Raw genomic sequence first — 60,948 nt, forward strand, 5'->3', positions numbered from 1 at the left:
TATCGCGCTGACGGGCAGGAATGCCTAGTCGACAGAATTCATTTCCAATCCCCCCAAGATATTCAGGCTCTTAATAGGAGGTCCTAGCGGTGCGGGTAAAACTACTTTCGTGAAGCACATGCTAGAAAACGATATAGATGGCCCGTGGCCTTTACTACAGCGAGGGATAAACGTGTAAGACGACTGTAAGGGATGTACGGGAGTCACATACCGGTGTACGTGGGCAGGCATTATGGTCAAGGTGGTGCTGGACTCGGGAATGTTTTAGGCGCTATAGGTAGAATAATACTAAAATACTATTGAGGGAGGGAGCCAAGGCTGCTGCGGGTGTTGTGGGCGACGTAGTGACGGGTAGTTCAAACGCGTCAGAAAATATAAAACGACGTAGTAGCAGGGCGCTTAAAAGCATGATGAATGATGTTTTGGGATCATTTCCAGCGGGGACGTCGAGCCGTAAGCGTAGACTAATTAGTACGGGTACTCAGACACCTCGTAAAAAAATACGCCGTCTAAAAGCGAATTGCAGCTGTTGGATCCCTCCCGAACAGAAAGAAGCATAGGAGAAAGACTAAGAGGCCTTTGGTATTTTAGTAGGGATATCATAGCTTCCATCACGATTTCGAGGGATATGAACACGCGCAATGTGGTAAAAGCGAACTGGATTTATTTTCATTACCGGGCATGGTTTCCACGATGACAGATTCACACTGGACCAAATATAGTCCCGTTACAGGCCTCGGACAGATGGACAGTACCATAAGGTTTGATATCAATAACCCTATAAACAGCTACGTACACTTGGCCGAATGTTACCTGAGAATTGTATGCGAATTTAAGATGGTGGATGGCCGTGCTACAGTCGCTGACAATGTGATGAGCTCTGATGGGGAGACGGTGACTAGACGTAGAGACCTGTGCACCCCCGTGACAAATACTCTACATTCTCTATTTCGGGAGGTAAGAGTAATAGCGGGCTCTAATCAGACAGTTTGGGTACATTCCCGTACAGAGCGTATATAGAAACACTGCTGAGCTGCGATAAATCGCAAATAAACAATTTGGTAGCACAGAATTTCAGTAAAGATAAGGCAGGGTGTTTTAATAACTTTTCTCTAGGCAATGAAGATTCCAACCCCGCATTCGCGAAACGACGGCAAAAATGTGTAGGCCCCTAGAACTGGTTGGAAAATTACACTCTGATTTGTTCATGCAGCATAGATACCTCATAGACGGGGTACCTTTAAAAATAGAGTTGATACGTAGCCCAAATAACTTCTATATGTTACACTCCACTACGGATGAGGCCGGTACTCGCATACCCGGTTATGCTTGCCATATACTCTCAGGCAAATTTCATGTCAGACAAGTAAACGTAGCACCAGCTATTAGAGATAGCCATCTTAGAGGTTTGACGCGTGGTAGTACCGTGAAATAACCCATAGCCCAGGTGAAAACTACGTCACACGACATTCCCAAAGGCCTGAGAGAATATAATTCCGAACATTTAATAATGGGACACATTCCTGAAAGAATAGTACTTCGGTATCGCTTGACAACGAATCCTTTATGGGGTTCAACAAAATCCTTTTAATTTCCAACCTTTTGGATTAACAGAAATAGCCGTTAAAGTAAACGGTCAGGAGGTAGGCAAAAGATGTCATACCGTCGATTTCGAACCCGACTCTACACGGATGTATCAGACATACCTAGAGCTGTTTAGAAATACAGGGGTTTAGGGAGAAATTCCACGCACACAGTGACTCTCGAAGAGTTTTTAGACGGTACTGCTTTGTGTTCGATTTAACGCACGATTTGGGTGCTGACATGTCACACGTGTATCCGAAGAGCTCTGGTAAGGTCAGCATAGAATTGAAATTTTCGCAGCCAACGCGCCAAGCTCTGACGTTAGTGTGTTATAGAGAGCTGGACAGTGTAATAGAATTTGACCACTTTAGAAATGCCACTATACACTGACGTAGACAAGGGAAGGGTTACATATACTTCTAAAATGCTGTACGGACGAGATTTGGAATGGTTTGGACGTAATGAGCCTTTTCTTAAAAACAACTATGGCGGTATAAGTAGCAGAGATACTTTGGAAGAGGTGTGTGGTAATAAAATAGATGAAGAGACTGAAATATCCTATACTGTTTATTTGCAACACGGACAGAAAAAGCGAACCGGGAAGTCACTAGCTTGCTTTAAGCGTAGAGGCACCCGGTAGATTACACATGCATGACTCGTATGGTATAGATTACACACGAATATGGCCCGAATTTCACGATTTATTGACAAAATACGGTCGTTTGCATTATTCCTACAACAGAGTTCGTGTACAAAGCCTGTCGTCAGTAGCTTGCGGTGACCATTGTTTATATTTCGGCAGCTGGCGATCTCGAGGTATTTCCCCTATTGTGTGGAGTATACCAGCAGCGGTGGAGGAAGACGAAGAAGATGGAGCCCTCAGCCCCCAATGACCTCTACTGATGGGTACGTACACCCACTCATCTGATGACAGCACCTCCCCTTTGCCCGCCCGTCCTACATCAGTACACTCTCCACTCTCTATTGACGACGATGAAGAGGAAGAAGAATATGCCCAGCGGCTGTCCTGGGACGACGAGGGGGTTTTCGCTAATTTTGAGGCCTCACCTAACCACCACCCAGCAGGCAATACTGTGACAGTGGCTGCCGAAATACATAGGAACGGCGAGACACCTACTCGCCGTATCCGAGCGCGCAACAGGAGAGGCCGTCTAATCCTGTAAAATGTATGGCCAGATTGTATATATGTTGTATTATATATTGTATATACCTGTATTAAATTTTTTGATATATCGTACACATTTAGTTGGTGCTGATTCGCGAATTATGGGAGTGCGGAAAGGTAGAAGAGAGCATTATGACACACACACGCACCCACACGTACTTGACCATCCCAGCTATTTGTGACGTCACACGCTTTACACCCTCATTGCAATGGTTCAATGACCACGTCACGTGACGTCAATACCATCGTTGTAGGTCGTGACGTCATACTTGTATGATGTCAGCGTAGTAGCATATTTTCGAGGTTGCGTCACAACCAGTGACGTCAGTACCTTCGTTTGTAGGTCGTGACGTCACGAGACCTATCGTCGTGACGTCATACGTGTATGACGTCAGTGTGGCAGCATATTTTCGAGGTTGCGTCACGTTACGTCACCTCGGAAATGTGCTGTCACCTCGGAAATGTGCTGTCACCATACTACTACACGTCCGTTAGATTCACGCCTGTTCCGTCGACAAATGGCCCGAGGGGTGTTGTTCCGTATGAGTGGAGTGTTAAAGCTATGACTGTCAGGATGCAGCACGTGATAGTTACCATGCAGTAGCCCGAGTATGGTCAAACGTGTATGCTTTGATACAATGTCTTTCTAGCCGTGGTTTCCATTTTCAAATAAAGACAATCCTCTTCGGGGGTGGCTTCTTTCCAGGACTGGCCTGAACAACTGGTTCAAAAAGGAAGTCAGGTGCCCGGAGAGGGTTCTTTTATATGGGCATTGAAGACAAGGTCGTGTGTGCATGGTGTGGTTTAAGACTGGAAATGGTGTGCAGAAGACGATATAGACTTTGAACACAACAAGTTCAACCCTTTGTGCGCATTTCTCAAAATTATGTGCCCCGTCGCGTTTCATATTGACATGAGAACTAATTTGTGAACTGACATGAGAGCTGTTTTGTGAGTAGAAATGTAGTTATGTCTATGCATATTATAACCATACTGTCTACAGTAAGACGTGCTCCTCACTAGCTCGTTGCTGCTGGCCCTGCTCTTACTCCAAGAAGAGCCATGGCTTCAAGTAAATGAACGATGTTGCTCCAGCAATGCTATACTGGTGAAAGTGTCCCCAAAAGTCGGATCACGTGTTCGAGAACTGTCAGTTGGTGGTGTGCGGAAATTGGGGGTTTATTGACCCATGCCGTGCACGTTTGCCAGAGGAACGGCCATTACAGGAGGACCTGCCCGTCCTTCAACTTGTCCTCCTCCTCCACCATAATGGCCACTCCACCTTCTGTGACGTCCACGCCTCCCACGCCGACTACTCCTTCCTATGGCCATTGTTACAGGACTCCTATAACAGGTCCCCGAAATTGCCCGGGGGCCAAATGTTACAAGTGAAGGAGTGGTCACTACGCCCGGTCATGTACGGGTGACGTCACCCCCACCATGAAGAAGGTCAAGACCGAGGAAGCAGCTACGACAGTCTACTGGGCAAACGAAGTGATTACTGTGGAGAGGTGTGCGAAATGTCTGGTGAAGACAGCGGATGCGGGCACTCAGACTACCGGGACGATAATGTCCAGTATACATTATAGAAACATTGCCGGACTGTCCCGTAGTACGGGTGAGGGGGGAAAGGGGTTGGACCTTGGGGATGGCTACCTCCATGCTGAGGAGTGTACCGCCAGCAGAGGAAGAAGAAGAAAGCGCCCCCAGCCCCCAAGGACCTCTACTGATGGGTACGTACACCTACTCTGCCACATCTGATGACACCACCTCCCCTTTGCCCGCCCGTCCAACATCAGTACACTCTCCACTCTTTATTGACGACGATGAAGAGGAAGAAGAATATGCCCAGCGGCTGTCTTGGGACGACGAGGGTTTTTTCGCTAATTTCGAGGCCTCACCTAACCACCACCCAGCAGGCAATACTGTGACGGTGGCTGGCGAAGTGCATAGATACAGTGAGACACCTACTCGCCGTACCCGTACCGTAAATGCGTGACCAGACTGTGTGTGTGTATAATATATATATGTTGTATTATATATTGTATATACTTGTATTAATTTTTTGATACCGTATGCATTTAGTTGGTGTTGATTCGAGAATTATGTGAGTGCGGAAGAGGTAAAGGAATGTCATCAGGAGGACACGCACGCACCTGATGACCACTGACCATCCCCACTATTTGTGACGTCACAGGCTTATCCCTTATTTTGTGCGACGGTTCAACGATTACGTCTCAACCAGTGACGTCACTACCATCGTTGTAGGTCGTGACGTCATGCCTCCTGATGAGACCTGTCGTCGTGACGTCATATCTGAGAATATCGTACTCGTGCAGTCTAGTATTGAAGAGATGTTTACATATGCTGCACGGCGCGATGTGCCACACATTTGGTAGGCATTTTAACTGTTCTACTTGTATAGGCCTATTGTGTGGCGAAGAGGGTCATTATTTGAGGCAATGTACGAAGTTAAGAATATACCCCTCACTACTTTTAAATAGGTCTACTAAGATACAGTTATTCATTAGATACATGTAGATACTGCAATCCTAAACATTGACGTAGTTTGATAGTTGTTAAGCCACTGTATAAACGATACCTCTTGAATTGATAGCGAGACGTATGTCAAGTCTTATATCTTATATTGACAGTACCAAATTGAGACAAATGTTCTACAGCCACCCTCCTACAACTATAGCATGACAACGGGACATATGTCTATGGATTGTACAGAGAATCTTAGGTGTCTTGTACATGTGGGTTTAGTGTGCATGGCAACCAGTAAACAGAAAACACGGAGATATACACGTATACCAGCCTACAAAGTGATTCATATGGACTGTCACTATGATACAGGTTGTGTATAGGGGAAAGAAACCCTTGGCAGAGGACGGCCAAGCACTCTAAGGTAGTAGCAGCAGCTGTGACGATGACTATTCTGCAAAGTCTTCCGACGAATACACCATCGACTGTAGTATATGTGACGTCAGACAACGCAACAGCGTCTACCAGTACGAGTTCATCGTGGTCGTCATCTGGGGACAGCGATAGCTAAACGTTATCGTATTACCGGAATGATGCAGCAACTTCCAGCGACGATAGTAGTAGCACGAAGATACCGAGGATGACGTACCAGTCATGAGACGCCGAGGAGGACTCCTTTCTTATATCTTCGTCTCGGACGAAGGTGGACGGCATCGTAGCAGTAGAGGCCGGTATTCCCCGATACCAGTACCCAAGAATATTCTGAAAATGACATAATAAATATAACAGCCACGTCTTTTAGTGGTAATTTCATGCATATCCGCGGTGTAGAACATGACTGACAACGAATAAATTCCGAGAAACTGTCTCGTTCTAACAGTGTATTTTACCAGGGCAAGTCTGCCTCGCGCGGTGAAGAAACGCCGGTGAGGTGAAATTTAACCAAACCTGAAGAGGTTTTCAATTCTTTGAAGAGAGTCGTCCTTGGGGTACATATATGCATTTTCTGCGCTGAAAATGTCCTGTGACAGTTGTATCAATGTTTTTTAATAAAATATTGTACAATAAATAAAATCTTTTTATCTATTATACGTGGAGTTACCTCCCGCTACGCATGCGCAGCCAACCAGGTAAGCACCTAGGCCCGTATCATCATTCCTTCTGCTGAATAAATCAGTGAACAGAATTGCGGGGAGGCGGGTGGCCCTACCCCAAGGACGACTCTCTTCAAAGAATTGAAAACCTCTTCAGGTTTGGTTAATTCTTTTTCATAGAGATCGTCCTTGGGGTTCATATATGCATAAACACAGACTCCCAAAGACCGGAGGCCAGGGAGGAGGGAATTCTGTCAAAGTACACACAAATAGCGATCGTTAAGAATAATGTAACAGACGCCATAATCACTCACCTGTCACATGTCCCGTTTTGAGCTTCCGCGAGAGGCATTATGGGAGGGTAACCGACAGGGAGGAAAGGTACTGAGAGTCGACCTCGCAGGTTAGCATAATGAGAACGCACAGAACGTAAACAAACCCCACCCACCTTATGGTCTATTAGAGAGCACCGTAGGGGGGGGAAAAAAACACTCACTACCGACCATAATCTCCGTAGAGAATCGAAAGGAGGTTATACACCCAGCAGCGGACATATCAATAAAACACAGTATTGAAAAGCAGCGTCAACTACACCAGATAACCAAGACTCACTCGGTCAGGGTGGCAGGACACTGTCCATTGGAGAGAACAAAACGGCCAAAGCGTGCACGATCATGTGAATGTGTATCGAGCTGATAGTGCCTGATCAAAGTGCTAGGCCGGCTCCAAATAGCGGCAGAGCATGTCTCTTCAATGGGTAGTGCCGATGCAAAAGCTTTTGACGTAGCTACTGCCCTGACCGAGTGAGCCTTCAACCCCTCAATGACCGAGACAAGCCAGCGAGACAGGGTCTGTTTGCTCGCAGGCACCCCAGCCATCCCGCCACCATAACAGCAGAACAGATGGGTACCCGTACGGATCCCTTGTGTTCGTTTGATATAGACCTTGAGAGTCTTTCGGACATCCAATGGGTGAGTGCTCGTAGGAGAGGTCCCCAATGTGGAAGGCTGGGTAAGAGTACATGGAAAGCGTGATCGACCTTCGGGCGGTAAGTATCCGGGAGGCGGAATACTGACACGATCTGTGTGGAACACAGTCAGCGCCGGGTCGGATGACATAGCATGTAAGTCACCAACCCTACGCCCAGAGGTTACCGCCACCAGAAATACAGCCTTCCATGTTAACAACTGAATGGAAATAGCCGATAGACGTAAGAACGTAGGACCGGACAGCCAATCTAGCACGATTGACAAATCCCAAGGTGGGCTGGTTCGCCTGACAGCAGGTCGAACCCGATCCGCGCCACCTAAAAAGCACTGTACGAGAGGGTGCTGCCCCAGAAGAGCACCATCGACAGGGTTGTGAAAGGTGGAAATAGCGGTGGAGTAGCCACGAATGGTTGAAGCCGCCAGGCCTTCTTCCAAACGAGCTTGCAAAAACTCCAATACTTGGACTAAATCCGCAGAAAAGGGATCTGCAATCCCCCTATCTGAACACCAGCGTGCATAGCGGGACCACCTATCCTCATACTGAACGTTTGTCGAATCCCGCCTCGAAGCAAGAATTGTGTCTGCAACTGCTGCAGGAATTCCGCATGCTTTGAGGCTAGACCTGACAGAGGCCAAGCCACCCACTGAATCCTTGGATTGGGGTATGGCGCGCCGTTCTGAGTGAGAATGTCCGGTCGCAAAGGTAATAGAACAGGAGGCTGAGCCAGAAACCTGAGAACTACCGGAAACCAGCTCTGTGACGGCCAAAGCGGTGCCAGTAGCACAAGCAGCCGAGGTGTCTGGGTGGACAGCTGGGAGAGGACCCGGGGAATGAGTGGTAACAGCGGGAACGACAAGAGCACTTTGCCCGTCCAATCCAGCAGGAAGGCGTCGGCAGCCAACGCCCTCGGGTCCGGTATTCGAGAGCAGAACACGGGTATCTGATTCGTCCCGCCCTACGCAAACAGATCCACCTGGAACGACCCGTACAACTGGGAGATAACTCCGAATATCTGCCGGTTGAGCATCCACTCGTGCGGGGCCAGGATCCGGCAAGAGAGAGCGTCTGCTCGCACGTTCTCCAGCCCCGGGAGATAAACAGGGAGTACCTGGCAATCGCACTGGTCCCACCAGAGGAGAAAGTCCCACGTCTCCCGAAGGAGCGCTCGGGACACCGTGCCGCCTTGCTTCAGGATGTAGGACATGGCCGTTCGGTTGTCCAACTGAAGACGAACCACCTGGCCCTTGACATGCTCTCGGAAGCGCTCGAAAACCAACCGCACAGCTCTCAGTTCCAACACGTTGATGTGAAGGCGGGCTTCGGCTTCGGACCAGAGTCCGGACACCGACAGACTGCCCAGAACACACACCCCCAGCCCGTGAGGGACGCATCGGTCTGAACTGTAAGAGCTGGCGTCGGGATTTCCAAAGGGACCCCCTTGGAGAGATTCCTGACATTGGTCCACCACTGAAGGTGAGGAGACAACCACCCAGGGACTGAGACTCCGCTCCAGGTCCTCCGAGTGAGCCCACAGACTCGCTAAAGCTTGCTGTATAGGGCGCATCCTCAACCACGCCCGCCACACTACAGAGATAGTCGCCGCCATATGGCCCAGTAGACGGAGCCAATTCCGTGCTGGTGCCTGGGGCTGGGAGAGGAACGAAGACACCATCTCCCGTACTCTGGTGACCCGGTCGGGCGACAAGGAAACAAGATCCTTGTGAGTTTGGAACCTCGCCCCGAGAAAAACCAAGTCCTGGGTGGGTACCAGGTCGGATTTCTTGAGGTTGATGATCCACCACAGTCGAACTAGAATGTCTATCACTGTGAGTAGAATCTAGGCTCGCTGGCTGAGTTAGCGCGCTGAGTTAGCGCGCTGAGCAACCAGTCGTCGAGGTAAGGGTAACAACGCCTTCCTTGCGATCGAGCGAGGGTAGCTGGCACTAACATGAGCTTGATGAACACCCTGGGGGCAGTGGATATGCCGAAGGGGAGCACCGTGAATTGGTAATTCATCCCGTCGTAAGATTGACTGACTGACTGAATGAGTTTAGTTTTACGCCGCTTTTAGCAATATTCCAGCAATATCACGGCGGGGGACACCAGAAATGGGCTTAACATATTGTGCCCATGTGGGGAATCGAACCCGGGTCTTCGCCGTGACGAAATAACGCTTTAACCACCAGGCTACCCCACCGCCCCTCCCGTCGTAAGAGAACCGAAGGTACTGCTTGAACGATGGATGTATGGGCACATGTAGATACGCATCCTTTAGGTCGATTGACGTGAGCCAATGGCCGGGCTGAACAGAGGAGATCACCGAGCGAAGTGTCTCCATCTTGAAGGATGGAACCTCTAGCATGCGATTCAACCCCTTGAGGTTGAGAATGGGACGGAACCCGCCGTCTTTCTTCGGAACGAGGAAGTACGTGGAATAAAATCCCGCCTGTTCCTCGCCCGGTGGTATGCGCTCTATAGCGGACTTGTCCAGCAAAGCCTGAACTTCGTCGCGCAGTATATCCACCCGGACCTGACATGACGGCACCGGAGTGAGACGTATGCTGGTGGCACGCTAAACTTCCCGCCATGGCAAAGCAACACGTGCGTAAACCACGGGAAAGTGAGCGTAAAATATGTAATACAAAGTCACAATTATGAGACAACCGACCGCAAAGCTTTACTGTTCCGTTCAAGGACAAAATAAAGACCATACATACAGGTGGTGGTGTCCCAGAAATTATTTCTTTTAACTTCGTGTTATGGAAGGAGTTCAGCTCTACTCGACACATCCGTTCAGTGGAGTGACAGTAGAAGGAATGATGATACGGGCCTAGGTGCTTACCTGGTTGGCTGCGCATGCGTAGCGGGAGGTAACTCCACGAGGTGGGGACCGTATAAGAGATAAAAAGAATTTATTTATTGTACAATATTTTATTAAAAAACATTGATACAACTGTCACAGGACATTTTCAGCGCAGAAAATGCATATATGTACCCCAAGGACGATCTCTATGAAAAAGAATGGGTTTAATGTCGTGCTTGAGAATATTTCGCTCATATGACGACGTGCATGCGTGTGCATGTGTGTGTGAAACTGCTTGTACTAGCCCAGGCTTTAGCTGGTTTTATAGTACTAGCCCACTGAGATACCATGCCGCAGTGAAGCATGGATACCCTACTCAGACACATTATACTGACTCCCAGCCGACCAGTCCTTGTTGTACCCATTAATGCCGAACGCCAGGCAGGGACCAACAAATACCATATTTTAACGTCTTTTGGTATGACGCGGTCGGGGATCGAACCCGCGACCTTCCGCTCTCCGGGCGGACGCTCTAACCACTACACCAGGGATGCCGTCTAGGAAGGGTGAGGGAGTTTAGTTTTACGCCGCACTCAGCAATATTCCACCTATATGGCGGCGGTCTGTAAATAACCGAGTCTTGGCCAGACAATCCAGTGATCAACAGCATGAGCATCGAACTGCGCAATTGGGAACCGATGACATGTGTCAACCAAGTCAGAGCCTGACCACCCGATCCCGCCTCTTACAAGCATCATGGGTTACTGAAGATCAATATTCTAACCCGGACCTTCACGGGTGGCAAGGAAGAGAAAAGATCTCGCCAAAGGCGGGTCGGCCAACATGCTCAAAGCTGACGCGGACATACACAATATAGGGTTCCAGCTACTCTCAGATCCCGATTAGTCAAGTGTTTGCCCAAAGTCATTGACGCTTTTAGCGAGACTGTCGTTTATGTGTATATCAGACGTAGGGCTTCCCACGACCGCAAGAGGTAAATATTGGCCAAAAAACGTGGAAAATTATCCCTGTTATTACCCCTTCTAGCACCAGTCGTAACAAACCTTGTATCGAGCGTGGTAGGGTCTTGACCGGCTCTTGATACCCGACCATGTCTTCCTCCTTTACCAAAATGTTACATCAGGCAGCGAATTCCAGATTCGTAGATTTCTCTCGAGATGCATCGGTGAGTTCTTGGATGGGATACTTTCATCTTCGAGTAAACGTTCTTATACTGAAAGAAAGCAAGGACAATTTAGATGAAATGTGAAATGGTGTAGGACAACGTGGGTCCAAATGATAGTGCGAATAGGGGTCGGACATTATCGGTACCAGTTACGATACACGAGAACATGTTGCGCAACAACCTGTATAAGGGCAAGACCGGGGCCTAGATTTTCGCATCCTAGATAACCTCCAGGGTATACGTTTCGATAAATCTCCACTACAACGTATACCCTGGAGATTATCGAGGATGACATTTTCGAAGCTCTCAGCGCTAAGCGTCTCTCACGGCAAAGGGATGGGCAAGTGTGCCTAATGCACAAAGTACTCCAGTCAAAGATGACAACACAGGCTGTAATCATGATACATTGGGACAATTAAAGAATGTGCAAATTTTCAAGCATCAACCAACCAGAAGGCTTGCTTCGACCACACACCCGTTTTGTCCTGACATATCGTCATCCAGTTGTGTCTAGATGGTTTTGTTGAGTCAAAATCGGGTTTCAATCGACTTGCAGAAATAACAAACTGGTAGGGAACTTGGTCACAGTGAGAGTGGAGTATTTGTGATTTTTGCGACGGAAACTTTGTCAGTCTTTGTGATTTTAGCATCAGCGAGGGAAGGGCAAGGTACGGTAATGGCCTGTAATACCTACAAAATGAATATTACAAGAGAGTTGAATTCACATTTACTTACATTAGGTTTCCATCAGTAACAAGGTACCAAATATGAAAAGAATCTAGTCAACGGTTCTTAAGATATTCCAATTCGTACGTACGTACGTACGGACGGACGGAGCCTAATACTACACTGTATATCTCCCGCTTCGCGCTAAACGCGCGGCGAGGGATAATAATTATTATGATGTTCTTTAAGCGACTGATAATCATGTAAAACCATTTATTGTCACGAAATTATTTTTTTTTGTGATAATCGGTATATTGTGACAAATGACCCCATAAAGAAGTGTAAAAATAATACAATGTGTTCCGATTAGTGTTTATCCCCTTTCATCATGAAAGCATGTGCTGTTTTATCAGCGAAAAAAAGCGTACATATCAATTTCCATGCATTGGTCTTATGTAACAGAAACTTTGATTACGAAACTGATGAAACGGAAAATTTACTCATTGTCACAGGTAATTCCCAATCACAAAATGGAGTAGACGGGGTATGATTCGTCTAATCTGGATTGTCATCTCAATTTATATTTTTTTTTTAAATCTTTAATCCTCGCAAAAACACGAGGGCCTGTGGTCTGGAAGTCCGTTGAAACAATAAGCACCCGGGCGGTTATTAGAGGAAATAGGTAGTTTTGCAAATCCCGACTGCACAGATCTGCGCAATTGGGAACCGATGATATGTGTCAGCGAGCCTAACCACCCGATCCCGTTAGTCGCCTCTTACGACAAGCATGGGTTGATGAAGACCTATTCTACCCCGGATCTTCACGGGTCGACAGTGCAGGTAGTCAAAACCATTGTAAAGACACAAATTATGAAAATTATATAATCCCACTGATACACAGGGTGTGACAACACTTACTGGGGGAAACAATATTATTTAATCCCAAATATAACATTTGACCACTTTCTAAATGGCATTGTGTAATCACAGGCAGATATAGTACAGATTTCGTAAGAAATAACTAATACTTCATATAAATAGTACGGTAGCATGGGAGTCAATGGTAAGCTTGGTGTTAACGTTTGATTGCGTACCGCCAGACGCTTAGAGAACAGAAAGTAGTGAGTTGAGTTTTACGCCGCTTTTAGCAATATTCCAGCAATATCACGGCGGGGGACACCAGAAATGGGCTTCACACATTGTACCCATGTGGGGAATCGAACCCAGGTCTTCAGCGTGACGAGCTGACGCTTTAACCATTAGGCTACCCCACCGCCCCGAACAGAAAGTAACCTATAGCAGGAATGAACAAACTTTGGAGATGGCCAAAAATTTCAAATGCTGAATTATGCTGTAAATATACCGCTACCCATCTTTATAGATATATTCTACAAGATAATTCTGTAGTAGACTATGTTGAGATAAACAAGCGGAAGACGACCCCTAGTTTATTTTACATCTGGTGCAGCCATTTTGTAATGCAGAGCCGAGAGATGAGGGGTTCAATTCCTGTGCTCAGTCAGCACCATCGGGTAATTTCGAATCAGTGGCAGCCGCGCTCACTGACCTCTGCATAGACTAATGCTTAGTCTCGGAATATTATTATTTTGATAGTAACAAACAAGCCCATTTAAATTGAAAAGGAGACCAGAGATTCAGAACCTTAGGAAATCTAGACTTGTTTTATTTAGGGCTTTAGCATTGCAGAGGGGGCTAGGCAGTAGGGAACCTACTGTGGTTCAGGGACTGAGACAGACTAGCCTCTGCACTGAGAAGCACATCTCTTGGCTATCTTTCGGCAAAACTCGGAATGGAATTTTGAATTTAGCAATGAGCTGGAGACAGTCTCGACTGGCATATTATTTCTCAACACAAAGAACTTTATTAAATGTATTTCAATCAGTGAATATATTACAATTAATATCATTTATGTAATTTATTCTTTCAACTGAGTGCACGCTTGGGATAGTCACAGATGGGTAACATTCCGTCCTGTTTGGCACAGAAAATATAATTATAAGACAGTTACCAAACACTTGTTTGGAATTTTGGTTTGCCTAATTAACCAATACATTTAAAAGGCATACACAATTATATATCATGTAAATGAAATAACTGCTTTGGAATTTAATACCAAAGAATTAGTTGAAATCTGGACAAACTGGTGCTCTTACCTAAAATACAATCCACAGGTTGAGATGGTTTCTTGTCACCTCGGCAGTGCAGGCAGAAAGAGGACGATGTCAGGTTTGGGGATCCCACGTTCACCCATGTGACCACATAGCCCCTGGTATTATATCAGGGATAATCTACAGCACGTCTATTCTCCCTGATTATACATACTGTAATTAGTAAAGGGCAGGGAAATTGTACAAGGGACTGGGGCCGATTATCCACACGAGGCAATCGAGTGTCAAAACAGAAGCGGTTGACAATGCAGCCCCCTGCTCGGACGCGCTAACCGGTAGTCTGGTAGAGGGTTACTGGATTTGAAAAGGTCTATTGTATCACCAGGGATAATTGTATAGTCTCCTTGTATCACTAACAATAGAGCGACATGTAATTAGCGAAGTATTATATACGTAGGTGCGATTCTATTGAACGGAATCTGCCAGTTTTCTTTGTACTGTAATGTTACACAATTTCTTCGCTAGAAATGCTGCGAGAAATACCAAAATGAAGACAATGGTGTCAGCAAGATACACCCACAATAGACTTTGTCCGCCGCCGCCGCTACAAAGACTAAACGAGTTCGAACCAGTGTGCGAAATAGTTTCCAAATGTTGCTAGCCAGTCGGGCTAGCTATGCCTGAAAGTTATTAGCCCATTCAATGGCCCGAAAGTTGAATGTAGAAACTTTTTTATGACAAAGCTCTGATAAAAAACGAAGTCCTTTTAATGTAATAAAGTATTGTCTATGTCCGTCTCTTGTAGGAATATTGTAAACGAGTATTTTGACAAAATCGTGAAATTCGGGCCATCAAAAACTAAAACAGCCTTATTTAGTAGGAAATAAAATTCAATCCTCATCCAAGCTTGTTTTTCAACGACGTTCGAATTGAAGAAACTTCGAGCCATAAACATTTAGGTATAACTCTTCAAAACTATTGTACATGGGATATTCATATAAACGATATCGTTAAGAGAGTCGTCCCCATGATAAACTGCTTAAGAAGCCTTAAATATCGACTAACGAGAAATACCCTGAATCGTATGTATAAAATATACGTCGTTTATACTTCCGATCTTTGACTACTGGAGCCATAGTTATGACATTGTACCAAAACTCAAGCAACAATCTTGGAAAACATGCACTTAGACGCGTTACGTGTGATATGTGGAGCTGTTCGCGGCACCAGTCACGATCAAATCTACGCTGAATCATCCTGTTTCTCTCCGCGAAAGAAGAATAGCTAAACTAATCACATTTTTCAAAATGTATCATAACCGATTACCCCACTATCTAAACGAACTCGTCCCTCCCTTCGTCTCTCAAGTCAGTAACTATCCCCACCGTAACGCATCACATTTGCAAACTATTGCCTGCCGTACTGCTCTATATGACAATTCATTTCTACTGGACGCTGCAAGTTTATGGAATGCTTTACCGCAAAATATTAAATCTCTTACAGACATCAATGATTTCAAATCTGCCTTAAGTCCCAGAGCTAAAGACATTCATTTCGATCCAAATATAGGTTCAAGAGTTTGTCAAATCCTCCACAATCGCTTAAGGTTAGGATGTAGCGATCTCAACCCTGAAAGACACAGACATATATCAGAGAGCAGATTGTTTGCGTGGTCACCCTACTGAAGATACATGTCATTTCTTTGTATGTCCCAGATTTGATGCTGTAAGAGTAAATAAATTGTATTATACCAATGGCTTTTCATTAGAAACAATCTTATATGGAACGTCTTCCATGAACCCACAAATTCAATCACGTATCCTAAAATCAGTCCATCTATTTATAATTGAAACTAGGCCCTTTAACTTATACTAAAGTACTGTCGGATATAGAAAAAAGCTATTTTCGCATTTATATCTACAAGTCATGTAGTTAATGTGAAAATGTGAAATATCTGTTAAACGAAGTTTGGCCTAACTACAGTCTCAGTGGTAGGGAGATAGGAAAGGTAGAATAAGAACTTTACTGAGGAGAGATTAGTGCAGAAATGAGCAATGCAGTTTTTTTCTAAAGCGACTTATTTGGAACAAACCATGACTTTATGGAAATTAAATTGCCCATTTTGAAATTAAAATGAGCTTAATTATAAACGTTAGCTGACATAAAAAATAATAACTTTAAGACTGAAACTAATAAGGATGCAGCTACCGTGGAGTCTCACTGTCACTATAAAAAGAAACAGGTAGGAGGGGTCGTCTCAAAAGCAAATCCAGGATGGGTGTCGCAGACGGTGGTGGGTGTCGGGCTAGGGGATGGAGATATCCGCTAAGATGATATATCCTTTAGCGGAATTAAACTGGGGAAGTAAACGGCATGTCATAACAATTTACAAATAATATCAAGTCCTGTCGATCTTAGGGTGGACATGTCACCTATATATTTTTAGACATTTAATACGATGGCTAATTTAAGCATTTCTATGGGTATCACACTTTTACATATCTCAACATAAACTTTATGAAAGAAAGACACGTAAGATGTTAATCAATAGATGAGACATATACAACGCACATGAAAAAGCATAAAATATCTTTGAGATGACCCCTTGTTCCTGTATGCAGCACATGCATTTCATGCCAGGTGAGTCGACGGTCCGTCGTCATACCTGGCTGAGCGACCTAATTGTCATCTATAGTCCGATCTATTGTTTTCAGCAGCCATTCGTATGTTTTCTAAGTTTTGCCCGATTTTACGAGTAAACATGCTTTTCTGGATATCCTATTACGCATCCTATACTGAACGCTCAGTTAGGCCGATGTGGGTTATTTCAATATATGCTATTTGCAGTTGTGTAAATTTTAGGGATACAGAGTAACAGCCTAAAAACAGCGTCAGACCTACGATATGACTATCTGTAATGGCGGGTGCCATCTGTAAAGTCCGTGTCAGACGCCCCCACACTATGCAAAGACGGGCGGAAGCTAGAACCCGTCTCAACTTTGAGCAGACAACCGTTATGTAGTTTTATTTTCACGTAAATGTTTGTGTTTGTTTCTATACTATAAAAAGTAGGGGAACCAGAACGTTTAATTTGGATAGGAAGTATAGGCGTTAAACTTTTCAAAGAGACACGTTATGAACGCACAGCCATTTCTCTTGATCACCACCCCTAAATAACGCATGGAATGCACGTGCACCACGCAGTAGCCCCATACACGTGCATGGGGTGTCTTGATTTTGACGGTTTTCAAGAAGGTCGATTATTCACTATTTCATTATTATCTTGCACAGTATGTTTCTAGCGGTTTTCCTTTCTGGCTCTTTGAAAATGAAAATCGTACACATGCAAATTTCACGTCATACACCAGTCATCTTCCAAGAGAGATTACTGTACAAACACCTATGGTTATAAGGAAGTGCAAGTGGTGATGCACTCTAATATTTTTGTCATAAAATGTTTGATAATGTATGTTTGGGTAACGGCTCCGTCCGTAACGCCCGCTTGAAATGTATTCTATTATGATTATTTCGAGGGGTTACGGTTTAGGGCTGCTTTTTATAAAAACAACCCCATCTATTCTAAAGCATAGAATTATAAAATAACCGGGGCTTACGGGAGGAAATCTTCCTACACTTATGACAAACCCATTTCATGGCTAATGGTATGATCAGACTCACCTGATCTCTGGGAGTTCACATGGTGATACCGAGGCGCTTGTCCATGGAGGTTGATGAGGTCCTCACAACTGCATCCTCACTGGGCGAGCTCCAACATTGTAACGGTGGTGGTTCCGTGTCCAGGGTTCCGTGTCCAGAGCTCGACGGGGTTGGGGCTGTGAGTTCGTTTAGTTACTGTTTACACAAATCTGAAATGATGTATGCATATATACAGCTCAATTATCAAAATACCTATTTCTGTTAAATCTGCAGGCTCATTGCAATAATCAAAATTGGTATTGTATAAATAAATATCAATTGCAGTATTGCCGCTGAACATGAAACAAACTCAAACCAAACGAACGGGCTGAAGTCTTCCCGGATCAGAAATATGCATGGAAATGCTAATTCTAACCAGTAAAGTAAATGTACAATCTGTTTGACTCAAATACAAATATCTGAATTGCAAGTGTAATTATTGACACCAACAACTTCTAAATATTACTCAAAATATACTTTCACCAAATGAATAAATTCAGCTATAACGAATACTGAATTACTTTCAACAATTATAACATATCTTTTGTAGTTTATTCCTTTTATATAAAACCAAGTAACTCACCTGTACATCACCAGCTCCAAATCCTCCTGCCATGACCTTTTAACCACCAGGTTGGGAGAGGGACAGCAAGTTGCATCTCAACTTCAATATCCAGGTTGGGAGAGAAGGACAGCAAGTAAACAGACTTCACACTTTCCTCATGCATCTCACTTCAATATCCAATCAAAATGGTGTACATCTTCAGCCAATGAAAGCCATATATAGCATAGGAACTACTTTTGACCCACGACCCAATGTTGGCTATAAATACATCATGGCCTTGTGTAAAATATATACATTTTCACTAACAAATTGTATTAATGTTTAAGGTGTTATGAATTAATGTTATGTTATCCACTGGCAAAACTGCACGCACCACGATGGCCATTAGAATCACTACACACAACACGTTGATAACCCGCGAAACCCGCAGACACACGCGATTAAAAAATGGCGACCACCCACACAATCCCTAATGGCCGCCATTTTGTTTGTGACGTCATCGATTTCTGATGGTTTGGTCGGAAATTCTTTGAAGACCAGGCACCTGTCCTGCAGTGTCCGTTGCTCTAGCAAATAGGTGATGTCGGGCATGTAGGTGAAACATACAGATGAGTAGGAGTGGTCACTCTTGGTCTTCAACTTCTGAGACGATCTTAGGTCGAATTGATGCGGGTATCTTCGTTTACGTCGTAAATTTGGTTTGGTCTTATAAAGTCGATGTCTCTCCTCATGTTTCCAACACGTTGCACGTGCATTACGTGGAAAACCTTTTCTGCGTTCATTTTTCATGACAAACGTTTACAAACACATTTTTGGGATGCGGTTGCGCGCATTACACAACAATCAGGACATAATTAACGGGATTCAAACATACAAAATTGTCTTACTGGCGATTGCTGTCAAAATATATCGAAATGAACTGCTGAAAGCGCCTGTACCTTTCTTTTCTTAAGAGTTTTTATATATTTATTGAAGATACCGATCCAACTTAACACAAAAACCGATGTTTCCAATTTTGTAACTGTCTCTTTTTGCAAGTAGAAGGTTGTAAAATTTGGTCAAATGTCCCCTACAAAAATTGTTGTCTGAATATAAGCAACCTTGCCCCTTGTGACGCTGAACTCTGCTGTCAAGATGACTTTGGAAACAGCCAGACGAGGAATCAACATTTGCAAGAAACAATCCATAGAGGAGACATGCCAGCTGCACACGAAGAAGAAAAGCAACACAAACCACTAGGGAACGAAACCGCCTCCGTGGTGTAGTGGTTAGAGCGTCCGCCCGGAGAGCGGGTTCGTTCCCCGACCGCGTCATACCAAAAGACGTTAAATTGTGGTACTTGTTGGTCCCTGCCTGACGCTCGGCATTAATGGGTACAACAAGGACTGGTTGGCTCGGAGTCAGTATGATGGTTGTATTCTCTTTACCTGCACTTTAATTGGCTATAAGCGGATTAGGATTAAGTCCAGTACCAAATTTGACCCCACATCATAGTTTTCTGTTGAATCCATGATTTGATCCTTAGCAAAGTGTGAATAGTATATAAATGCACAGTGCACATAAATACGTTTTCCTGGTGTGACATTTAACGCTTATTTTGTGTATTTGCTGATTTAAAATTTCATCATATTTGTCAGATAATTCATTTTCGTATATTTGTATATATGCAATCTTGTGCCAATGTTACATGCAATATTAGTAAAATTAAAAATGTCACCATATGTTCAAATAACTCATATTCGTATATTTGCGGGTGCTATGTGCAATGAAGAAAATGTGATAAACTTTACTGTTTACCAGTAAGTGCTGGCATACTTACATTTCTACTATAGACTATAGCTTTAATCCCCATTGTTGCAATAGGATTAGTACGGTCCAGTAATTTTATTCCCTAAACAATACGTGCAGGCAAAAAGAGAACATCCCGGAAAATGTGTCTGAGTGGGGTATTCATGCTTCTCTGCGGCATGGTATCTCAGTGGGCTAGCACTATAAAACCAGCTAAGTCTGGGCTAGTACAAGCAGCCGCACATACACATACACACGCATGCACGTTGTCATATGAGCGAAATATTCTCAAGCACGACGTTAAACCCAATTTCACCTCACCTCACCTCACCTCACCTCACTAGGGAATGTTCATTCATTTAATGAGAGTCTATATGGGACCCTTTTTTTAATGTATGTTACATAAGTAATGTATGAATACAATGTAGTCACCAGGCTCTGTAGTTCACCTGCAATGAGATATAAGAGTGAGTGAGTATGCATGTTGTTTTTATGGGCTAATTGGAACAGAATTTCAGACATTTCGTGATGAATGTTCGAGAAAAGTTCTTGATGGAGCAATGAAACAGAAAGGGTACGTGAGTGTGTAAGGTTTTACATAGCTGGCGCCATACTACTTACAAGCATGGAACATGGGAACTGGCGATGCGTTTGATTAAGCGATGAATCGCGTTTCCTCCTGCATCGACGGGGTAGGAGACAACGTGTCTATCGAGTGTGAGTTTTTGAGTTTAGCTTTACTGAACACTAGCGCTCAGCAATATTCCAGCTATATGGCGGCGGTCTGTAAATAATCGAGTCTGGCCCAGACAATCAAGTGATCAACATCATGAGCATCGATCTACGCATTTGTGATACGATGACATGTGTCAGTCAAGTCAGCGAGCCCTGACCACCCGATCCGTTAGTCGCCTCTTACGACAAACTTTGGTTACTGAAGATCAATTCTAACCCGGATCTTCACGAAACGCACGTTTTGCGCCGAACTGCGTTCGACAGGTGGACAGAATTGGTGAAGATTGCGTCAAGGTGTGAGGAGAAATGTCCTACACGGGTAGATCAGAGGTAGTGGTGGTTCAAGATAATCTTACAGCAAATCGCTACATCGACCACACCCTGCGACCTAACCTCCTCCCACATTTTAACCACCAGAGGGAGCTGTTTCAACACAACGCCCGACCCCACACATCTCGTGTAACAGGTGCCTATCTCGCCAATGCAAATGTCAATGCTCCTTCTCTGGCTTTCCAAATCGCCTGACCTGAACCCGTTCGAGCATCTTTGGGACGAACTTGATCGACGCGTCCGTAAACCACATCGTAAGAGCGGTGAACGGCAGGAAATATTTCATAGCAGGAAGTGAACGATTAATTACGCGAGAGGAGAGCAGGTTTTATTTTTTAGGTGCGGGAAAATTGTCAATATCTATATTTGTATAGGCCACGCTGTTCCCGAAATTCTTGCTGTAAAAGAGAAGACACATGTGCGTAATTCCACCAAATATATTTCCATTCCGTCATCATACAAGCTCATGAGCCTGTAAAACACTGTCTATCTTCGACTTCGTTTCCGTAAATATGCATAAATATATCAAATTTAAGGTATCATTGTTGTATAAACGAAACACAAAATACACCAACATGTAGAGTAATTATCGAACTATCTTTGTGCCATATTTGAATGCTTAGTTTTGTGCCGTTTTCGAGCTTTCATCCTCGAAAGACCAACACCATCAAACTGTTAGTGAACGATTTAAGAACATCATAGTGAACGATTTCGAACTCTAATTTACACAGTGAAAGCTTTACGGTGGTTATTCAATAAAGTTTCTAGTGACAAACCTGTGCTGTACTGGCCAAAAGTTGCTTATTGACAGAGAAACCATGCATATAGATACATCCGTATTTCAGTCACGTAGAGCTGTATCAACGGATTCTCTCCCTAAACTTCTATATCTGAGTAAAAGTGGCAGTAGCTTGTATTCTTATTGTTTCAACATGGTCATATCACTCGCAAAACATTTGCAGATGGAGACACTACAAGTGCGTGGAATCACCTTGGACGGCTCATTGAACGAGAAACATACTGACCACCCTGTGAACACGTCTACACCTATCAAAAGCAGTGCCGTGAATGTGCGGTTTCATCCATCAATTCATCATCTACACTCTTCAAAAAAAAGAAACGCATAGGTGATTTTGAGAATATTGGACTCACGTAGCTGCGGCAAAAAACAATACAAATGTACTATTTCTTTCCAAAACGTCACCTTTGCATGTGCTTCAGCGCCAATTTTCACTTTTCCCCTTGTTTTAGAAGCGTTTGAAGAAATATTCTCCAAAACGTCACCAAGAAAACATGCACATCAAAATGCAAATGCCAGTAAGCGGAAAAGCATGGGATATCGATCACTATAAAAATACAAAGATTGTGTTTAAATTTGTCATTCGTTTTTGCCTGGAAAAGAGGAAATCATCAAGCAACGAATGAGTGCCGCCAATCGAAACATCGCCATTGGCCGCTTTGAAGATGGGGAGTCGCAGTTTGTAGTTGCCCGACATTTCAATGTTCATCAGAGCACCATATCTCGCCTTTGGGATCGTATCCTGCAGACCAATTCCGCCCAAGAAGCGGCCGTCCAAGAGTTACCACCCAAGCCTAGGACCGCTACATCCCGGTTGCTCACTTGCGTCATCGTCTTGCCACAGCCATGGAGACTGCGCAACGCATCACTGTCAGGAATCGATTGCATGAAGTGGGGATTCGACCAAGAAGGCCAGTTGTCACCAGGACTGCACGGTATATCGCAATACGCCTTTCAAGCGAAACGTATTGCAATGTTGTTGTTTTTGTGATTATCTTTATGGCTTAAATCCATACAGACTTTCATTCACGCTGATGTTTTCCATTGCAATTGATTGACAAAACAGCAAACTTTACATTCAATACATTTTATAAAAAAGAAAACACAATCCCTCAAAATCAAATCTAAATTAGAAATGTCTGTTATCACAACCATTAAGTTTACTTTATGGCTTTATATGTAGAAAATAGACCATGCATGTACAATCGATGTCACTCACTGTCAAACCCCAATACATCGCAATACGTATCGGAATACGGGTACCAGAATCACAACTGCAAACAATTTATTTGACAATACACAGTCCTAGTTTTGAGAGCCTCCCATTGGCGCAATCGCTTGCGGTGATGTCGTAGAGTCCGGAACTGGAACCTTAGAAACTGGAGGTGAGTCTGGTTCAGTGGTGAGGCAAGTCTGGTTCTTCTTCAACGGCGGGATGGAAGACAGCATGTTTACCGTCGGAGAAATTAACGTTTGCCCCTAATTGCATTCTATTTAATGGTGGCTCAAGGGAATGTGACAGTAAATCGGTACACCAACGAAGTCCTTGCACGTCACATACTTCCGATTATGAACCGACAGAGGGAGTTGATCTAGCATGACAACGCTACTTCACATACAGCACGCGTCGCGGTCCGCTACCAAGTCTAACGTCAATGTCTTGCCATGGCCTTCCCAATCACCAGATCTAAAACCCATATAACGCCTATGGGATGAATTCGATCGACGTGTACGACTACGTCAACACACGCCTCAGACACTTCCACAGCTGGCCATCACACTGCAGGAAGAGTGAGGACTTCGTCGACTTATCCAGTCTGTGCCGAGACGGTGCCGAGCAGTAATTGCTGCCAGTGGTGGCCATACAAAGTACTTACTTCAGTAAACAGAAACAATAAAGGCTGCTGTTGTTTTAGCGAACTCTTTACCTATGGACATGTGAATTTTCATCTTTTTACCATTGAAAATACATGAAATAATTGCTCTTAAACTAACACAATAAAAATCTTCTGAAAATGGTTTATGAGTTTCGTTTTTTTAAGAGTGTATCTTTTCTTTTTGGTGGACATGGTGATTCGTCATCCTTTGATACTGAACTGAGTTTTTCTGGTCCTTAGAGACAACAATTTCTTTATCAGTTTCATTTGTCACATATTTGAAATCTTTTTGTACGTATTTGAGGTTACCTGTTATGTCACATAAACGTACATGTATTTTAAAAATAATAATTGTCTTCTCCCTGTAAATGTCATTACAGTGATATATCACCCCACTGAAGTCTTGAAAATGTTAAGAACAGTATAGTAGCAGTGAAATGGTGACATTTCCGTCGTTTAAACATCACATCTGAAGAATAGAATACTTGATAGTTAGTGGTAATGCTGTATTGCAAATTGGATGACGAGTTTAGGTTGGCCGTAAATCGCTCATCAAACAGAAAAAGAAATCGTTCACCATGACCACTTGTCTGGGTTCTTAAATCGTTCACTAACAGTTTGATGGTGAGGATGAAAGCTCGAAAACGGCACAACACTAAGCATTCAAATTTGGCACAAAGATAGTTCGATAATTTACTCTAAATGTTGGTGTATTACGTTTTTCGTTTATACAGCAATGATACCTTAAACTTTGATATATTTGTTTTACAGACTCGTGGGCTTGCATACATGACAGAATGGAAATATATTTGGTGGAATTACGCACGTGTCTTCTATTTGAAAAATAGATATTGACAATTTTCCTACACCTAAAAAATTAATCCTGCTCTCCTCTCGCGTGATAAATCGTTCACTTCCTGCTATGAAATATGTCCTGCCGTTCACCGCTCCTACGGTGTGTAAACGTCACCATCGCCCTCAGACACTTGCTAACGCGTTGCAGAATTCCCGAAGCCAAAAGCCGACGACTTGTGCAATCCTTTCCATGGCGGTCTCCACCAGTGACGGCTGCTAGGGGTGGTGTCACCAGGTACTGACCTGAACTCCCCCTTGTGTCCACACATGTACAGTGAGTGAACTGAATAACGTTCTTCGCGCAACACATCCCCGTTGCCAGTTCACACCCGTGAACACCCGTTGTGATCTCGCGAGAACATCTCCATGGTGACTGTTATCTGCAAACGACGCCATTGTTGTTTAGCATCAGTGTTGCAAAATCCAAGTCTCAGCTATCATTTTGCGGTTTGATTCACACTTGTGACCAACTTTGCACCATGTTCACGAGCGTTGCAAGTGTTTACCACCAAGGTACATTATTTAGGTCTTTTAAGCCCAATTTGGTTTTGGTATTCGGCATAGTATCAATAAGTCTGACCTAGGCCCTAGGCTATTGCGTTCGATCAACAATCCTCACGAGACCCTCAAATGTTGATGCGAATCGTAAATATTACATGTATATAAGGATAATGTGGACTCATTTCCATGAAAAGAACACAGCAGACTGATTTAATAAGTTGAAAATACCTTTTACGGCGGTTGGAAATAATGTCAATTCATATTTCATAATCATAGATCCATTTCACAATCTGTCATCAATTTTGAATACGTTTTACATAGATTTATTCATCATTTCCATCGGCAGCTCGGGAAGAGTTGAGAAAGTCTCAGCGTCCTACCATTGCTGCCTGCCCCTCCGACCATCCTGTCCTCTCTCCAGTAGTAGGTCATCTCGAGTTTTCTTGACCTTTCCCCATGATTAAAACAAACGGTTGTGATGTGGAGTTTTTGTCGCCACTTTAGGTGTAAACCATTTACTAGATTTATACTAATGAATATAAGCAAACATTAAGTCAAGATGACTGACTTGAAGCAATAGACAACTTGGACATATTCTTTTAGGATAAAATCAGACAATGTGTTTGTAATAGGCCAGAAAGAATCACATTATTTAGATATTAACCACTTTCCACACATCTTCTGTCTTCTTATACTGCCTTTCCTTCCTCTCTAAGCTGTCAACTGCTGAAGTTGATTCCCCACCCATCACCCAGACCCCTCTCCCTAACCCTGCCCTTCGGTCACTGTATGGTTCCTCCATGAACTTGGAGCAGGACATCCCAGAGATAGACTTGGGAGATCCCTCAAAACCATGTGCAATACTTTCCTCCGTGAACTTGAGGCAGGACATCCCTGACATAGACTTGGGAAATCCCACATCGCCATTTACAGTACAGCCTGTAAAAACAGAATCCTATGTCCTGATTGATGTGAGCCACCTGGAAGAACCAAGTCAGCCACAGTCATTTGAGACAGCATGCTGCTCCAGTGTATTCAGCTTCATCAAGGGACTGTTCACTCTGTACTAGATGGACATGTGATGTGGCTTGAACAATTTGAACATTTACATAATTGTCAAAATCTAAAGAACATTTTGTGCCCATTTGACCTATCTGAGGCTCGGTTTCTTGAAATATGCAAAATGAAATGATCTTTTGTCAGTAAATATTTCCATGAATCTGATTTTGTAGTCAAGGTTTTGTTATTACATTTATAAACGTTATTGTTTTCTATGGTATATGTGTTTCAGTTGTAATTCTCAAGTTCCTCAGGGCATACAAATGGGATGGGGAAAACAGGTTATACAATTATGAGAATACAGTGTTTTTGTCTTGGTCTGTTAAAATAAGCAAAAGAAAATTGTCAAATACCAGTAAATATTTCCATGAATCTGATTTTTTGTTCAAGGTATTGTTATTATATTCATTAAAGTACCATCTTTTTATGTCTTCTGGTGAGACATGACTTGGGGATTGAACTGCTGACCTTCTACCACTGACGATCTATCCACTAGAACAGGGACGTAGTTCTCAACACAAAGATGCAAAACTACCTTTAAAATAAAAATGACCATTCCAATTCTCTACAGGTTGAACAAAAGCTTGAATTCAGTACCTTACCTTTAGGATATGTACCAAATTCCATCTTATTATAGTAAACACTATAATTCCAGAACATTCCAAACAACCATCCTGAATACAAACCAAATTTGAATTCAATGTATCCAAAGGAATTAAGCAAACCCTAACTTATATCTCCATCATTGGATTACCAGTATTATCATTTCTGGTAGCTAAAGTAACCACTCCATGCACAAAACCATCACTGTTGCCTTGATATAATACATAGGTCACTTCCATCCTCTGCCAAACAGGCCCCTCTGCATCATATTCCCAAGATATCCAAGCAACCTATTTCAAAACTGTGTGATCTGTAAGTAATGTGTGTAAACAGAAGCAATGTCATTGAGTTCATGTTCAGGAACTTGACTTATATGGCCAATATGAGTGTTGGGTGTCACATTCTGGGTGTCAATAAATTTTGGAATCCAGTGATGGGATTCAAACCATGGCCCTTCTGGGGACAGACACCTCACTACAGAGTTAAAGCTACCAAGGTAGGGATGTCACCTGTCAGAAGCCCAGCTGCACAGATAACCTCAAAACAAAAGAATTTTACTGCACATAAGTTTAATGTAAATATCATAGTTATAGATGTTGTCATGTTAAAATCTGGAGAATCTGCCTGGCTCTCTGGTACCTCAATGATGACGTCACATCTGAAAATCACAACACTGAATTGTAATTTGAACTAAGGAGAAATAAAAGTCATCGAGTCTGCTACAATCAACTAATTCCATGGCATGGACTGTGGAACATGGGGGATGGGGGGTTGTTTTGTCAAATCCAGGAATAGGTAATGTACAAGTATCTGTACTTTACTGAGAAAGTATGATGGCAATTAGAGCTCCTGTTACATCTAAATACGACTAAGAGCCCTTTATTTATAGTGCCATCTGCATAATACAAACTGATCTCAAGATCCGGATTTTAGTCTGTTCTCATATTTTAGTCATATTCTGACCAAGAGTGAGTGTGTGAGTTTTACGCCACACTCAGCAATATTCCAGATATATGACGGCGGTCTGTAAATAATCGAGTCTGGGCCAGACATTCAGTGCATCGATCTACGCAATTGGGATATGATGACATGTGTCAACCAAGTCAGCGAGTCGACCACTCAATCCGTTAGTCGCCTCTTAGTAAGCATGGGTTACTGAAGATCAATTCTAACCTGGATCTGCAATGACCAAGAATCCCAACAAAGTATTATAAAACAACCGACGGCCAATGACCAACTTGACTCATGAGAACTGCTGTCCCCCAAATAATCACTTGTTAGCAGACATTATATAGTTCTGGCTCATGGATGGGTACACTGTGTAGATGGGGAAGAACATCTTAAGGGGAAGTTTGAAATTGAATGTCATGTAGACTTTGATTTCCATAACACTGGGGATGAAGGTATTTACAGATGAGCAAGTTTCCTTCCAATCAATACAGATTTTCAAGGTAATTTACATCTCATGTCAATAAATGTCACTCTGAAAACAGCACTGTAAGCAAAATACATGTAATATATACCACAAATATAGGGAGTGAAAGAAATATTCGAAGTGAGTGAGTTAGTTTTCGCAGACTTTTAGTAGAAATATGCTTCACACATTGTACCCATGTGGGGAATGAAACACGGGCCTTTGGCATGAGCAAACACTTTAACCACTAGGCTACCCCACCACTCCTAAATATTTGAAGTGATAAATGTTTAAAAAAAAACAGGTGAAAAGGAGACGTCATCTCAAAATAACTTTGGTGACAAAAGGAGTATTTTTCAAAATTCAGAAATCTACTCCACAGCCAATGCAAATTCATAAGGATACATGTAGTAATGGCAAAGAAATTTGAAAAAAAAAGTATTTCAAAAATGTTACAATTTACAAAAATATGAACTTTCAGCTCACTTGAGATAAATACTTTGGTTCTCTGGACTAGACACTAAAGCTGGTAAACATTTACCTTGTGTACCTTTGTTTTTCTTCTTTTTCCTTTTCCTTGCCTTTGTCTCACCAGTAGTACTATCTTCATCCTCACTCTCATTTTCAGCATCATCCACTTCTTCTTGCCCTTCTTCATCACACTCCTCTTCTTCCTCCTCAACCTCTTTCACTTCATCATCCTTATCCTCTGCTTCTCCATCTTTCTCAGATTGCTTTTCAGCTTCCTCCAGTATTGTCTCTGCTTGTTTTGTAGTTTCAGCTCTGCTATGGCCTTTTAAATCTTCCAGATACTTCAGCAAACGCTCGAAAACTTCATCAGACACCTACAGAATAATTACTCACAATGTCAATCATAAAGAAGGCAATTTATGACTCGGACGCATACAGCTTTTTGTGACTAATGGTATAACATCAAATTTACATTATCTTGTAAACTTTTTAAGGGTTTATCAGCCTTACATGTTTTACTAAAATGATATAAAAACATTCATCTCAACACTCAATATTAAAACATTCCTCTAACATCTGTTAACTATGTTTACAATAATGTCAAATTTCCACCCTCCCTACACTGACATCCTGTTCCTAAATGTTCATACATAAAGTGTTATACCTGAGACTTGGTATTTTTTTGCAAATGTGAGTGAGTTGGCTGTTACGTCCATTTTAGCAATGTTCAACCAATATCAAGATGCGGGACACCAGAAATGGGTTTCACACACAGTACCCATGTGGAGAATCAAACCTTGGTCTGCGGCATGACGAGCAAACACTTTAACCATTGGGCTACGCCACCATCCTTGTTGCATATGTTACACTCTCGTAATGTTTTGACTTTTCCAAAAGAGTCCAAATTAACCTTTATTTCAATAATCTTAAAACACCTATGCAATTTAGCATAATTTGCGTGATAAATACAGACATGATTGGAAACTTTATGTGAGTATGTGATTGAAATTTTCAGTGTCCAAATTATCTTTCAACCACATGCTGTCCAGTATTAACAGGACATGAATACTGCATTCTATTCTCATAATTATTGAAACGAATGGGAAATAGCAACACTGACACAAAAGATTAGTAAGCATGTTTGACAATTAATTCTCCTATTTCATAAGTAAATACCACCTAAAATGTCTCCTCTCTCAGTTATCATACTGAAAAACAATACACAGCTGAATCCTTCATGATCTAACATTAGCACAATCAAATCATTCCAGTTGAGGAACTTGAAGTAAACTATGGTTGATGCGAACTCAAAAGGACAACTAATTTTAATGTGTTATGATAGTAGTTGAATCTATGCATTTTGACTAAAAAATACAACACATGGCCGGGTACAAAATGTAATTTTTAGAGTAAAATTGATATTTTATACTTATCCTGACTCATGCTCTTTTGCTTGTCTTCTTCTTCTTGCGAACATAGTGGAACACTTGTATCTCCTTAATTGAAGCTCCCTTCAATGTAAAATCACTAATTAGTACTCACCAAGAGTTGCCTCCCTTTGCCTCTGCGCGGGAAAAGGTGGCGCCACCCTCTGGCCTCATGCTTCACTCTCTCCTGATTTTGCGAGCCCAACACTTGAATTTACAGGAAATCCAAAGTGTTATGTGGGGAGGATGGGAGGAAGCACCTCATGAGTCAGGATAAGTATAAAATATCAATTTTACTCTAAAAATTACATATTTTTCCTTATCCTGACTCATGCTCTTTTGCTTGTAGAATCCTCTGGAAACGGAGGTGGGAAAGAACAGAATACTTTGGATTTATAAAATTAATTAGTGATTTATATATATATAACTGTAATAACCCCCTAACGGGAACTTCATAATGGCACTGACTTAGGATAATTCCTCTACTATAAACAGTAGTAGATACAATGATAGTCCGAGATCAAGTCCAACAAAAGCCTCTGCAAAGCCTTATTTCCCAAATAAGGCTTTGGTCGGACTCTTAGCTCTTACTACCATTACCCCTACTATTTTGAAAAGTAGTAAAATGTCCCCGGCAGCCACAATTCCCCAAGGGAGAAATAGAAATGTATTGCGCTTCCTCCCAAGGGGAATTGTGTATCACATCACACAAAGTTGTGACGGCGGGATACGAACCCACATGTACAGCTTACAGCCAGACTATACATAATGGGGTCGCACCACTCAACCGACTGAGCTACAGCGGACTTAGCTAAAGTAGGTCGGTTTTCATCTATGTCACGTTGACTGGTGGTAACACTGTGCCGTGCAGTGCGATCAATAATTCTTCTCTTACAAACCCTCTCCTGGCCCATCCACTCAAGTAGTACAAGTTAGGCTCGTCTGATTTCATGTCAACTTTATCTATGTTGTAAGTTTTGATTGACCATATTGGGTCAGTGGCTCGCACTTCGACTATCACCCTCGTGTTCCCCAGGCTGGTATAGATACCTCACTAGGGCCCTATCTGGTATCTGTTTCTCCTTCCCACGCGAATGGAGCAGCCGACTCTGCTGCTATTGATTTTAGTTTGATAGCGCCTGCCGGTTTCTTGCCGGTGAGGCGGGTGACTTCATGGTTGATTGCCGACACCACCTTGGGTAACCTTGTGACCCATTCAGTCGATCGTTTTCGAGGGTGGCTATCTCCTCGCGATACTGATGTCCTAATAAGCCAGCCAAAGTTCTATTGAATCTCTCAACTATGGCTTTGGCTGCGATGGGCTCCAACCGCCACGCCTGACCTTTGTATCGTGTTTGGCTAGCAGTTGTGACACGGCACCCATGAACTCTCGCCCGGGGTCAACTTGCAGCTCTGTTGGCCACGCCAGCGGACTGCGTTTGTATATGCGTTCGAATCCTCTGGCCACCAGGGTAGAATCTTTCGTGGTCAAGGGTTCGGCTTCCTTGTAGCGACTGGCTACATCCACTACGGTTAAGGCATACTTGTACCTCTTGTCGTGGGGTAGGAACACTAGGTCTGCCTGGTGAATGCTATTAGGTATGTTAATTCCAAACTTCCTTCTAGGTATGTAGCGTGGTGGCGACAAATAGATCTGCCACAGGGCTTGTTTTCAAGCCACGCTTTGGCTTCCTCCGGGGTACTTGCGCCATTTAAGCCAGCTTATCTACAGCAGCTAGCTCCTTTCCAGTACCCACGCGGGCTATAGTAAATAGCCTCAAACTTTCTCTGGTTCATTGACATATATATATCTCTGTTCTTGGTTCAATTTTCATGTCTCGTATGCTGCGTGCGTTGTTTATCCCATCAATAGCTATCCAAAGCTTAGTGTCCATAGGCTACAGGGACGCCTTGTTTATAGTCAGTCCAGTATATCTTATGACCATCACTTCTAAGTGTGTTCATTTTATGTCTAAAAGTACGGGTCTTGAACAGGGCTTCCTTTGAATCTGGCGTGTTTGATGTGTTGTTTCACCACGCACTTCTTAACACCCTTAGCTTTCTGGATCTCACCATTGTCGGCCTTCAGTATGGAATACATCTTAGGCCTCAAACCTATGTACTTTCGGCAATGGGCGCCAGCAGCACACACTCGTCCTTCATCTTACCTAAGACCTTTTTATTTACCGTGCTGTGTATGGCATGACCCTTTGGGGTAGTCGCTGGTGTCGCACAAATCGAGGTGTTTTTTCCATGTCATCGTTACCGTCCTCGGTTCGAATCTCCATCAGCAGGAAATCCGTGTCAGTGTACAGCACTTCACACCTGTCGTCGTACTGTTTCCTAAGCTCGTTGTAGTAAAGTCGTTACATCAGGTGTTTGGATAAATCGAGGATGCTCATCCCCGTAAACAGGCCGGTTGAATTTTATGTGGCTTTTCTTCATGTGTAGGGCAACTAAGTCATCGGTGAATATCTTGCTACGGTTGAATGTCGGACTGGCTATCAGTCTCCTTAGCTTGTCTTCCTCATTCGACCGAACCAGCTTCACGGTCACGCAGCGTTTCCTAAGGTTCTCCATAGTCTTACCGAACACTGAGTTGTTCATGAGCTTGTAGAGGTTTTCTCAAAGTCACTGGTGGCAAGCTTTGGGAGGTCTGTGTTCATTCTGATGTAAGGCTCCATCCATGGGCTCTGGTTGAACACGAGCACCCTGTGTATTTTGGTCAGCCTCATACCCAACGACAGGTACAGCTGTAGGTTGCGATAGTGAACGATGTACTTGGTCTTATTCATTAAGTTAGGCACGAAGTTTTTCAACGTCTGCCACCCGCCCACCTAACAAGTTATGTTGGTACTCAGACATCCAGTCTGGGTTAACCCTCATAATGTTCGGGGCTAGGGCTAGCTGTTGCGTGATGTGTAATGCCTTGGGGTATTCCAAGTCAACCTCGAGGATATAACCTTTATTCGAATCTGACGCGATGCTCATAACATCGACCTCGTGTGGCGTCATTCGAATCCCCCTGTGGGTAGATACTGGCTCATAGCCCAACCGTACAGGTTGTTGGCGTCGAGTGTAGAATGTGATTGTTTGGCTTGCTTGGATTGTAGCCCTTCATTATTGATTATTTGCTTTCTCGCGATATCGCTTTTGCCATGGAGATCCCACCTCATAAGCCTTTCTCAATGAATAGGTGCATGTCATAATCTGTAAGCAATTCCAACTTAACTCCAGTCTTTTTAAGCAAGGCATCCCAATGACAGACCTGGGCTGGTGTAATACCATCGCGGGTCGAAGTTTATACTGCTTGAAACATCGTCCGCCTAAACGCGTCTCAAACACGCCGGCTAACAGCAGTACATCTGTCCTCAAGTACAGGTAAATGATAGTCACCAGATTCTCACAACCCAGTTTATTCCATACGTTAATGCGGCGTGAGTAATCGATCTTGGGATATTTCGAGTCTGTCAGATTGCTGTAAAATTCTCTGATGGGGTAGTCTGGTCTCGCGAACTTGACCCAACTATCCATGTACTCATAAGGGTACACACCCTTCCTCATAAGCAGGGTCTAGTCTCCGGCGTCTGTGTATCGATCGGTAATAGGGAAGGTATCATTGGCCTTGACCAGACTGTCAGTGATGACAATAAGAATTGTACTGAATCTATGAACCTAAGGCCGTTTAAGCTGAAGGAGATGTATCTCTCCATGTTGTTGGGGATGCATCGTTATATTACCATCGATTTTCGCGATGGCCTGCATGATCAAATGAGAGTCGTACCCTCTCAAGTTGTGAAAGACAACGGGGATGTTTATTATCTTAGGGTTGATTCTAAGCTTGAGGTTACACGCGCTGTGAGCGGCACCTCTATACTTACCGGTTACATGGCAGTGATCTCTCACCGAATCACCGTTAAGTGGTGAGTCACACACGTGACAGTTAGTGCTACAGGCGTGAGCTAGCCTGTCGGCTCGGGTCATACGCATGGGGCGACTGTATACAGTGCATTCCTAATAATTTTTCTTCCTCCTGCAAACACTTTAGAAACCTTTCAGCCGGCGTCAGGACCCTATACACTACCGGAGCTTTAGTTTCCACGTCTGGCGACGACAATGTATCCAAACCCACAGGCTTCATGCTCCTGTGTTTGAGTGTGAAGCTCTCACCTGTGGGTAGAGCATTGGGGGTATCAACAGGTTTGACCAAGGCTTCAAAGTCGGGCGATATGATATAAGGCACAGACATTTGGTTCTTGTGGTTGTCGAATTTTAGGATATTGTCACCTTCCTTAGGCATGTCGACTCGTATGGCCGTCTGCCCCACACCTTGGCAATCCTCCGGTGGGATTCTAATAAATCAGCTCGGCTGAAACCGTGCAGGCATCGCACACAAAAGTGTTTTTCCCAGCGTGTTTTGACTGGTCGGTGCAACAACCTGCTGAGATGTTTTATCCATGTGTAGTGATACTTTTCACCTCGTTGGATCATGAATATATTGATAACTTGGCGAGGGTTTGGGGTTCCCCAAGGGCTGACCCTGTGCACTATTGTTGTGTTACCTCGCGTTGCCCAAAGACATTTATAGCTAGATTATTCTGTTTTCTATTTTAGTTATCTGGGATATGGGGTGGGTTCATCTATACCATCCCAGTTGAGCCCATCGTCTTGGGGATAACTAGAAGGCCTGTTTGAATTAGTGTCAGCTGGAAACAAGGCTGACCTGATAGCTAACCTAAAACAATCGTCTCCTCTATTCCTGGCGTTGACTATGGCCTGTTTTTCCTATAGTAGGGAGGCAAGTCTAGGTATGACCCACCTCTGAGCGACACGTAGTTAGCTATGTCTAGATAGACATTATCGATTTTATCTACAGCCCACCCGACCCCAAGTGTGTAGCGTTCTAGGTATTCTCGTATCTGCTGAAAACTAGTATCGATTGATGCGTCTATGGTCTCTATATGGGTCACGACCTCTTGCCTACCACTGAAGTAAGGCTGAACGTACTCAGTGACCCTTCCCCCCAAATTTCTTATCGAGCGACATTTTAACTGTGATCTGAAACTTGATACTTCCCAGACTGTTTAGTTCCTGATTGACCTTATCAGCTATCAGAGGCTTGATATCTGCGACATCTATATTCCTATCAACATGCATGCGCCAGCCTCTCAAATAGTTACCTACAGCGCGCTCAGTGCGCACGAACTGTAGATCAATAGCTCTATTCTGCTGTAATAGTTCTACAAGCTGTGGTTTCCTCATACGGGAATACCCCCCTAACCCCAAATCGCGAACCTCGGCTTTTAGTTGTTTTACAGTGGGAGGTTTTGCTCTGCGGGGCATGTGATAACAATCGACTAACCCGCTCTCCCAGGTTTGAATAACCCGTGGAGCCCAAAGCTGTTTTGCTTGAGCTTTTAATTGTTTTACCATGGGATGGGCTTCTAAACCTAGTAATCTCAACAAGGCTGGCTTCCGCATTCTAGAATACCCTGTCACACCACGGTGTCTGGCGATTTGCTTAAGCTCACGTATAGTAGTCATAGTTGCGTACACATCTAAGAGAATCAATGTCTAATTGGACCACAGTAAAGGGAGGTAACTCCTCCAACCTTGATAAAAAATATAGTGAGGTCACTAGATGGGCTGTTTCAATCCAGTACTTGCACTGTTGGATATAGTATTCCTTGAAGTTGTGTAGGTATTCCTGTATACTTGTAAAACAATTTATCTGGTGTTGAGTAAGTGATGTCCCCCTCACATGTGAAGGGGCTGGTATATAACACCCTCTTTAATCCATACCACTTCCAATATGACCTGAAATCTGAAGCGTCCCCATAAGTTCAGTTCATCTTCGAATATGTTTTTAACTAGAGATTCGATCTTAAGTTCCACAAACATAGCTTTACGTAGGTGTGCACAATCTCTAATTGGGTTCATCCTGAGGAGGCGCCTACGTTCTTTTATGTAGGCCTTTTTATTCTCGTAGATGAGGTGATGTCTGACTTCACGTTGGCTCGCTGCGAGCTTTACATAGACAGTAGTGTCCTTTAACCCCTATACAATACACAGAACCACGAGTAGTTAGGGCTTCCCATGTGGAAACAACAATACCCTCTGTCCTGCATTTCTTACCACAGGGTTCTTTCTTCCCCATAAGTATGTATTAGCGATCGGTATGGAGCAGGTCTCATGTTTAGCATACTTATATGAGTACTTAGTCTAATTGTTTTGCAACCAAGCGCGAGTCGCTGCTATACCCAGCTATGAAGACCAGTTCACGGTCCATTTGTCCCTTGAATGGTGTGTAGTACTGAGCGAGTGTGGGTTTATTGAGTGGTTCCAATCGTTTACCAGTTAATAGGTAGTATTCTCTGCATTTCGTCGTTGACATCGTGGAATGTTTGAGCGGCATGGTTTTCCATACCTGAGTTGTTCGTTAATGTAATCGATCCTCTGGAGCGTTTTTCAGCGTGCTTTTCGGATTGTGCGACCTGTAATTTCTCAATAATGAAGATCGTGCCGTTTTCTTTCTTCCTGTATTTCAGCAGCATGTGTGACTCTCGTAGTTTCGAGAAGAGGAAATTACTCCCGGAAAATGCCAGGGCATTCACTAACGCACCACCGACCATCATAGCTATCGTGGCCATCCTATATTTATTTCATAATATTTTCAGGTATTATCCCTTGTTTTACTAGGATGTCTTTTGTGGCCATCGCCATACCAAGGTTCATTATGAGCATACCCATATCCTGCAGGTTGAAATCTAGCTTGATAGTTTTGGTCAACCGAGCGTACCCTACGGCTAGACTGGCGACCACGCCACGTTGACGAACGTTTTCCCCTCAGACATTATGTATATGATATAAAAATATATATTTTATTGCATGATATGTGGGTTGACCTCTAATTGCGGGGGTTTCTCCCTTGGTTGTGTATATAACCATGAGATAGCCACGGCAGCAGTTGCGCATACAACCAACAAGAGTCGAGACGGGTGCGTCACTGTGATAATTTTATGTTGGTTACACCACCGTTTTTTACCGGCAGCTACTCTCTTAGGATTCTTCTGCTTGGTGACTGTAGGGGGTTGGGGTTCCCCCAACTTTGGGGTCTCCTCCCTGGGGGTCTCCACCGTCTCCTCTGAAGGGGTCTCCTGTGCAGCATCCATCCTTTATACTATTATTATTATTTTTCCTCTCAAATTGGCAATGCTTTGCCGTGATAATCGCCGCCGTCACCGGGGCTAACAACATACCGTATTTGTGGTACAGCTACAAAAGCTGATAGAGCTCAAAGCGTGTTCGATAAAAGGGTCTTTCTCGAGGTCTTCCCACAAGTAAAGTCGGCGGACTCCTGGGGGATGGGAAGGAAGTGCGACGCAATACCAGTGTATATCTGGGTCATAAAATGATCCTATTGTTTTTGTCATCTCTGCACCTAGTCTAGCCTGCATTATCTAGTGTACAGCTTATCGATTTCTTCTGGCTGACATTTTGTGAATTTTATCTGGAGTGTACTCCCCAAAGTAATGTTTGGCTTTGCCACCAACAGCCAAGCGCCACCAGTTTCTCTCAAACATCATGATCCACCTGTGGTGATTGGGGTACCAACAGTTGCTCTAGCAATTCCTCACTCCATCTTATAATGTGATAAAGTAAGTTTTAGTTTTAACAATATAATATACTATAGGTGAAACAGAGAGAATGAAGGTTAAGTTGCACCTGACGAACACTTCAAATACCATAGCTATAAGTGCTAAGTTTTACTTAGCATTGCTTAGCATTTGCTTAGCATTTGCTTAGCTTTACTTAGCATTGCTTAGCTAAAACACCCTATAGGCCACGGGTTGGTCGGTCTTGAGCACGGAAGCTTAAGCGTGTTTAGTTTCAGCGAACTGTTTCTTCACACGTTCCGTTCTAATTTGCTCATCACATCGTTCTCTCTCAAACACTCTTGAGCGAATCCCTGTCCTTGCAGTGAAATAAGGCCTCCCATCGCCGTCTGCTCCCTTAGGTCTTTCAACACGAGTTGAACTTCTGCGTCAGCGCAGGCGCTGTGATTTGCGTGTCGGCCGGAGAAGGCCAGATGCGATAGCATATCTCTCTTTTTTGTTATCTCGCGATTAGCGCTGCAGTCATCCAGTATGAACAGTGTAGACTCAACTTTAAATTTCTCGTGAAGAGCTTTCAACCAGTCCTGCAGACGTGTTCCCGGATCGACTCTGTGTCTGCGGGTCCGTCATCACCCAAGGTCTTTCCTCGTAATGCGTTTATTCATGCTCAGAGTAGGGCACATGATAGCGATGTGGTCGAACACATCCCTGTAGTACCCTCCAACATATCCAACACGAAAGCGGTCTTCCCAATAGCCAGTCTGCCGCGACACTATGGCGCAGGTGTGGGTCGAGGGTAAATCGATGGCAACTGCCTACTAGATGATAACTGCATGCCGCCATCAGTAGATGGCTTGCACGAATCTCCCATTGTCTATATTAATAATATAATTTCAACTTGCCAGCGGGTTGAGCCTTCTTGGTAATCTGGATGGTTATCCCCTCACTACCGTTGTCTATGCGGCAGCCGCTACCGTGCAGTTTATCGTCATCCGTGGATCGCATGTCCAACCACAAAGCGGCGTACTTGGTGGTCAGGTATTCACCGATTTGCACGGAGGATAGGTCCAGGTCTTTGGTTATGTATGGGTGTTGTTTGATGGCGGTAGCTTTTTTATCTCATCCCACTGCTGGTATGCCCTCATACCATGACTGAACAACTGGTTGGGCACGCCCTCGATGGTCACTTCCACCTTTTCAATCTCGGGTTTGAAAAACTTCGCTGTCCCTCGGAGCGCTCGTAATCCTCCGCAGGGACGACCAGGATGCCTTTCATCGATCAGCGCCGGCACTTTCAGGTTGATATTCCACACAGTGTAGCCTTATCCCGCGACGATAGATCTGTGTCTCAGTATGCCGTCATTACAGGATGGCCACATTCCCGAGTACTTGCCGAACCTGCTTGGCTAGCTCCGGGCTAGTGACCATGTCGAACTCCAGAGATGTTGTCGATGGTATAACTGGCCTCATCACCGTTAAATGCGCACTACTTTGCTGTAGTCGATTAAGCGTTAGCTTCGTATTCAAGCCTATCACCCAGCGGCCTGGTAAAAGGGCGATGTTCCGTCGAGCAACTTCGAAGTCAAGCGGCATGCAGAACCGGTTTCCTTGCGGCTTGGCGATGGCCTTTTCACCGTCCGTGATCTTGTCTAACTGGTCTTGCGTGAAGGTATACCAATGCGACCGAATCGGTCGATTTGCTGATGCCCTGGTACACATCATTGACGCCGTTCTCCTACGCTTTTCCAGAGGTCCCGTAGCAGTGAAACACGTAAGCTGTCGTCGATGCTCAACACCTCGTTGCAGCTGATCTTGATGGTGGTTTTCTTGATGATGGCTCGACCTACGTTCCCGCACTAGCTCGCGTTTATCGTTGGTCGAGGAGTCAGCGTGAGGTTGAACGCCAGTCGAACAGTGCCTGGTACAATGAGGTCATTCACACCAAGGTTTGGAAATCTAACCAGCAGCGTTTGATTCTGGTCTATCTTGCTGGGATTGTTGGTGATGGTCACCGACTGACGCATGGCTTTGATACCTAGGGGCTCTCTCGATCTTCTGAAAGGATCTAGTTTCTACCGTGCATTGTTATATAAATGAAATATATAAGTTTTAATACTAAATAATGGCTGAAGGCGGTCATGAAGACATACCTATGGATGATATGTGGGATGATAGTGCCCTGGCATTTGGGGAGGATGAAACCTCATTCTCGCAAGGCAACGAACTCGTGAAGCAGGCCGTGAATGGGTTTTACGATGGTTTAAAAGGGGATAGAAATTACGTAGAGCCGTGGGGGCGAGACTATGCCAAGTTTACCGTAGATAAGAAGGGCACGCTGCGATTGAGGGCTCACCCGGAGATCGATCTCATGAATAAGCGCACGAGAGAACCGCTTGCCTTATCAACACTCGGCAGTCGCCATGGGGGTGACTTTATCCGCGATGAACTAGGCTTCGTAGATTACGGTGGTGCACAACCTGAAGCCCTTCCCATTCAAGATCTGCAAGACATCAGGGGCGCCACATCGGATCAAGACATGACTGATAACATTGAAAAGCTGTTGGCCACCTACCACGACAAACCCTTACCGGATTAGTTTACGGCTTTCGAAACTTCACGGGGGCTTGACATGGCCATGCAAAACCATTAGCGGACATCTGTGAACAACACGGCCAAACTGGGCGCCGATAGACGACCACATCGCCCATGAAAAGGTCAAACTTCGGTGAAGCGGAGGGCGAGTCTCTGAAAGCCACCATCGAGAGCGAATCGTGTAGTTTGGAAGAGGAAAGGAAGACCGGCTGGAAGCGGCATCCTCCTTCCGAGAGACCAGCCCGATCCCAGGTCAGCCGTCGCGCTGAAACCGTTGATCGAGTCCTCTTTGAGGACACCACGCTAGCTGACAGGATTCGGACCCTGTTCGGGGAGCAAGGGATCACCATCGCCAGCATTCTGACTGCATTGGGCTTCATCGTATCAACCCTGGTGGTGTCAACCCAAGTGGTGGCACACCACCAAGTGGTGGGGGTGTCAAATCCTGGATAAAAAAACTAGGGGAAGCCCTGGCTAAACTGGCTGGTAAGGCCGCCGAAGCCCTGCCCGGTATCCTGGGTAGCATCGTCTCGTGGTTGCTGAACGCTCTTGCTAAAACTGCCACGTGGCTCAGTCAAAACCTGTGGGCAGCCATCGTCGCGTGGCGGTCTGGTGTGCGTGGCGGCTAAGGAATTTTTTAACCAAATAAGTCCCAAAGCTACCCCACCAACCACCATAGCTGTTTTCGCGGTCGATGTGCTGCTGATTGGGCCTGAGCGTGTGCAGGCTGGGGCTGTGGGGTGTTGGTTGAACCCTAGGCTCGAGGGTGGCGCCACTATACCCGTTTTCACCCGGTCGTGGGTGGTGGGACGTGGGGATGTTGACATAGAGGTTGACACCCCAACTTTTGGCCCGCCCGTGGCTATGACTATTTCGTTGTTGTAGCCCACCACTTTTTACTCTCAGTTGCATATCGCTCGGGCCATGTACAGTCCCCACGTCGAACACGAAGTCGACTTCGACCTGGCATATTCCAACACGTCTTGGTAGCGTTTGATGGCACTTTCGGAGATCAACTGGAGCATTGATAGCATCCTCAGCGTTGACAACGAACTGTTTCTGGCGTCGTAAGCAGTCCCCTTGCCTAGGATATTGGAGCTGCGTTACGCGTCGCGCACTCCAACAGCGCCACGTACGTTCGAATCGAAGTACGATTTAACCTGATTACCCCGCACGCGAGTAAACCTCTTTTCGACGTGTCCAGCATGAACTTTTTCCAGTCATCCGCTGCCCCCTGCTCAAACCTCCATACTCTGTAATCCTTACTGTTGTCGGAAAGCCATGTAACGGTCATCCCACTCGTTTGTTGTGAGGTGATGATACGACTTCGTAATCCCATTCTTTCAACTTCTCGCTGGCTTCCACGAGGGCATATTGTGAACGATGGGGATACCCAACCCGTGGTTCGGTCGGTAAACACCAATCCGTCTTCGTGTTTAGTTCAATTAGATTTGCAAATCGTTCGTAGGCCCGTCTATCGTGCTGGTTGTTTACTGCATTCCACGCTTTTTCCTGTGGGGCGGAGCTGATCTCTTTGAGGATACGCCTGACCTGGTAGTACACGTGAAAGCGTGAACACAGACTGACTCAGCGGTCCACGCCGAAGTGTCGGTCAATGTCACACCACACCCGTTGTAGCGCACCACAACGGGCAGTAAGTTGAGTTGATTCTGCCAGAACTGCATCGGGTTTGTTGAACCAAGCGTGGACTACCATAGCGTAGTCACCGAAAACTTATACTTGTCGAACACATCTATGAACTGGGCGTCGAAATACAACCCGGCAGCGACCACGATCTTCATGTGGGGAAATCTATGTTCAGTTTAGGGTAAAAACACACCAGGGGAGTACATTTTAAACTATTATATAATGAGTTTATATACTCTAACATGTACATAACTGCTTCCAGGAATAACGAGCGGTGAGGCCGTTAAGCTGGCCTGCGATCGATAACGGCACGGTCAACTCAACTCTGAAGTAAGCACTCGCGATATCACCTACCTACCGCGATGGACTAACATCAACGCTAGCAACAATAAACTGTTCAGTAGGTGGCTGGCTCGCAACCAGATAACTGGCGGCTACTACAGCGTGTGTTCTCTAGCGGCGAGGTCTTCAAACCCCTGGGAGCGAACTCAAGATGAACGACTCAAACGGCACAGTGGTGTTAATCAACAACGGAAGAAACTCCTTGAGGCTTCGGCCGACCATTGGCGAGGACACTCGGTATGCAGCCTGACGAGATAAAACCAACAACTACCGCCACAGGCACTCAGGTTACCCGACCTAGTACCGTATCGAGAGCTGTGCATTCATCTCAGCCAGGTTAGCACAACGGACAACATTCAAGGGGGTCACCCTTCCACTAAACTGAGAGCCGTACCGGTGAAAACGGAGAAATACAACGACGGTAGAACCGAGTCGTTTTCACCGCGGCAGTATAAGAGGTTAACCCAGGGCAACATCCCTGAGCTGATAATATCGGTGTTAGATATAAATCATAATCTTGTGAATATAGGATACCTTAGCATAACGCTGGACATAAAATGACCAGCGCACAAGGTCCCGGAATGAAGTTGAAAAAATGCATCAATGTGGGGATCTCCGACCTCCGACACGAATGGATTCGACGACCGAGAAGATGGTAAATTGTCACGCCTTGCAACTGAAAACAGCATTTACAAACGCCGTTGAAGTCCCCTCCAATGGTGGTACTAGCAACCTAAGTGATATAGTAGATACCACAAGAGCGGCAGTCAACTTTTCGGTACACCCTAGTCACCACCGGGATGATAAATGGATAATATACCCATCGTTCGGGGCAAACTGTTCGACTTAGACGATGTTGAGAGCAACGTGGCGGCTATCACCAAAATAAGCCATATCGCTTCGTCTTCACCGAAGATGACAAGTGGAGTGTTGTTACCCGATAAAGCCGACTGGTTTCTCAATATTAGGCTCGGCTCCCCTCGTGTTCACGGATAACAAAGACAACCACCTAAACAAAGTCGTGAACAACAGAACCCTGCTCATGGCTTCGTCCCGACTCAGAGGCGTGGCGTGAGTCATCAGCCCACTCGCCAGTATGGCAGCCCCATGCTATCGGGTAAACCGGGATGCAAAGCGTGGTATTGCAGTTGGTGTCTGAATTGAAGGTGTGGTCACCATCCTGGAGAGTCTACCAGCGAACTCAACACTGGTCATCCAAGTCTACCTAGGGGAACCTTCGCAAAATGATGTCGAAATCGTGAAGGGAGTCAAACTCCGTTGGGGGAAACAACACCAGTATCACGTTTACTAACGTTTACGTCATGGTGGGTGTCGACTCAAAACCAGTCTGCAGGGTGTCACCGTGATCGATGGAAGACGATATCACTAACCAAGATCTTCCTACCGACAACATACACTTCATGGGAGTGAAGTGCACCCCTGAACTACTATCAGAAAACCAGTTGGAAATTATATCGTAATAGTATTATAGCAATGTCTTGGCTTCGCCCCAACACTAAACTTTAACGACTTAGGGGACCGCGGAGGATTTGATCAACCTGGTGAGAAGACACCTTATACATCCTGCACTTGAAAGACAACGTGTATAGGCGGGTGTCGTTATCAGATTTTAAAGAGCCTGAATGGTTAGTCAACTTAACCCTCACCTCACCTTATATCTCCTTGAAACAAAATAATACTATCTCCGAGATTAGGAACAACGGCATGATTATAGGATCGTTCGTTCCGGAATCTAGTGTACAAGTCATACCAATACCAGACCACTCGGGCAACATGTTAGCTTCCAGTGGGAGGGTGAAGACAGAGATCAAATTACTCGAAGACCAAGAGGTCTTTAGAAATGTCGCGGAAAACTTCACATTCATCATAGACGTCTATCTCGGGGATATAAGTTTGACTAGTAATTATATTCGCATTATAGACGATATGATGATAGGTTGGGAAGACAGGTGTAATAACCAACGTTGTTGTATTATTAAGGTATCGGGAAACGACCCTTTACCAAGCCTTGATGGGGTTCGTCTCTTTAATGGCCGTAGAGCTAAGACCCCGCTTTTGTACACGCACGTTAATCTAAGTATTATCGGCTTTAAGTACATTAATCGAAGGTTAAATGAAACCCAATTAAAATATATTATAGGGTTGAGCTATACCCCTAAACTATTACCAGAACACTAGTTGGAAACTATATCATAATAGTATACCCGGGTTACATGTTAGATACTACAGGGAATACACAGTTATCATTTAATATATACTCTAACCTACCCCCATTACCTAGGTTTATGCCTCCAGGTTCCACATTAATCATAATACTCTTTTAAAAAAGACGTCATGGGACCACATGGAACCTTTTAGATGGGGTTAGTATCACCCCACCTAATACCGATGCAGGCCGCCATTGTAGTATCGTTATACGACGGGATTCGGGACCTGGTGAGGTGTTGCTACCCCTTAACAAGATCCTATTTATTTCATATATACCAAAATTTCTCTATTGACCTTTCCACTATTCACCTACCCAAGAACGTAGGCCTTACAAACTTCAAGTACATTGATCAGCTATTAACTGATACCCAATTAAAAAATATTTTATCAGATATATTATAGGCACACAGGATGGGGCTGTACCCAGTCGTAGAGGAAGTAGCTAAGACCCTGGAAACCGTAGATGGGTTCCGCTTGAGACAGTTATGTGATGTAAAACATCAACTAGAACAAGACCGCGACACGCGGAAAGCACTATATAAGAAGTACCATAGAGCTTTCAATGCCGTGGACGGTGTTGATACCACCCTTATGACAGCCGGCATGGGACTAGGGGCGGCAGGTGTTGGGTTGTTAGCTACCATCGTAGCTGCACCTATAGTGCTAGGTATTGAAATAACAGCTGGGGTGACAGGGGCGTTAGGGTTGGTGCTTAAATTTGCATCACGCAGACTGCATCGTAAGGCGTTGAAACACGATGAGATCAGGGTTCTGGCCGAAGCAAAGCTGAACACGGTAAGTGAGCGTATTTCCATGGCACTCACTGACAGTAAGATCTCGGAGGAGGAGTTTCGTTCAATTCTCTCTGAACTCACAAAATATGACAAAATGAAACAAGAGATTCGATCCAAGTCTCGTAAGTCTGCTATCAGCGAGGACAAGAAAAAAAAGTACATAGAACAGGAGATACAAAAAGCCCGGCAAGCCTTTATTACGAACACCAAAGAGATCATAGGCGATTCACATTAAACTGTTTCATCGAGGTCAATGTGACATAGTGTCATAGCGGCACGTGGAGCTATACAACATAGATAAAGTGAACATGAAATCAGACGAACCTACCTTGTATTACTTGAGGTATGGGCCAGGCAGAGGACTATTGATCGTAGTGTTACCTCCTGTCAACACGGCATAGTGTCACGTGATGCGTGGGTGTGCGTGATCTACCCGTTAAATTGACCTACTTCAGCTAAGTCCGCTGTCACGTGATGTGTGGGTGCGCGTGATCTACCGTTAAATTGACCTACTTCAGCTAAGTCCGCGGTAGCTCAGTCGGTTGAGTGGTGCGACCCCATTATGTATAGTCTGCGCAAGCTGTACATGTGGGGTTCGTATCCCGCAGTCACAACTTTGTGTGATGTGCACGGTGAGAGACACAATTCCCCTTGGGAGGAAGCGCAATACATTTCTATTTCTCCCTTGGGGAATTGTGGCTGCCGGGGACATTTTACTACTTTTCAAAATAGTAGGGGTAATGGTAGTAAGAGCTAAGGGTCCGACCAAAGCCTTATTTGGGAAATAAGGCTTTGCAGAGGCTTTTGTTGGACTTGATCTCGGACTATCATTGTATCTACTACTTAAACCATAAGTTTATACATTGCCATAGATGGGGTATTACAATAATAATATACTATGATAATAGCAAATAAAGATATAAAAGCGACTCCGAGAAGGAGAAGCTATACAACTGAACATAATCATCAGTATAAGCTTAAAGCTGAGTAGACTTAAGCTAAGTATATACATAGCCCTAAAACTCCGTAGAGTTATAAGCTGGATAATACTGGTATGAAATATACATAATAATCTCGTTAAGACTATGTGTTAACGTCTCACGAGGGACTGTCAACTGCTGTGCGAGGACCAAGGACCGAAATGGTGAATACCTGAGAGGCGTCCTCGGTGGTGATATCTCTCAGATAGTGATTAGCAAACACCATGTTAGATTTCCAAAAGCATCCTTCCATGATTGTATTCAATGAACAGTTACCGTGTAGAGCTGTGTGAAGCCAATGCCCTGATCTCATGGGATTTGATGCTGTTGGAGGGTCGAGTCCTGCTGCCTTGTAGTATGACAGTTCTTATCCATATAGATATGGTGGTGCGAGACTTCTGTCTGAGTTGTTGCCCGATAAGGGATGAATAATCGTTTGAGAAATCGTTGCCTTGTTTTGGAACGTCGTAAGTAGATTTTGAGAGCTCTGACTAGGCATAGAGATAAGTCCAGTGTATCTTGATATCCGAGAATCGAGGAGAGTGCAGGAATATGGAATAATCTGTCTGGTTGACCTGGCAATTGATTTTTGGCGATGAAATCCCATCTTAATCCCAGGTGCGCTGTGTTTTGATTGTCATCAAACTGTATCCTCTCATAATCTAGTGCATGAATTTCTGACATCCTGGCTGCCGTGGCTAGAGATAACAGGAAAAGCGTTTTCTGTGAGAGAAATTCAAAAGTTGTCGATTCCAATGCACTATATTCAGATCCCAAGCTGGGACGTGGAATTTCCGCTTCTGATCCTCCAATCGGAAAGCACGTAGTAAGGCCAGTAACTCTGGCGTCTTGGTTAGCTTGACACCCGTTCTCATAGTTATCACAGAACTAAGCGCGGCAAGATATGTTGATAATGTCGAGCCTTTTAAATGTTTGTTTTAGCGTAGGTAACACAAATAATCTGCCACTTGTGGATGTGTAGCTTCTCTCGCTGTAAATCCCTTATTTGCTGCGTAACTTTCGAAACTGTGCCACTTGTCGTCGTACAAGTTACGTGTAGAATAAGCGCAAGCAAAGCGTGACTGCTTTTGCCGCTCTGGTTGAATACCCTCTCTTGTTTAAACACATTTTAATACAGTCCATACGTGAAGTTGGAATACTTGTGGGCTTCCATGCACCTGTTTGGTGTGTGGATGTACTAATAGATTCGAGTGCTTTGGTAGCTCTAGTGTTGGTTGTCCGAGTTCTTGAATTAGAATGGGAAACCACATTCTGGCTGGCCAGTAGGGCGCGACCAAAGTGAGTTGTAGGCTCTGTGTTTGTCTGATTTTCTGTAACACTTGAGGGATTATTGCTGGCGGCGGAAACGCATACGCATTGAAGCCTTCCCATGATATGCTTAGAGCGTCCGTTGCCCATGCTTGTGGGTCCGGGACTGGTGATACGAATGTCGGTAGCTGATTGTTGAAGCGTGTGGCAAATAGATCTACTAGCGGAGCTCCTATTTGCTTGATAATCTGTGCAAAAATCTCTGTATGGAGCATCCATTCTGTCGGTGACGGTAGATGTGGCCTAGAGAGTGCGTCTGCTAGTACATTCTTGGCTCCGGGAATGTGACATGCTCTGACATGTAAGTTGAGATCGTCGATTAGATCTAACAGTTGAAAGCTTAAAGTCAATAGGTTCAGTGATCTCGTTGAGCCTTGTTTGTTCACATAAAACGCCACTGTCGAGTTGTCGGTATGAATCATCAGATGCGCATTTTGTAGAATGGTGCTCCAATGAAGTATGGCGTTGATTACCGCTTTCATTCTTCTAACATGTTTATATGGAGCTTGCTTTCTTGCTGATTCCATAACCCTGAAGCCGTCCGGTTGGCGAGATGAGCTCCCCAACCCTGGAGCGACGCGTCTACATATAGATGGGTTTTGAATTCCTGCTCTGTTAAACAAATACCTTCGCAGACATTCGACCTCCTGGTCCACCATAGTAGATGAGGTCTGAGATGTTTCGGTAGACTGAATGGTTGTAGGTCGTTGAGATGTGCATTGATGAAGACCTGTAACGGACGTAACTGTATTCTGCCTCTGGCTGTCATGTCTTGGGCTGACGTGAGGAGACCCAACAGGCTCTGCCAATGTCGTAGTGGTAACGGAGAGAGTAGGGCTAGAGGAATGGTCTGTTGGATCTTGAGCCATCGGTCTTCTGGCACGACGATACGGTTGAGAGTCGTGATAAATCGAATGCCTAGAAATTGCAGATCTTGCGATGGTACTAGGTCCGACTTGAGTAAGTTTACTAACCATCCTAGCTGTGTTAGTTTAACTGTAGTTTGAGATGCTGTGGATCTTGATCTACTTGTATCCTGTCGTCGAGGTAGAACGCACTGCGTAGCCCTAGACGATGTAGATAGGTGACGATAGGTTTCATTATCCTCGTGAATAGCCAGGTGGCTGATGATATGCCGAATGGGAGTACTTTCCATTGGTAATGCAGCCCGTCTAGTGTAAATCGTAGGTATTTCCTGGATTCGGGATGTATCGGGACGTGTAGATATGCGTCTTGCAGATCTATACTGGCCATGTAATCCATGGGACGAATCAACTGCCGTAACTGAGGTAGATGTATCATGCGAAACTTTGGCGGTTTGCGTGGATAATATCTGTTGAATATGCTCATGTTGTAAATGAGTCTGTATTTCTCCTTGGAGTTTTTCTTGGGTACTAGGAAAACTGGGGAGTAGAAGCCTGGTTCGACGTTTACTTGATCTAGTACTTCTATGGCCTGTTCGGTTAAGAGCGATGTAACAGCCTCTCTTAACTTTGGTAGTTGTTGTGCCTGGAAGTCGAACTTGTGAGGGTTGACTGTCAGCGGAGGCGTGGCCTGTAGTGGGATACGATATCCGTGTTGAAGAATGTTGGAGACATAAGGGTCTTGTAACATTCCCCAGTTCTCCCAGTGTAGTTGAAGGCGTCCACCCACTTGTGACGGTTGTACTGGAACGGCTGGGGGTGGAAGACTCCAGTCGTTCCGAACCTGTCTTTCAACGTTTATAGTTGCGGGAACCTCTGGGTGCCCTGCCTCTTCCTGATCCTCCTCTATAGTTGCCATATGGGCGACGAAAAGAATCTTTTCCCCTGGAGCTGGCCATCTTCCTATCCCGTGCTCTCTGTAATCCAGTGAATTTAGATCTCCCTGAATATCTTTGTGAAGTCTGCCTGATGACGCTGGCTAGCATGTCCATCGACTTAATCATAAGGACTTCTCTGGAATCCTTAGTGACTTCCTTGGAGACTTTCTCTATTCCTCCGTCAAAGATGGATGGAGAGGACCACGGGGCTGTATAGAGTGGAGCTGTAAACTGCTCACCCCAGCTGCAGGAAGCGAGGAGGCCTTGACGACGAGCTAAGGTTAGCTGCTGAGACTGATGTGAGATGATCTGTTAGGAACTGCTGGTCCTTCTTTTGCATCAGTAGGGCCGAGTAGATCATCCTATCATCTTCAGAAGTCAGTGTCACGCGAAATCTGGTGATAAGAGTCTCATTGATCGCTCTAGATCTATTAAGGCCAAAGAACATGCGCCTCGTCATGGTTTCTATCTGCACCAGCTTGCGATCGTCAATCTTGTAGTTCTTATTCTTGACATCGCTGATCAGCTTGTAGTTGTCATCGATGTCTTGTGCCTTGAGGAAGGGGTCCATGTTATGAGTTGAAAACTTCTTTGCGTGAAAGTTCGGTAGGTGTGGCGTCTGAACTTTCGTGGCTTTATGGAAGGCTGTATCTAGATTCTGTGGTACCGCTGCAATCGGGTCGATCGGAGGTAAGGTGACGGCGTCTGCATTGTCCTCCTTCATCAGGTAAGTAAGCGCCGAGTTACCACTCTTGGAAGGTGAAGAAAGGTCTAGGTTGTTTACCATCCAATATCGTATCTCAGCGTCTGAGAAAATGATGCCTCCATCATCTTCTACCCCGGGATCGCTGATGAGAGGTTGATGCTCTTCAGATGGTGGACTGTGTGCTTCTACCACTGTGCCGGGTGACGTTAGGGGAGACCTGACTGTGGACTTCTGTGCAGACCTGTGTGGTGACCTGCGAGGAGATCGACGTGGTGATGTACGAGGAGATCGGCGCGGTGAACGGTGAGGTGATCGGCATGGAGAATGGCGAGGGGATCGTCTTGGTGAGGGCCCTGACGATCTGCGTCTATGGGTTGACCTTCGCGGAGATCTGTGAGGTGAATGTTGATAGCTTCGCGGAGCTCTTGTGGAGTCCCTCGATGTCCTTCTGGACGAAGATGATTTGGAGCCTGATAAAGGTGCCCTTCGCGAAGGCCTTCGCGAAGCTTCCTCTGCATCCGGTCCTGGGGAACGGCGACTTGACCTTCGCTAAGGCTTCCGTGAAGTCTGGTGGTCTGAGTCCGCATCTAAGGATGAAGCCGAGGAAGGTGATGATCTATCCCGCCTTCGCGAAGGCTGTACATCTGGGTCCTTCGTCGAGGTGGTCTGTGACTTCCTTCGCGAAGGTGGCTTCGTCGTGGCCGCTACGTTGACGGGGTGGTCCCTCTGGGGTGTCGTCTGCGTTGGAGCCTTCGCGAAGGCTCGGGCCCTTGGCTGGTTGTTTCTCCAGTCTGTAGTGGTCCTCCATCATGATCATGATTTTCCGCATCAGTTCATCTGGGACGGTCTGCGACGATGTAGTCGGTGCCCTCTCTGCGATGTTAGCGGCATTGGTGTAGACACATCAGGCTGCATGGCGATCTCTGCTGACGTCACTGTAGATGTCACCGGTCGTTTCTTGTGGCGTAGGTCGGGGATGATGATCGGCTGATCATTGTAGAGGCCCAGTTCGGCGGCTGGAACGATCTCGGCCGAGAAAGTTCTTGACGACTTCGTAGACTTCCCCTTGGAGGTAGACGCTGCCCTGGGGGTACGGAGTCTGCGTTGAGTAGACGTCGAGGCCCTCTTAGACTTTGGCTGCGATGACGGGATGTCTGGGGAGGCAGGACGCTTCTTGGAGGCGGCGGACTGCATCCCACGCCCCTCCTCCGAGGGAAACTCTAGCGGAACACCAGACGGGAGGGGGTCGACCAACAGCAGCTGACTGGCTAGGGGTTCCGATGTATCGGCCATGTCTAACCCTTGTTTGCGTGACCTATCTGCTGCACGTCTCAAGACGCAAAGATGATATTTATTAAAAGCAGAATTAGATAGATTAATGCAGTAACTGCAACGTGAATCAAACGCACAAGGCGTAGAACAACTAGGGCATATTACATGCGGGTCAGCAGCAGAAAAACGTAATCTACAAATAGTACAGATTTTCATCAACGTAAAACTATCTGAACAATCAGGAACTCACGTGAATAAACAGTAGAAATACGATTAATTATCAATACATATTAATGAAGGATACTAGCTATACCTCTATAGTAACCTATAGGAGGTAACTAACTAAGAATAACCAAAGGATATAGTGTGTAAGGAGACACAGGCGCTCTCACATCCTGCTCACTGGGCGAAGAAGGAGAGAGTGAAGCATGAGGCCAGAGGGTGGTGCCACCTTTTCCCGCGCAGAGGCAAAGGGAGGCAACTCTTGGTGAGTACTAATTAATGATTTTACATTGAAGGGAGCTTCAATTAAGGAGATACAAGTGTTCCACTATGTTCGCAAGAAGAAGAAGACAAGCAAAAGAGCATGAGTCAGGATAAGGGAAAATACAGGTTTGTCATATCCATCAGTTAGTTCATTTTGTCATAGCAATCAGTTAGTTCATTGCAGCATGTCTGTGTATCTATTTTTAACAGGCACTGTGCACGTGCAATCTTATGTCACTTGCTGTAGAGTAACAGTACGTATTCAATGTTTGACATTTCCCTAGGACCGCCATTTTGCAGCATGACACCCCTACAGTTGAAGGCTTTTATAGTCCGTTTGGCTCAAAAGCGGACCGATGAATTGCAATCTAACTCGAAAACTAATAAACATAAAATACTCAATGAAACACTGATCATAATCAAAGCGTCAGACCAACTCTATGAGGCTTTTGCAGAATTTATGTCCTGTAATAAAAAGTTGTTTAACAAACTATCATTAAAATATTGACACTGTTCACTATTTGTTACGAGAGAGGAGTGCAGAGAAAGGGACAGCCGGTGTGCGAGAAAGGATGGAGACGGCACAGCACAGGTTAATGGATCAATAACTTTGTCGGCACTTAGCGCGTGCTTCTCTAACATCTGGCTGTCCTTTCTCTGCACTCCTCCTCGTAACAAATAGTGAACTGTGTCAAAATTTTCATGATAGTTTGTTAAACAACTTTTTTTGAATCTTAGGAAAAAAATTCTGCAAACAAATCACAGAGTTGGTCTGATGTTTTGATTATGATCAGTGTTTCATTGAGTATTATATGTTTATTAGTTTTCGAGTTAGATTGCAATTCATCGGTCCACTTTTGAGCCAAACGGACTATAGTCCCTTGGACTCCCAAAAGATATATCCCACAAAAACTTGACATGTTAAAGTTCCTTCAAGTCATAATATGACTGTAATACTTTTGGCCCATTTAGCCAATGAGAGGATGTAACAAGGGTTTCATATTTTATTTTATGTTTCTGAGTGTGGCCTTTGGTTCCAGTCTGTGCAATGAATAAACCAAAATATTCAGTGATTAATTTTGCTAATAATTTGGAAGTAAAGTCCATCCACTCACAACTCACCATGTTGATATCATACATGTGTCCCAGCAACCAGACCTGACGAACCTTCTGGAAGCCACACAGCTCGATGATAGTACCACTGATTCAAGTATGTCAAGGCAGCATCTTTTGCAACAGTGCTTTCTATTTTCTTTCCCTTGTTAGCTTTCTTTAGCTGCCTCTTCTTTTTCATTCTCTCCCTTTTCTCTTCTTTCATTTTCTCCAGTGCAATTTCTTCAGGTGTTTTGGGGACTGTTACTGGTTGCTCTTCCTCTTTCAGATTTTTAGATTTCACAAGCTTGAGAAATTCTGGAACTTTGTCTTTAAATTTGTCCTTCCGTTCTCTTCTCTTTCTCTCCTTTTTCATACCATGATCCTGGTGTTGCTTCACACATTGATCACCATCTTGACCTTCAGATTGGGATTTTCTTTTCTTAGCTTTACTATGTTTACCATCTGTAACCCCAACATCTTCTTTCATCTCTTCAACAGTCTCATTTTCAGAATGTTTTTTTGTCCTATGCTTCTTTGTTTTAGAATGACTCACACTAACAGCAGTATTTTCATCATTCTCTGATGAAAATTTCTCTTTTCTTTTCTTGACCTTTCTTTCTTTTACAATATCATCAGATTCCTGGTGTGCTTCTGACAGTTTTTGCCTTTTCTTCTTTTTGGTCCTCTGTTGGCTTTCTTTCACAGTGTTTTCTAAAGACATGTTTACTTGACTGATGTCATGAAACTTTGTTGTTTCAAATTATAAATCTGAAACGAAATGCTAACATGAGTTATAATCATACACACAGACCTGTGAATTCGTTGTGTACAATACTGCAGTACAGCTACATCCAACTGTCATGAGCATCATAGATTTAATTACAGACATTGATCCTAAACTGCCACAACGCTATGAACAATGTACGTACATTAAACATTAATTGTATGACATGTATAATTTGTCTGGAAACTACTTACGTTTCTGTGATAACGTCTTCGTTGTGTTTTATGAACACTTTCAATGTTAATGAGTAACACGGTCGCCAGTGTGAACACGTGCTATATAGCGGAAGTAAACATTACTTACACGAAAATAATAGAGTTGTCTCCCTTACGAACACGTACAGACTCGGGCAAAAACAAGCGCACGCTATGGATAGGTTATTTTGAACTACATTTTCTTGCAGTTTTTTACTGTCAAGTATACAATTATCATAGACAATGCTGTTGCCAGACAGCTGAAGTAGGTTTAATAACACAACGTGATAGTTTGTTATGATGCTCAGAGGTATTTCCGTCTTGGAAATACAAATGTAGTACATTTAGTGAATTTCGTGACATTTAGAAATCAGTTTCCACTCGTTGATGAGAGTATCAATAATGCTTTATTATTTCGCACAGTTTGGAAAGAACAGCCTGGTGCCCTACCCGTATCCAAATAAATTTGGACAGGTCGTGAACCTCAAATCTTCATGTCCTTACTTCATTTGTTTCACGAAAGTCGCGCAAATGAAAAACATATGAGCATCTTGTAAAACTTGAAGATTCCATCGTGCATACTTGACATGTGATGGAGAAGATTCAACATTTCTTTGTGAGATCCTATGGCATTAATTAGAATGACATGAAGAAAGATAATTGGAATATAACTCCAGCCTCAAATTTCCGTAAAAGACAGGGATAGCTGCTACTTTCAATTTTGCCACTGACACATACAAATCCATGGAATATGTTGTTGGCCGGGTTGAGGGCATTTTGGTTACAAGACAAGAGAATATCGATATGGTCATGGGTACGAGCTGGATGTAAATCTTAACGTGTGCCATGTGGGAATTCCGGGTTATGATGTACCCCAATACATAAAAACGAAAAGAAAAACAAACAGCATACTCCATGACTATATATAGTGCTGGGCTACGGAATATTCTCAAGTCCCCCAATGATGACTAAAAAACAAAAGTAAGGCCAGAAATGCTTGGAAAATGCTTTTTGGAAATTATTTGATAACGGTTGATATTTCAGATTCAAAACTCATATATAATCATTCATACCACCTCGACCTAATATGGCATATGAGTAATCACGATGTACCATTCCCTAATCTTAATGATTACTCGTAAAATATCGAAAAACTTAGAAAAGATTCCATTGTAGAAACACTTCTAAGAAACAAACTATACTGTGACCCACCTGGCAGGCAGACAGGGTGACCGCATTATGTAACGCACGGGCAGTACATGTCAGGGACCGTCTCAAAATATCAAGTGTCAGTGTCACTGCTGGTGGAGGACTCTAGCGGAATTACAACAACGCATTTATTGTATCTTTGATCTCACCTTGTATTTTAGCACACGTCAGTGGGATTTTGCGTTCAAACAGTTTATAAATTGCACGGCGTATAACACCCTTATCAAAGCTATCCAGTTTGTGTTTCCAAAACTCGCCCTCGACTACGAGCCCATAGGAAGGGTGGGCAGAATGATAAAAGATAGGGGCGTGGCCCCGCCCAGGCGGAATCTTGTATTAGTTTCCTTTTTAGGAACATTAATGGACTGTATTCTAAGGTGTGTGATAATGTCTTCTTATCCTTCCTAGCACACCATGACATTGTGGGACTCACTGAGACCTGGCATGATCATACTTCTCTTGAAGATGATTTCCTGAGTATGCGCGTTATAGTGTTCCAGCAGTGAAACTATCCAATGCAGGAAGACTATCAGGCGGCATTCTAGTGTTAGTTAGAAGGAGTATACAGAAGTTCATTAAGTTACACAAATGTACTGAGAATGCAATTTTTATTGTGTTTGACAAATCTATGCTCTCTACAAATAAAGATACGCTTATGGCTTGTGTGTACATACACCCAGAAAGTTCTCCATGGTATAACAACAAGCCCACTAAGTGCGGTATACGTATTTTACAAGAATCATTACTTGACATAATTCAAGAGCTTGGCAATGTAGATGTACTACTAGGTGGGGATTTTAATGCAAGAACAGGTATAGAGTTGGATTACATTCTACATGATATTTCGAGTCATGTTGGTTTAGACCATTGCTCATATATACACGATACCCGTAATATATCACGTCATTCGCGTGACATGGTGATAAACAAATACGGGCGTTCATTGCTACAGCTCTGTATTTACTTCAATCTTCATTATCATGAATGGAAGATGTGGTTCAGATGCAGGTGTTGGTGATTATACTTTTGTTTCAGCAGTGGGTACAAGTGTCATTGACTTTATTATCACTTCAAGTTCTTTATTCACATTGTGTCACGAATTCGATGTCGTTACGAGGTCTGAGTCTGATCATTTACCTGTACGATGTACGTTTCAGTCACGTGGCATACACGCCACTCTACGCGAGGATGGTAATGTAACACAGGATGCACGTGGCGAGGGTGCGAAGTTTAGATTTAAGTGGGATGTGGACAAGGTCGGCCAATTCAGGAGAATTTACTTTCACCTGATATATCTAGATTGCTTGAAAGCTTTTGTGATAACGTTCTTTCAGATATTAACAACGCAGTAACATTTCTTACAAATGCAATATGTCAAGCTGCACAGTGTATGAAACGCAAACATGGCATAAATAGACGAAATTCACAACCTTGGTTTGACAAAGAGTGCACATTTCTAAGACATGAGAAAGACAGACTTCTGGGGTGTTTTAGGCATTTTAACGATGGAGCATCGCTACGAAAGTATGTACACGCCAGAAACAAGTACAATTGTACTTTAAGATCTAAAAAAAAAATTACTACGGATCTGTAAAAGATAAATTACTTACAAATCTGAATAACTCAAAATTGTTCTGGAACACCATGTGCAGGCTTTCTTCATCTAAGAATTCTATTCCCAACATAACAATGGACTCGTGGTATCCACATTTCAAAACATATTTCAACATACGGATACATTTAATGTCGATTTACATTCTATCGATCATGATATTGAAGAGAAGATAGATCAAGACAGCCTAGTATACTTGACGCTCCTATTACAAGAGATGAGATCTGTGCAGCGATTACAGAACTAAAATCATCCAAGAGTGCTGGGCCTGATCATATCATAGCAGAATTTTTTAAGTCCTCACAGGATATTTTAGTTCCCTATATTCAGTTGCTATTCAATGTTCTGTTTGATCGAGCGTATTTTCCAGAATCGTGGTGTATGGGTCTTATTGTACCTATACATAAAAAAGGGGACACTAGTGTAGTAAACAATTACAGAGGTATATCAATTACAAGTATCTTCAGCAAGCTGTACATACATATTCTGAATAATAGACTAACATTTTGGTGCTCTTGCTATGAAAAAATCGTTGAATCGCAAGCGCGGTTTCGCAAAGGTTACAGTACTATTGCTAACATTTTTATCCTACAGTCCATTATTGAACGCTATCTCTCAAAAAAGAGAGGTAAAGTGTATGCATGTTTCATAGACTTTTCCAAAGCCTTCGACTTCGTGAATAGGACAAAACTGTGGAATATTTTAAGGCTAAGAGGAGTAAGCAGCAAAATGCTTAAATCAATCCAAGCCCTCTACGCAAGTGTTAAAGCGTGTGTCAAATTTAATAATAATTTATCAACATGTTTTGATTGCGGCCTGTCCTCATATCGCCTACATCACCGTTTCGCCTACAGTCTTATCAAAACAACTTTATGCACCATTGCACACCATTTCCTGCCTATGTTACCCATGGAATAATGGACCAGCCTAAGGGATAAGAAAACAAACAAATGTATGTGATTCACATTACTTTAATACATTAATAACTTTGATTTTAAATTAAAATAAATAAAGCACTTCATTGTCATCAGGAGCACACAGAGTTATGAGTTTGATTGAATTGAGTTCTCAGTTTAGCTTGAGGATGTGGCCAACAGCATCAAGGAACTGCATCACAGACTTCACACCGGTGGAAAGCTGCACCTTGAGTCTCTCGATCCTCTGATCTCGATCACGGTCTACACGTGCTCGTGGTCTCCTTGCTCCTCCAAGTCCAAACTGTCGTCTTGTGCGCCTGTCTGCCTTCTCGATCTTCTTGAGCTCCTTTACGAATTGGTAGATGTTGGGGTGTGATCGGGGTATGCGTTTCTTCAAGCCAGAGTGGAATCCCTCAAGATGGTTGTTTGAGCGCGGGCCTGTGTTTTCGTGCTGGTTCCAGATGTGTGCTGGGAACTTGGCATCATCTTCAACCCAGGTGCTGGTGACGTAGTCGTTGAAGGCTGCTACTCTGTCGCCGTCGGGAGACTGCTCGATGACTTCAAACCAAGCATCTTGGACCTGGTTCAGGGGAAGGAGTGGCAAAGCAGCTGCTCGTCGAACGTGGGCTTGGACTGCTGGGTTGTTCATGTAGTCGCGAGACAGTCCCCCTCTCCAAAACTTGACGCCACAAAGCTTGAGAATAATGGAATAGGCAACCTCGGACGGAACTGTCGGGGAAGACTTCACTAATAGCACTGATAACTGCTGCTTCATAGTCGATCTGGAATATTTCTGGTGAAAGTTCGATGCCAAGTCGTCTCACAACAATATCCTTCAGCAAAGTGAAAAGCCTAACATACGTCCGCTTGGTCTTGTTGGGAAGCAACGCAAAAGCGACAGGAAACATTTTACCATTCACCAGACAATGAATGATGTACACTTGTAGCCACAGGTTAGGACACACAAAGAATGTACCATCCATAAAGAGAATGTCAGCGTCGCTCAATAATTCCAGCATCTCGGTTGTAGCAAACAGCAAAAGTCTGTCATCTTCACCGTCGTCTACACAGAGGAACTCTCGGCCATCATCGGTCTGGGTCCATATTCCTTCTAGAGTGACGCCAGCCCTGCTCTCAGGCAGTGGTGGGATGGACTTGGCTCTGTGTCTGTACAGTGCGGCCTGAATATTAGAGTACGTGGGTGCAGTTGCGGCATCATCTTCATCAAGGAGGTCGAGCTCGTTGTTGTAGATCTGCAGCACCGGTGAGATGTCAGTCTTTACACGCTCTTTACACGGGCGACGAGTCGGATGTGTTCTCCATTCTCAAAGGGTGGGTGGCTGTGAATAGTGGAGGACACTACGTGGTCTCCGATGGTGCTGCTGCGACCATTGCATCCTGTGAGGACACACTTCCAGTGTGTAGCAACCTGTCGCTTGACATTGAGCCTGTACCGGTAGCCTGCATACAGTAACTGCTGTCCACCTCTCTGTGAAGTCACGAACTCAGCTCTCTGGAGATTTGCCATTTTGATACCGACTAAAGATCAGTGGCATGTATATATACTTTGAGAAAATTATGTTGAGATGACCCCTCATTGCAACCACAACAGACCTAATTATAATCTTTTTACTTTTATAAGATAAATCTTTTGAAGTATTAATTTAATCAAAACAATGGGATTATCTCACCCAGGGGTAAGCATAACCCCTTCACTAATATCCTTCACTGTATACTTAAAACAAATCATGTATCAATAGTAACTTCTCAATAGTCTTCTCTCCCATTTAGTTGCATTCGATGAAACTACAGTGGAATAGGGCCATTCCATTCCCTGAACAGGGTAGATGGGATTTGACAGGATGTTTATATAAGCTGTAGGCGAAATAGTGGTGTAGGCGATATGAGGTCAAACCAGCCATTACCTTTTCACTTATTCTTTAAGATTTTCGACACCAAAGTTTGTCCAATTTTATTAAACGGTGCAGAAATATGGGGACTGAATGTTGTTAATAAAATAGAAGTTATACATGTAGCAGCTTGTAAACGATTTCTAGGAATTAAATCCTCTGTTTCAGCGCATGTTGTGCGAGGCGAATGTGGAAGATATCCATTGTATATTTATACCATCAACAGGTCTATCAAATATTGGTGTAAAATATTGAAAATGTCAAATGAGCGATATGTAAAGTAATGGTTGCAGGAGCTGGGCATCTAGGATAAAGCATATATTAGAAGTCTATGGATTTGGATTTGTTTGGCAAGAACAGATGGTTCGAAGTGAAACGCTATTTTTAAATGAATTTCTTGGTAGACTCAAAGTTTCGTATCAACAGGACTGGCATTCTGCACTAATAAAAGGCACAAAAACATTTGGATACACGTTGTTTAAACCTATGTTCGGTGTTGAATCTTATATCTTCATAGTTAGCTATTTTAAACATAGACGTGCGCTTGCTCAGTTTAGATCGGGGTCTCATAAACTACGAATAGAAACTGGCAGGTATATTGGTGAGGCTAGAAATGACAGATTATGTAATATCTGTAAATTGCCATATATAGAAGATGAATATCACTTCTTACTTATTTGTAATAAATATCAAGTATTGCGGCGACTGTATATACCTTTACACTTTTATGAATATCCAACAATCCAAAAATTTAATACGCTTCTGCAATCATCAAATGCAAGCATCTTAAAACATTTATCGGCATATATATATATCAAGCTATGTTACTGAGACAGTCCTCATTATAACATATTTTCTCACTCTGTAATTCTCAAAGTGTAACCTGGGCCTATGGCCTATATTACTTTTCTGAAATAAACCACCATAGATGGTCATGTAAACTGTAAACTGTAAACAGACTCTAGCGGAATTACAACAGGACATTTATTGTATCTTTGATCTCACCTTGTATTTTAGCACACGTCAGTGGGATTTTGCGTTCAAACAGTTTATAAATTGCACGGCGTATAACACCCTTATCAAAGCTATCCAGTTTGTGTTTCCTTCCTGGTTTTGATTTTGACACGACCCCTGAGGTAACGGATTTGTTACAACTTGGTAAACCTGACTATATGTCAAATTAAGGGC

At 44.0% G+C, this 60,948-nt stretch overlaps 1 protein-coding gene and 2 long non-coding RNA genes across 4 annotated transcripts; 1 reads left to right on the forward strand and 2 right to left on the reverse strand.

The window, feature by feature from the left end:
• Window positions 1–11,242: 11,242 nt before the first annotated feature.
• LOC124282115 lies at window positions 11,243–18,460 on the reverse strand. Its single transcript, XR_006900058.1, has 3 exons — window positions 18,405–18,460; window positions 17,804–17,991; window positions 11,243–11,378 (listed from the first exon to the last, which is right to left on the reverse strand). It is a non-coding gene; the product is annotated as an uncharacterized LOC124282115 (long non-coding RNA).
• A 6,670-nt stretch (window positions 18,461–25,130) lies between these two features.
• On the forward strand, window positions 25,131–26,707 carry LOC124282148. The gene is made up of 2 exons (XR_006900070.1): window positions 25,131–25,283; window positions 25,618–26,707. It is a non-coding gene; the product is annotated as an uncharacterized LOC124282148 (long non-coding RNA).
• Window positions 26,708–27,485: 778 nt separating this feature from the next.
• Window positions 27,486–54,233, reverse strand: LOC124282119 (parathymosin-like). 2 transcript variants are annotated; one of them, XM_046718087.1, is made up of 4 exons: window positions 54,113–54,233; window positions 53,162–53,902; window positions 28,898–29,192; window positions 27,486–27,591 (listed from the first exon to the last, which is right to left on the reverse strand). In XM_046718087.1, the coding sequence occupies exons 2-4, from the start codon at window positions 53,177–53,179 to the stop codon at window positions 27,533–27,535; spliced, it is 372 nt and encodes a 123-aa protein (XP_046574043.1). In that variant the 5' UTR covers window positions 53,180–53,902; window positions 54,113–54,233; the 3' UTR covers window positions 27,486–27,532. The 2 variants fall into 2 exon arrangements, with proteins under 2 accessions (XP_046574043.1, XP_046574042.1); XM_046718086.1 differs by having other exon boundaries at window positions 28,889–29,192.
• Window positions 54,234–60,948: the final 6,715 nt, after the last annotated feature.

This window comes from Haliotis rubra, unplaced genomic scaffold (genome assembly GCF_003918875.1).
Source record: "Haliotis rubra isolate DU_JTF1 unplaced genomic scaffold, ASM391887v1 Scf293, whole genome shotgun sequence".
Taxonomy (NCBI): Eukaryota; Metazoa; Mollusca; class Gastropoda; order Lepetellida; family Haliotidae; genus Haliotis; species Haliotis rubra.

What these genes read in the sequence shown, in the direction of transcription:
- LOC124282119 (XM_046718086.1), bottom strand. An exon ending in GAAAAACAAAGGTACACAAG is followed by an intron (nt 27,592 to 28,888) that starts GTAAATGTTTAC and finishes TGTGATTTTCAG; the next exon opens with ATGTGACGTCATCATTGAGG.